We start from the raw sequence: 72,089 nt of genomic DNA, 5'->3' as shown, positions 1-72,089 counted from the left end.
TTCCTACTGCTTTAGGGCCTCCTATATATTTCATTCCAACTAAAGTGTAAAAAAACAAAACAAAATAAAACTAATGAGATCTTGATAGAAAATAAAGAGATTCTTGACAGCATTTAAGTGTCACTTAACATTTATGTGATTTATAATCAAATATTAGACTATCTCTTATACTGTTGATTCCTCATTTTGCAATTTCCTATGTTCCCCTACTAAAGATTACCAAGAACAAGCTTTATGATGCCTAAATAGTGATATAATTGAATTGCCATGTACACTAATGAAATTAATTTAGAAAAATATTTTCTAACCTTTAGATTTTAAAATAGCAAAACACTTTTCAAAAAAAAATAGCATCTTATTTGGAATTAGCTGGTGGATTTAAAACAAATTCTTCAACACCCTTTCCTCCAAAAGGAGGAGTCTAAGTCTTCTTGCTTTGACTGTGGCCTGGCCTTACTGACTGTCTTCTAACAAATAGAGTATGGCAATAATGATCGTGAGTAACTAGGTCAAAAATGACATTGGGGTTTTCTTTCTGCTCTATCTCTTGGATAACCACTGGGAGAAGTTAACTACTATGTCATGAAGATCCTCAACAGTGTTATGGAGAGTTCCACACAGTGAGCAGCTAAGGCCTCCAGCTAACAGCTGTGTGAATGAGTCATCTTGGAAACAGATGACTGTAGCATTGACCAGGAACTTAACTGCAACCTCATGAATGACCCTGAACCATAACCACATAGCTAAGCTACCTCCCACATTACTGACTCTAAAAACTGTGGGAACACATAAATATTTTTTAAGTAATTACATTTAGGGATAAATTTGTTACACAGCAATGATTAACTAATAAAAGGACCAATATATAAAATAGTTTTAAGTGGGACTGCTACTTTTGAAGATTGTTATTTAGGAACCAGGAGAAACTTGTCTCCCTAGGGCTGCTTCTGTTTCTCCAGCTCAGGTCTGTGAAACACCTTAGCATGGATATAATGACTTACAGAGCATTAGATTGTGGCCCATTGGTATAGAAGCCTCTTCTGTGTTCTTGAGATGATGATTCAATTTGATTTAATTTGCTAAGTCAGAAATATCTTCCTATAATGAAAGGAAAGAAGAGGCTTGATCTACAACATCCTAACTTTCCCTAACTCAGTACACCAGGATAGAAATTACCTGCAGACTGGAGGTAGATAGTATTCCCTTCCCAGTGTTTGAACATGGAGAAAAGCTCTCTGATATTCTGCATACTGTGTGTGCATATACTAGATGCATGCATGTGTGTATGTGTGTGTGCATATCCTGGAATTATATTTATTTATCCTTAAAACTCTTAATTATGATCTATGAAGGCTATTTTGGTGTAGCAAGACCAAAATTCAATACTGGGTATACCACGATCCAGTCATATGAACTCTGGAAAATTATTCATCTCTTTGGGGCTCAGTTTTCTTAACTGTAAAGTAAGGATAATAGTCATATCTCAAAGAATTTATATTCTTGGTAATATGTATGTGTATGTCCTAGTACAGTTCCTATAACAAAGTAGGCACTTAATAAATGATTCTTGTTTCCCTCTTGTCCACTGCTTTTCACTTTTTCCTTAATGCAGAAATATCAACTTAAATAACAGTTCATATTCTTCTCCCTCTTCCCCTCATCCCCAACTGTCTCTCTCCCTCTCTCCTTCTCTTTCTCTCTCTTCTATTTTGCTATAAAAATAAAGCAGCTTAAAGCTAATATAAATTAGAATCATGTATTATACATGTAGAAACCACATTAGCTGAGATTTTTGCCATAAGTTTTCTTTCTTTTCCATGGTTCATTATTTCTATTTCTGTTTTAATGTGCTTTATTGTATATGTGAGATTTTTTTTTTGGATAAGCTGACTACAGTCCTTTTTGACAGTAGGCAAGACATATAAATAAATAAAAATAAACCAACTATGGTTATTTAGGTTGGAAAGGCTGTTATATTAATCAAAAAGAAATTATAACTCAAAAACTCTGAGCATTCAAGATCCTTTTTGCTGTGACGTTTTCTTGAACATACTCACTGGCTGAGAATGGAACTCATGAATGCCTTCCAAGGACTCTCAAGTCCGTAACAGTAATACATTTATATATTTAAAACTTTTTCTTAGTCTAAATATTGAGGACTATACGAAACTTCCTATTGATCTTTTGGTTGATGCTGGGGAAAATATTATAGAAATAAAAATACATAGAAACAGAGTTGATGACATTTATATGAGAAACAGGTGAATTCAAGGCAAAAGGCATTAGATAAATAAAACAGGAATATTTAACATAGTTTAAGTACAAGTCACTGAAAAGTTACAAAAATGATATATAATCATAATACAAATAATATAACCCTAGCATCAAGGTGTATAAAGCGTCAGTTGTTAAAGAGAAAAAGATAATTTGATAACATACATTAATTTATTCAATCACTAAAAAATATTCTGAATACTTTGGCTGTTTGTACTAGTCATTGGGGATATAGCAATAAACAAAACAAAAAAAGTCCTTGTATTCAAGGAGTTCACATTCTGCTTTATGGAGAATAACCACATACCAAACATATATCCAGTGGGTCAGATGAGGATATGTAACTTGAAGGAAAATAAGGCATAGTAAAGAGTGATGGGGTAGGGCTATTTTATATCAGGTGGTTAGGGAACACCTCGCAAAGATTTGATATTTGAGTACAGATCTCAAAGAAGCACACAAGCCATGCCGATATCTCAGGCAATAGCATTTCAGGAAGAGGACACAGCAAATGAAAATCCCAAAGTAGGAGCAACAGGAGGCCTGATTGATTAGAGTAGATAGAGCCAGTATGAAATCAGAGCAAACATGAGGCCAGATATCCCACCTTTTATTTCTCTGGGAGAAATAAAATGAAAAAAAAAAATGATGGGCTCTCCTATAATCTCTGTTATAATTTCTTATCAATCAGTGAAGTTATTGCTGTTAGCTAAAAGCATGGATCAGTACACTATGGTTTGTTGAGACAACTATAACACAGCATGGTACTGGCCTGTCAGCATGGAGTAATGAACAGAACTTCTAAACATATAGAACAATTTAACACAAATGTTCAACAAGTACGTGCTTAGTCGGATACAAGGTACAGTAGCTAACCGTTGTTATTCACAACTAATAAGTATATTATTTTGCTTGAGGTAGGAGTATTGACAATATTTAAATATTGACAATATTTGAAAACATTTTTTACAGCTGGAGGGTCTCATGATAATGACAAATGACAGTTATATCACAATTTGCACTCAAAGGTTTTGACACAAAGTATGCCACAAACCTTTTAAATGACATAAATATGTCACACACCAGTAAAAACAGCTACCTATCATGTAAAAAGAAGGAGGCAACTTGTAAAAGGCCTCAAGAATGTAATATGTAGGAAGGCTCTACACTTAAGAAAATAAATTGGTAAACTTCTTAGATGAAAAAATCATCTTCGCAAAGCCTCTTAGATAGCCTCATCCACCAGAGGGCAGACAGCAGAAGTAAGAAGAACTACAGTCCTGCAACCTGTGGAATGAAAACCACATTCACAGAAAGATAGACAAAATGAAAAGGCAGAGGGCTATGTACCAGATGGAGGAACAAGATAAAACCCGAGAAAAATAATTAAATGAAGTGGAGATAGGCAACCTTCCAGAAAAAGAATTCAGAATAAAGATAATGAAGATGATCCAGGACCTCAGAAAAAGAATAGAGGCAAAGATTGAGAAGCTGCAAGAAATGTTTAACAAAGACCTAGAAGAATTAAAGAACAAACACCTAGAAGAAGTAAAGAACAAACAGAGATGAACAATACAATAATTGAAATGAAAAATACACTAGAAGGAATCAGTAGCAGAATAACTGAGGCAAAAGAACGGATAAATGACTGGGAAGACAGAATGGTGGAATTCACTGCCAAGAACAGAATAAAGAAAAAAGAATGAAAAGAAATGAAGACAGCTTAAGAGACCACTGGGACAATATTAAACACACCAACATTCACATTATAGGAGTCCCAGAAGGAGAAGAGAGAGAGAAAGGACCTGAGAAAATATGTGAAGAGTTTATAGTCGAAAACTTCCCTAACATGGGAAAGGAAATAGCCACCCAAGTCCAGGAAGCGCAGAGAGTCCTAGGCAGGCTATACCCAAGGAGAAACACACCGAAACACATAGTAATCAAATTGACAAAAATTAAAGATAAAGAAAAATTATTAAAAGCAACAAGGGAAAAATGACAAATGACATACAAGGGGACTCCCATAAGGTTAACAGCTGATTTCTCAGCAGAAACTCTACAAGCCAGAAGGGAGTGGCACTATATATTTAAAGTGATAAAAGGGAAGAACCTACAACCAAGATTACTCTACCTGGCAAGGATCTCATTCAGATTTGAGGGAGAAATCAAAATCTTTACACACAAGCAAAAGCTAAGAGAATTCAGCACCATCAAACCAGTTCTACAACAAATGCTAAAGGAACTTCTTTAAGTGGGAAACACAGGAGAAGGAAAGGACCTACAAAAACAAACTAAAAATAATTAAGAAAATCGTAATATGAACATACATATCGACAATCACCTTAAAAATGAATGGATTAAATGCTCCAACCAAAAGACACAGGCTCACTGAACGGATACAAATACAAGGCCTGTATATATTCTGTCTACAAGACACCCACTTCAGACCTAGGAACACATACAGACTGAAAGTGAGGGGATGGAAAAAGCTATTCCGTGCAAATGGAAATCAAAAGAAAGCTGGAGTAGCAGTCCTCATATCAGATAAAATAGACTTTCAAATAAGGAATGTTACAAGAGACAAGGAAGGACACTACATAATGATCAAGGGATCAATCCAAGAAGAAGATATAACAATTATAAATATATATGCACCCAACATAGGAGCACCTCAATACATAAGGCAATTGCTAACAGTTCTAAAAGAGGAAATCGACAGTAACAAAACAATAGTGGGGGACTTTAACACCTCACTTACACCAATGGACACATCATCCAGACAGAAAATTACTAAGGAAACACAAGCTTTAAATGACACAATAGACCAGATAGATTTAATTGATATTAATAAGACATTTCATCCAAAAACAACAGATTACACTTTCTTCTCAAGTGCACATGGAACATTCTCCAGGATAGATCACATCTTGGGTCACAAATCAAGCCTCAGTAAATTTAAGAAAATTGAAATCGTATCAAGCATCTTTTCTGACCACAACACTATGGTATTAGAAATCAGTTACAAGGAAAAAAACGTAAAAAACACAAACACATGGAGGCTAAACAATACACTACCAAATAACCAAGAGATCACTGAAGAAATCAAAGAGGAAATCAGAAAATACCTAGAGACAAATGACAATGAAAACATGATGATCTAAAACCTATGGGATGCAGCAAAAGCAGTTCTAAGAGGAAAGTTTATAGCAATACAGTCCTACCTCAAGAAACAAGAAACATCTCAAATAAACAACCTAACCTTACACCTAAAGAAATTAGAGAAAGAAGGACAAAAAACACCCCAAAGTTAGCAGAAGGAAAGAAATCATAAAGATCAGAGCAGAAATAAATGAAAAATAAAGAAAACAATAGCAAGGATCAATAAAACTAAAAGCTGGTTCTTTGAGAAAACTGATAAACCTTTAGCTAGACTCATCAAGAAAAAGAGGGAGAGGACTCAAATCAGTAAAATTAGAACTGAAAAGGGAGAAGTTACAATGGGCACCACAGAATTACAAAGCATCATAAGAGACTACTACAGGCAACTCTATGCCAATAAAATGGACAACCTGGAAGAAATGGACAAATTCTTAGAAAGGTATAACCTTCCAAGACTGAACCAGGAAGAAATAGAAAATATGAATAGACCAATCACAAGTAATGAAATTGAAACTGTGATGAAAAATCTTCCAAAAAACAGAAGTCCAGGACCAGATGGCTTCACAGGTGAATTCTGTCAAACATTTAGAGAAGAGCTAACACCCAACCTTCTCAAACTCTTCCAAAAAGTTGTAGAGGAAGGAACACTCCCAAACTCAATTCTACGAGGCCACCATCAACCTGATACCAAAACCAGACAAAGATATTACAAAAAAAGAAAATTACAGACCAATATCACTGATGAATATAGATGCAAAAATTCTCAACAAAATACTAGCAAACAGAATCCAACAACACATTAAAAGGATTATACACCATGATCAAGTGGTATTTATCCCAGGGATGCAAGTATTCTTCAATATATGCAAATCAATCACTGTGATACACTATATTAATAAATCAAAGAATAAAAGCCATATGATCATCTCAATAGATGCAGAAAAAGCTTTTGACCAAATTCAACACTGATTTATGGTAAAAACTCTTCAGAAAGTGGGCATAGAGGGAACCTACCTCAACATAATAAAGCCCATATATGACAAACCCACAGCAAACATCATCTCAATGGTGAAAAACTGAAAGCATTTCTTCTAAGATCAGGAACAAGACAAGGATGTCCACTCTCACCACTATTATTCAACATAGTTTTGGAAGTCCTAGCCACGGCAATCAGAGAAGAAAAAGAAATAAAAGGAATCCATCTTGGAAAAGAAGTAAAACTGTCACTGTTTGCAGATGGCATGATACTATACATAGAAAATCCTAAAGGTGCCACCAGAAAACTACTAAAGCTAATCAATGAATTTGGTAAAGTTGCAATATACAAAATTAATGCACAGAAATCTCTTGCATTCCTATACACTAACAATGAAAGATCAGAAAGAGAAATTAAGGAAACAATCCCATTCACTATTGCAACAAAAAGAATAAAATACCTAGGAATAAACCTATGTAAGGAGGTAAAAGACCTGTACTCTGAAAACTATAAGACACTGATGAAAGAAATCAAAGATGACACAAACAGATGGAGAGATATGCCATGTTCTTGGTTTGGAAGAATCAATATTGTGAAAATGACTATACCACCCAAAGCAATCTATAGATTCAATGCAATCCCTATCAAATTACCTACAGCAATTTTTACAGAAGTAGAACAAAAAATCTTAAAATTTGTATGGAGACGCAAAAGACCCCGAATAGCCAAAGCAATGTTGAGGGAAAAAAACAGAGCTGGAGGAATCAGACTCCCTGACTTGGGACTATACTACAAAGATACAGTAATCAAGACAATATGGTACTAGCACAAAAACAGAAATATAGATCAATGGAACAGGATAGAAAGCCCAGAGATAAACCCATGAACCTATGGTCAACTAGTCTATGACAGTGGAGACAATGATATACAATGGAGAAAAGACAGGCTCTTTAGTAAGTGGTGCTGGGAAAACTGGACAGCTACATGTAAAAGAATGAAATTAGAACACCCTTTAATGCCATACACAAAAATAAACCCAAAAAGGATTAAAGACCTAAATGTAAGACTGGACTCTAAAACATAGGAAGAATGCTCTTTGACATAAATCACAGCAAGATCTTTTTTGACCCACCTCCTAGAGTAATGGAAATAAAAACAAAAATAAACAAATGGGACTTAATTAAACTTAAAAGCTTTTGCACAGCAAAGGAAACTATAAACAAGACAAAAAGACAACCCTCAGAATGGGAGAAAATATTTGCAAACAAATCAATGGACAAAGGATTAATCTCCAAAATATATAAACAGCTCATGCAGTTCAATATTAAAAAAACAAACAACCCAATCAAAAAATGGGAAGAAGACTGAAATAGGCATTTCTCAAAGAAGACATACAGATGGCCAAGAGGCACATGACAACCTTCTCAACATAACTAATTATTAGAGAAATGCAAATCAAAACTACAGTGAGGTATCACCTCACATCAGTTAGAATGGGCATCATCAGAAAATCTACAAACAATAGTTGCTGGAGAGAGTGTGGATAAAAGGGAACTGTCTTACCCTGTTGGTGGGAATGTAAATTGATAGAGCCACTATGGAGAACAATATGGAGGTTCCTTAAAAAATGAAAAATAGAATTACCATATTACCCAGCAATCCCACTACTTGGCATATACCCAGAGAAAACCATAATTCAAAGACACACGCACCACAATGTTCATTGCAGCACTATCTACAATAGCCAGGTCATGGAAGCAACCAAAATGCTCATCGACCGACAAATGGATAAAGAAGTTGTGGTACACATATACAATGGAATATTACTCAGCCATAAAAAGGAACGAAATTGGGTCATTTGTAGAGACGTGGATGGACCTAGAGGCTGTCATACAGAGTGAAGTAAGTAAGAAAGAGAAAAACAAATATTGTATATTAACACATATATGTGGAATCTGGAAAAATGGTACAGATGAACCAGTTTGCAAAGCAGAAATAGACACACAGATGTAGAGAACAAATGTAAGGATACCAAGGGGGGAAAGTGGGGGTGTGGTGAGATGAACTGGGAGATTGAGATTGACATATATACCCTAATATGCATAAAATAGATAACTAATACGAACCTGCTGTATTAAAAAATGAAATAAAATTCAGAAAAAAAAAAGAAAAATCATCTTCTGCTGCAAAATGTCATTCCAATCTCCTTAGTTTTTATAACTATAAATGTGTTTGCGTTATTCAGAAAAGGTGACTAAGGACTTTTATTGCTTACATTCATCAAATACAAGAATGTCAAATATAATTCTTTGTATAAAAGTAGATATTCAATAAATTTTTGTTTAGAGAATAAGTAAATGGTAATAGGCTTTGGTGTAATGGATCCTTTATATTATCAATTCTTAAACTTTGAGGTGTACATCTGCATAATAATCATAAAATAGCCATTGATGATTGTGATAAAGAGACCCTTAAAGGAACTCTTAAAAAAAACCTGGAGAACTGTTTATCTAGAATAGTATTTGTCCTTTTCATTGTCCCAATAATTTTTTCTCAATATAAAATTTCTCTTTCCTTAATTATATACTATTCTGAATTAAAGGGGGGAATTTCAGAGTTTAGCATGGTGTGCCATGCTATGCGTTGACATAAACAAAGTTTATTGTTTTTTAATTTTAAGTTAGAACAATTTATTGAAAGGGTTATGAAACATCTTTTGAGGATTCAGAAAGATGGGCCATAACAGTAATAGGACAGTGATTTGTAAGAGTACAGTTTCTGAGTTTTACATGGCATACTAAGGTATGAAAGTAAATTGTGAGACTCTAAGCACAATTTCTGTTTTAATTGACTGCTATGGAAAAGTTTTAATTTCATGAAGACACTCATTAAATTTAAAAAACACTACAAAATCTGATTTTAGAAAGTACTTGCTAGTAACCCCTTAAGTAATACAGTTTCTCTGTTAAAAGAGTATAAACAAATATTTGTGTAACTTTCAATAGAAAAGATGATATAAAAGTAATAGGTGTGGCTACTAGGGCACTTGCTACTTCTACCACTTTTTGTCCATTGTATCTTATTGTTAAAAAAGAAAAAGACCAAATCATGTAAGGCTTAATATATCATGGTGAGGCCTTTTGATACTATTCTATGGAATGTATAAAACACTGGGATATTTTTAACAGATGGGTCATATAATCTTATTTCTACTGTAGAAGAAAGACTAGTCTGCAAGGGGCAAGCACCAAAGCAAGAAGAACAGGTGAGAAATGATGATAATTTGGACCAGGATGATATCAATGAAGGTTTGCAGAACTAATAAGATTCTGGGTATATTTTGAAGGATTGTATTTTCTGATGAATTCAGTATGAGGTAAGAGAGTAAATTAAAAATTAAGAATGATTTGAGGACTTTGGTTTGAGCAAATGAAGGAATGTAGGGCCATTTACTGAGATTTGGGAGATGGCAGAAAACATTGGTTTGAGAGAACAACTTAAGAATTCCACTTATATGATTAGGTTGAGATGTTTATTAGACAATCATATGGAGATGTTGAGTAGTTGGTAGAGTATATGAATCTTGAATTATGGGTGAAGTCTCACTTGGATATGTGAGTATTGAGTTGGCAGTGTGCATTATAGTATATTAAAACCTGGAATAGATTGTTTAGGGAATGTAGAAAGAGAATAGGTCTAAAGCCTGACCTTGGACCCTTTAATAGTTACAAGAGGAACTAAAGGAAGGAAGAGCAATAGAGTAGAAGGATAATAAGAGATCAAGTGAAGAAAGTTCTTTAAGAAGGAAGGATCTAGAAAATGCCAAATATTACTGATAAGTAAGATAAGGATTGATCATTGACCACTGGATTTGTCATTATGGGAGTCTCATAAAGTAATATCCAAAATATCCAGGCTTCAATAGGAAATAACTTGTCATACCAAGAAGCAGGAAGATTGCACACTGAAGGGAAAAAAAATTAACATATAGAAACACCAAGATGACAGGGATATTAGAATTGTCTGAAAGATTTTAAAGCAGCCATCATAAACATACTTCAGTGAGAAATTATGAACATATTTGAAACAAATGAACAAATAGAAAGTCTCAGCAAAATAAATAGAAAGTTTTAGCAAAGAAATAGTTCTATCAGAGGAAGTGAACAGAGATTTTAGAACTGAAAAATACAGTAACCAAAATAAATCAGTTGATGGGCTTAAGAACAGAGTAGAGCAGGAAAGAAGGAAGAATCAGTGAACAAGAAGATAGAACAATAGAAATTATCCAATTAACAACAGAAAGAAAAAAGAGTGAAAAAAAATGAACATAGCCTCAGGAACCTGTTGGACTATAACAAAAGATCTAACTTTTTTGTCTTTGATGTCTCAGTAGAAGAGAAAAAATAGAGCTGAGATAAAGAAGTACTTGAAGTACTGGAAAGTCCTTGAATGGCTGAAAACTTCCAAATTAAAGCAAGATGTAAACATACAAATTCAAGATTCTAAGCAAACTCTAAATAGAATAACCTCAGGAAATCTACATGACATATCATGGTAAAACTTTTGTCAACTAAAGACAAAGAAAAATCTTGAAAGCAGAAAGAGAAAGAAATGATGCCTTGCCTATAGAGGAACATATTCAAATGACAATGAATTTTAATAGAAAACCATAGAGGACAAAGAAGTGACCCACCATTTTTGAAGTGCTGAAAGAAAAGAACTGTCAACCATGAATCTTATACCAAATGGAAATATCCTTCAGAAATAAAGGGGAAATCAAGACATTCTCAAATAAGGAAAAACAAAAAGAACTTGTTTCCAGCAGACATACCCTAATGAATGGCTAAAAGGAGTTCTCTAAACAAAGAAATGGTAAAAGATGAAATGTTGAAACATCATTTCAACACAGTAAGCAAAAATATGGAAAAATACTTCTCTTGAATTTTCTAAATTTTTGATGGTTGAAGTGAAAATTATAAAACCATCAGATTTGGTTCTACATGTATGCAGAGAAAATATTTACAAAAATTTTAAATGGAGCTTAAGGGGACTGAAAGGGAGGTAAAGTATATATACTATACTTGAACTTATAAAATGTTGACAGTAGTAGTCTGTGATAAACTGTGTAAATGTATAATGTAATATCTAAAGCAAACACTAAAAAGTTATACAAAGACACACACTCAAAACCAGAATATAGATACGCTAATGCACATATATGGAATCTAAAAAAATGGTACCGATGAACCTAGTGGCAGGGAAGGAATAAATATGGAGACACAGAATGGACTTGAGGACACAGATGGGGAAGGGGAAGCTGGGACGAAGTGAGAGAGTATCATCCAAATGTAAAATGGATGGCTAGTGGGAAGCTGCTGCATAGCCCAGGGAGATCAGCTCGATGCTTTGTGATGACCTAGAGGGGTGGGATAGGGAGGGTGGGAGGGAGGCTTAAGAGGGAGGGGATATGGGGATATATGTATGCATATAGCTGATTCACTTTGTTGTGTAGCAGCAACTAACACAACATTTACTCCAATAAAGATAAAAAAAAACAAAACAGTATAGATAAATCAAAATTGAATTCCAAAGAAATATGTTCAAGTATTCCATAAGCTGACAGAAAAAAGAGAAAAATGAAAAATATTGAGATAAAACAAAAGTAAAATGGCATAGTTAAGCCCTAAAATATTAAAATTAAATTAATATAAATGAGTTAAAAAATCAGTTAAAATACAAAGATTGAAAGAGTAGATTTTAAAAAACACCACTGCTGAAACAACAATAAAAAATAACCCAATTTTTTGTTGTCTAGAAGAAACTCACGTTAAATGTAAGGATATAGTCCAGTTGAAAGTAAAGGGATAGAAAAATATATCATACAAAGATTCATCAAAATAAAGCAGGATATTAGTATAAGATATTAATATCATATAAAGTAGACTTCAGAACAAAGAGAATTTCCGGAGACATAGAAAGTCATTATATAGGGATAAAAGTGTTAGTCCTTCAGAAGACATAACAATCCTAAATATGTATCCACAAAATAACAAAGCTACAAAATATGTAAAATAAAAACTGAAAGGAGAAATAACTGACCTGAAAGGATAAGTAGACAAATCCATAAATATAGTTGAACTTTAACAGTCTTCTCTCAGTAATTGATTAGAGTAATAGAAAATTAGCAAGGATATAGAAAAACTCAAAAGTACTATTAACAAACAGGATTTAATAGATATTTATAAAATATTCCACCCAACAATAGCAGAATACACATTCTTTCCTAGTGCCAATGGAACATATACCAACATGGACCATATCTTGGTCCTATAAAAAATCCTGAACAAATTTTTAAAAATTGAAATCATACAAATTGTACTCTCTAAAATAAAATTAAACTAGAAATCATAATAAAATATATCAGGAAAATCTCCAAACACTTGAAAATTAAGCAGCACACCTCTAGACAATCTATGAGTAAAAGAGGAAGTATCAAATGAAATATAAAAAACATACTTAGCTGAATGAAAAGGAAAATACAACATATCAAAATTGATGGGGCTAAATGGCTAAAGCAGTGCCGATAGGAAAATTTATAGCACTAAATACATACATTTGAATTGAAGAAAAATCTCAAATCAGTAATTTATGCTTCTACATCAAAAATCTAGAAAAAGAAGAGCAAATAAACCCAAAATCAAGCAGAAGGAAGAAAATAATAAACATAAGAGCAGAAAGCAATTAAGTTGAAAACAGAAGCAATAGAGTGCATCTATAAGAGAGATTTAGCTCTGAGAAAAGATCAGTAAAACTGATAAAATTCTAGCCAGACTGACAAAATATAAAAAAAGAAAGAAAGTACAATTTAGCAATAGCAGAAATGAAATAGGGGGTGTAACTACAGACCTGCAGACAACAGAAAAGCCTATAAGGGTATGTTGCAAACAACTCTTCACATGGAAATTTGACGACTCAGATGAAATAGGCAAATTTCTCAAAAAGTACAAACTAATACAAATCACCCAGTATGAAGTAGTAATTTGAGTAGCCCTATAACTATTAAGGGAATTGAATTTGTAAGTAAAAACTTCCCCAAAAAGAAATCCTCAGGGGCACAAGGTTTCACTGGAGGATTCTACCAAACATTGAAAGAAGAATTAAGTTTTGCACAAATGCTTCCAAAAAATAGACGAGGGAACACTTATTAAGTCATTTCGTAAAGCAGTTATTACCCTGATACCAATACCAGAAAAAGACAGTGCAAAAATAGAAATAGACTATAGACTGTTATCCCTCATTAATAAGATGCAGAACCCCAAAACATATTATCAAACAGAACTGAGCAATACATGAAAAGAATTATATACCATTACCAAGTTGGGTTCATTCCAGGGATGCAAGATTGGTTCAGTATTTTAAAAAATCAGTGTAACACACCATAATAACAATCACAGAACAAATCACACAATTTAAGTATTTGACAAAATTTAACACTCATTCATCACAAAAATCTCTCAGAAAAATAGGAATAGAGGGGAACTTCCTCAACTTGATAAAGAGCATCTAAAAAACCCCCCACAAAAACCATATATAATATTTTGCTTAATGGTGAAAGACTACATACTTTTCACCTAAAGATTGGTAACAAAGCAAATATGTCAGCACTCCTACACAACATATTGCTGGAACTTCTAGCCAGTGCAGTAGGCGAGAAATGGATATAAAATGCATAGATTGGAAATGAAGATCTCAAACTTCCCCTATTTGCAGATGACATAGTTTTCTACTAGAAAAACTCCTAGAACTAATAAGTCAATTCATCATGATCACAAGATACAATTTAAAAAATCAATTTAAATACAATTTAATATGTACTTCTATATATTAGCAATGAATTTGAGACACTGAAGTTAAAAATACAGAGCTGCTTATAATCACTCAGAAAATTAAAATACTTAAATGTAAGCCAGTCAGAACATGTACAAGAGTTGTATGCTGCAAACTATAAAATGCTGATAAAAAGAATTCAGAGAAGAATTAAATACATACACAGATGTACCATGTTCATCAAGAGAAGACTCAACGAATAATGATATCAGTTCTGCCTAAATGGATATACAGATTTAACACAATTTCTAGCAAATTCCCAGCAACACTTTTTATATAGACAAAATTATTCTGAAATTTAATAGAAAGACAACAGATGTAGAATAGCTAAAACAATTTTGCAAAAGAATAGAGTGGGACGAATCAGTCTACTTACTTTCAAGACTTATGATCCAAACTATACGTTATTGGCAGAGATAGACAGAGAGACCAATTGAACAGACTAGAAACAGAGAAATGGACCACACAGATACAGCCAACTAACTGTTGACAAGGGAGTAAATTAATTCGGTGGAGAAAAAACTTTTCCACAAATGGTGCTGGAGCACATACGTAGCATAAACAAAAAAGCGAGCTCTAACTTAAGTCTCACACACTATGCAAACGTTGAGTTAACATTGATTGTGAATTTAAATGTAGCACATAATGCTATAAAACTTTTAGAAGAAAAGTTAGGATGAAACCTTCAGGATTTAGAGCTAGTCAAAGTGTTCTATCACTTGACATGATACATAAAATAAAAATTTGGTAAATTGGACTTGATCACAATTAAAAACTTTGGCTCTGTGAAAGACTGTTAAGAAGATAAAAAAAACTTGCTACAGCCTGGGAGAAAATTTGGCAAACTGCATATCTGACAAAGGACTAGAATCTAGAGTATATAAAGATCTCTCAAAGCTCAGCAGTATTTTTGTTTGATTGTTTTTTATATTCCACATACAAGTGAAAGTCATACAGTATTTGTCATTCTACATCTGACTTATTTCACTTAGCATAATACCCTCAAGGTCCATCCATGTTATCATAAATGGTAAGATTTCATCTTTTTTGATGGCTGAATAGTATATATATGGAACTTATGTTATAAATCAATGTTACCTCAATTAAAAAGCCCGACAGTAAAAGGAAACCCCAAAACATTCCTATTCCAAAATAAGCAAAAGATGTGAAGAAGATATATACAGATGGCAAACAAGTTCATGAAAAGAAAATCAATATCATTTTCATTAGGGAAATTAAAACCACAATGAGATCTCACTATACACTTAATCAGTATGTCCAAAATAAAAAATAGTAACAACACCAAATGCTGGCAAGAATGGTAAGAAACTAGATCACTTATACATCACTTTTGGAAATGTTAAATGGTACACCTATTCTGGAAAACAATTTGGCAGTTTCTTGTATAACTAAACAAGCAACTACTATATGACTTATCAGTTGCATTCCTGGGCATTTATCACAGAAAAATGAAAACACATTCACACAAAAGTCTGTATATGAATATTTATAGTAGCTTTATTCATACTATCTAAAAACTGGGAACAATCCAGTTGTCCTTCAATGAATGAATGGTTACACACTTGTGGAATAATAACTCAGCGATAAAAAGGATCAAACTCTTGATAAATGCAACAACCTGGATGAATCTGCAGATAATTATGCTGTGTAAAATAAGCCAGTCCCCAAAGATTACGTATTGTATGATTCTCTTTATATAACATTCTTGAAATGACAAAATTACAGACACAGAGTACAGATTAGCAGCTGCCGGGGACTAAAGAGAGGCTAGGGCTGTCAGTAAAGTGGGTACGGTTGTAAAAGGCAACATGAGGGATACTTGGTGACATGTTCTGTAACTTGATAGTATCGGTGCCAATATCCTAAATGGGATACTGTACTATAGTTTTACAAGATGTTACCATTGGGTGAAACTGAATAAAGGTACACAGGAGCTTCTTATAGTATTTCTTAAAACTATACTATGTGGATTAAAATTGCCTCAAAAGGTTTAATTATAAAACAAACAAAAAATAGTGTATCCTTTCATATTTGCTATAGACTGATGTTTAAATAGTCTTGTGTAGCTCATAATAAAGCCATCCATCTTCCTAAGTGATAAGTAGGAATTGACTAAATAAATATTTAACAATAATGTGTGAAGCTCAGACACTTTTTGTAAATCATGCACAAAACTTCAGTCTGCTCCACAGCTGTAAGCCTGTGTATTACATCTCCAATCATGGAGGTGAGAACTCAGTGTAGTGCTAAGAGAGATTCTAGTTAGCATAATGACAGCTAAAAGTGAAGCCACAAAATTGAAGCCACCAAAGTAGCCCTGAAGACATGTTATACTCAATATGCATGACTACTGCTGACTTAAATAATTACGAATTCTACAGAAATATAGAAAATTTAATGTATATTATTTTGCCTTGAGTAAATGGGATCTGGATTATCAAAGTGTGGTTTCATATTTTTATTTTATAGAAGAGTATTTACCTTTTGTGCTTCCAGTGAAGTTGAAGCCAGCACAGTAACTTATGCAGAAGGCTTTGGTCATGACTCTTGAAGTTGTATGGATAGGGTCTCCCTGTATTTATAATCCTGATAATTCATTATTAAGACTGGCAAAATAATTTCTATATAAAGATTTTCTATGAACACACTTCTTATAGTTATTTTAGGGCTCTCTTGAGTCTTCAGTCACTAATATATTCTGAAATATGGTCAGAGTCTCAAAAGAGTTATCACTTCTCAAACTTGCATGTCCAGTGGCAGAGCTACCTATTCTGTGTCATATGGGACTTCAGTAATGGCTTGTTGGCTCCTGTGGACTCTGCATCAGCAAAAATTACTTCTTAAAACAGCTTCCCAAACTAAGTAGCAGGTTCGCTAATACCATGCTTTCCTGCCCAGTATTTTATGTTTTTCAATGGTGAGATCTTTGCTGCAATTAAATTTCAAATCCTTTTTGCTGCTAAGAGCCTTCCTGGGCACTGACCATTTGGGGTTCCAACTGTCAAGCAACTTCTCTTTTTGTTACACTTTGCTGGCATTATTTGCTCTTGAGTTCACTTGCTAAGCACGAGCCACACCCACCCTAGGCTTCTCTTAGTCTCTTGGGTCTTGCCTGCTCTGTGGCTAATGGCACCTTAGTCTTGACAGAAACTAGGTCCTGACTACCCAAGGCTATGCAGCGTTATTCTTTGTTTAGGTGCTGAATTGGGTGGTGCAAGTCAGGCATTGCATATTTTGAGATCAACTGAAATTTTAAAAGGAGGATTAAAGTATACAAATTATAGTGTGTTATATTTATTTTGGAATGAGTGAGGGCTCAGTAATTATTTGCTGACTGGAATATTTTTTATATTTTAATATTGACCCAAGAGCTCCACTATACATATGTCAAATTGTACAAATCAAGTATTGCAAATGAAGACAGAGGCACAGCATAAAGGATGGATGGGGAAAATCTGGCATCCAACCAACCAAAGCTATAACTTTTAATGAATTGCCTTTTTAACAAGCTTCCCTGCCAATTACTGTCACAGAATCATATTAACATAAAGCAATCTCTGTTTCTGATTTATTTGTTGTTTTAAGGCCACACATCTTTTGTTTTCCTTGCTTTGGCTTAACTCTGTGACTTCTAACCTGATTTTTACATTATTATAATCAATAAAATTTTGAAACAATGGGGGTTATGATCTGAGTGTTTCTACAATAATGATTTTCATTTTCAAAGTAAAAAAAAATGCAGGTCCAAGGATAATGAAATACGAAAAAGAAGTTTTTTATTTCTATGGAGACTTATGCAATCATTTTATTGAAATTGGCAGTTTCAAAAAACAATTTTTGCATTGTTCTGAGTACAAAAGTGCTTTAAGTTAGATTTTTTCCATTTAATTGTATTCTGTTTGATCTAGATATGTCAGCTAAACACAAAAATCCCCATTGGATCTTATTGTTACCATAGCAACCAGATTGCAGTTTCCAATATCTGTGTAATGAAGTGCTGACACGTTTTCAGCACAAGGTGTTAAGTGGAGGTTTGTTTCACTAATTAGGTGGCAAAAATAATTAATTCCTTCATGATTAATGATATCACAAATTATGCAGTAGACAAACCTGAAAACTTTCTTAACTAGTACTTTGTTGCTTAGAGGGAAAGGTAAAAATGATAAAAGTCATTTTTCAATTCTTTTGGTTAACTAGTAAGAAAGGCCTAAGTTTCTGGGACCATCTTACTCCCCGTTAATAGATATGCTCTGTGCTTTGCTTAGTTTTTAAAGTCGTTAGCCTTGTTAACATTTTATATGATTTAGTATCAAAAGAATGACAGTTTGATGTTTGCTTGGATGGTAGAGGACAGAAATGGATTGTAATTGTTTCTTAATCTTATTGCCACCTGAAATTTACTGGTGTTTCAGAAGCCTGTGCTTTCTCTTATCTAAATGAGCTTCTGTTTATTAAGTATGTTTTCGATGAATAGGACATCTTGGGTAATTGAGTATATTGGTTAATAGGATAATTACTATACCTCTAGGATGAATTGAATACCATTCTTGTCCTTTAGAGGTTTATAATCAAGGTGAATTCATAAGATATATAGACATGGTGATAGTTTTTACGAAATCCTTCCAAATATCATATAGACCAAGGCTTCCTAATTCAGAGCAAATGGGAAAAACTACATAACAGGTCCTATACTTGGGCACCCTTAGTTTAGGGACTTACAAGTGACCAGGACTGTTGGTTTAGTGGGTTGTCCTTAGATAATGGGTCCTCCATTTTTCGGAAAAATTGGGAGAGTTGTCCTTTCTATGCTACTTCCTGGTCCTCCAGAATGTAAACTTCTTTTTTCTCTGGTTACTCAGAACCCTCCACTCTTTCCGCCTCTTTCTCCTGGTCTTTCTGCAAACCCTGCTTTTATAAAAGCACAGAGTCCATGATCTAGAAAGAAAATAGGAAGCATAGGGATAAATGCTTTGTCTAGTACTCAGGGGGAGGCACAGTCACTTTTTAGTCAAGAATGTATACTGATGTCAGCATCTTTTTTGAGTCTTTGTTTCTACTTTGGCATAGGCTGGGTAATGCAGAAGGCTGTTGTCAGGATATACGTGAGATATAACCATGGCACACATTTATGAAGCACCCAACATAGCACCTAACACATAATATATAAAGAATAAAAGGTATCTATTGTTAAAAATAATAGTGATCATGATGAAATGATATAGGACAAGCTATATATGCTGAAATTTTATGCAATTGGCTATGCATAGTGAAATAATATAGGACAGATCATGCATAGGCAAATGACATAGGGCAGGTTATACATGGTTTAGGAATTCAGAGAAGGAAGAGATTACTTCAGAATGTATTGATTGCATAAATTGTTATGAAGAAGAAGGGCATTATGGTGAGTATAGGAGAGCTGAGAAGGATACTTTTGAGGTTGTCATGACCTGGGAAATTAAAACGGGAATGAGCAAAGTTTGTATAAAGGATAGTATCAAATAAAGCAACAAGATGGTTGATCTGGGAGGTTGCATATGAGGTTGTTTAGGCCATTTCCTTTCCTCTAGATGGCGAAGGGTGAGAGCCTAGAGCAACTTGGCTACATCATCTTCCATCCCAGTATTAAGCTGTACTGCCGATCTAGATGGATCCTCTTTTATTCCTTCCTAGGAGTCTTACTTGAAGCTGTGGGATTGTACGAAAAAGGATGACCTTACCAAATACAAGAGAACCATTTCTTGGTCAAAGTTTATTGTCCAGAACAGGCCATGATTACACTGATGACCCTAAACCTAGTGGATTTCTTAGGTATTATCGGGTCTGTGAGTTACTTTTCGTGTCCTGAGTCCCTACTGGAAACCACATATTACCCACTCTCAGTTTATAAATGCATAACATTTATAAAACTAAAATCTAACAATTCTTCACTCTAGCTCATAATGATCTAAATTGTGTAGTGTCATATATGTCCTCATGGTTCAAAAAAATTCGTAATACATGGAGTTTGAAAGATATTTTATAAAAATGTCCATGATCTAGAAAAGAAATTAAAAGGGAAACATAGTGATACAATTTGGAGACTTACTGATTTATTAATTCCCTCATTCATTCAAACATTTATTCTGCAAAAAATTTTGAGCCACTACTCTGTGCCAGGCATTTTGCCCACCATTGGGAACTCAATAATGAATAAGGCAAAGGAAGGGCCTTGCCATCGATGAGCTTAGAGTCAACCTTGTCAGACAAATGACTCATTACTGTATTTTAGAATCATTCAGCTTTATCCATGCTTACCAAGGCTGAAACTGCCTTGGATTTATCTCTGAAGGGAAGAGGAATAAATTCATTGAAAACTATGTGTCAGTAATCATTCCTTTTAGACACAGTGTTAAGCAGCATTAAGATCCATTGTCTGAGTTCCCACTAGATGTTTTATTTACCTAAGAGTTAGCACTTCTGTATTTTCAATGAAAGTATCCCCCAAAGAAATCCAAGTGGGTAGAAATTAAATCTCATTTACTTTAAAGAATTGTCATAAATAATTGTGTGAATGTGTGTGTATGTGTGTATGTGTTTCTGCTTATGCATTCCTGGGCCTCACAGCTGCTTTGACCTGGTTACTCTAATAAAAGAGACAAACATTGGCTGGGACAGCGAGGCTACAAAAGCCACACAGAAAATTGCATCATTAGTCTTCAACTGTACAATGTACCTTGTTTAAAACGGTGCTGTGAACCCATAGGAATCTGCGTTAGAGATCAGCAAATTCTTCAGGCTTAAAAAACTCACCCTCTTTTCTCCTATGCTTTGTCTTCTCTTCTTTTATCAAAAGTAGTGTGACAAGTACTTAGACGTGAACATTTAAAAATACCTTTTATCATTTCAATTAATCTGCTTAATTTCAAGAGCAAGTTTCCCAGTTTTCAAAAATTTAATTGCCTATTGTCACAGCTCTAACGTAGCAAAAAAACAAGGAGACAGTGGACTGCCAGTGCTTTACATAGCTGAGGAAGCCCTTAGGAGAGATTCCTAGCCTTCCCCATGTCACCATGCCGTTGTACTTACACAAAGAGCTCGGTATTGGTTAGAATGATTTCAAAAACAACTATTTTAAAACCTCACTAATAGCGGCTTCCATGTTACATGCAGCTATTCTGCTCACGTGGTGACAAGTCTGGGGGGAGGTGGTTCCAGGGTTGCTGGGTCAGTGGCAGTTGTTGGTGCAGCGTCCCTGTGATTGTCTTGGCCCTTCCTTCTTGATTGGAGGTTGGAGGCAGCAGAGCTCTGCCTGAGGAACTTATAGGACAGAGTCTCACGCAGGAAGTAGGATGGGTGGTTGTCAAAGGATTTCTCTTGCGTGCCTCTTTTCAAGGAGGAAAATCTTTCCCTGGAGCACAAAATAGGTTCACCCTGCTTGTCATTGGCCAGAATTGAATTAATGTCTATCCCAAGACCAATTGTAGGTAACAGAAATATAATTTTAATGATTCGCTTCAACCAGTTATAATTTATTTCCTAGGGAGGACTCCTGGCTGCCCAAACAAAATTGGGATCTGTTAGCAAGGAAGAAAGGGGAAATAGCTTTTGTGAGGACAAGTAAGAATGTCTGCTGTTTGGTTCTGATCTAAATAAATGTCTTTCTTTAGTTGTCATATTTTTAATTCTTTACTGTTACGCTACACCATTAGCAAATTATATTTGTACAGTTTCATATCTTTGCAAGGAATTAACATCTGGGTTATGTTGTTTGTTCTTCAAAACCACCCAGAGAGGAAAGAAGTGAGTATCTTTACCAGCGCTTTGTGATGAGGAAACTGAAGTTTAGCTGGATGAGGCAACTTGCCCAGAGCTGCACGGCTTAAAAACAAAACCAACAATAACGAAAAACATGGTCAGAATTTTAATCTAAATCTTCTGCAAGCCTATGCTCCTTTTTAAGCTATTCTCTTGGTTTCTTCTTTGATTGTAACAAAAGTCGCATTGTCTCCACAGTAACTATGCCTGTATGCCTGTGGATAGCCTAGGAAGTGCTTGGCTTTCTCTTCACCTCATGCTACCAGAGTGTTATGAGATTATAAACGAGGAGATTTATTTTCCTATAAGACCATGAGCCCTTCATTAATTATTTGAGAATAATTCATTAAGCAGCAACTCTACCAAAAACTGTGTTAAGTTATGAGGATAACATAGCAGACAAAAACATTCCTTGTCGCTGGAATTTGGAATCTGAGAAAGATGACAGAATGTTAAACACTCTTTCACATTAAAGTGTCACACATGCTCTGAAGGGGTAGTAGAGGGTGTGTTGAAACCATATAGTCAAAGGATCAAATCAAGTCACTGGGAAGGGTAAAGGTTACAAAAATTTTCCAGAGAAATTGCTATTTAATCGGAAGACAGTGCTCAAAATACAGTAGTTGCTCAATAAACATTTTAATGCCTTTTTAAAAAGAGCTTTATTGAGATATAATTCACATTACATGCAATTCACCCATTTAAAGTATACAGTTCAGTGATTTTTAATATATTCTCAGAGTTGTACATCCATCACAACAACCAATTTTAGAACATTTTTATTACCCCCCACAAAACCCCACACCCCTTAGCACACACCCCCGCAATCCTTATATTCCCCCTTCCCCAGCCGTAGGCATTACGAATCTACTTTTTGCCTCTATAGGTTTGCTTATTTTGGACATTTTATGTAAATGGAATCATATAATAGGTGCTCCTTTGTAGCTGAATTCTCTTACTTAGCATAAAGTTTCAAAATTCATCCATATAGTAGCATGTGTCATTCTTTTTTATTGCCAAATAGTACTCCATTGTGTGGATATAACACATTTTATTTATCCATTCATCATTTGATGGATATTTGGTTATTTCTACTTTTTTGGCTGTTATGAATAATGATGCCGTGAACATTCATGCACAAGTCTCTGTGTGGTGTTGAGCTGTAATAGTCCCTTATCATATACAGGACTTGCAAAATTTTTCTCCTAGTCCATAAATTGTCTTTTCACTTTCTTATTGGTGTCCTTTGAAGAAAAACTTTTAATTTTGATGATTTCTATTTATCTATTTGATTTTGTTGTCGCTGGTGTATAATTCAAGGTCATGAAGATTTATGCCTACATTTTCTTCTAAGTTTTATTTTTTTATAACTTCTAGGATTTTACTGCTTTTTAAAATAGTTCTCACATTTAGGTCTTTGATTACATTTTGAGCTAATTTTTGTATGTGATGTGAGTAGAATGCCTTTTGAAAAGTTGAGACTCTTCTTCAGGTCAGTGAGTGTTCTTCAAACTGTGTCTGAGGTCCAGTAACAGCAGCATCACCTGGAAGCTTGTTAGAAATGCAAATACGCAGGTTTCTACTCCCAACCTATTGAGTCAGAATCTCTGGGGGTATAGCCCCAGAATTTGCACTTTCTCAGATTCTTAGGTGATTCTTACACACTCTAAAGTTTGAAAAGTACTACCTTACAGAGTTGCAAACAACATTACTTACTATCCACTCGTACTAACCACCTCTTCAGCTCCACCGTAGGAAGGTATCACTTTAGTGGAAATCGGCAGTCCTCCTTCCATTTTAAAATGGCAGATAGCAATTTTCAGCATTCAGCATGTCAAACTGTTTCAAAGAAGAAGAGCTCAGAGATCACCTTGTCCAAAAATTACATTTTACATAGGAGAGTGCTAACATGCAAAGTCTGTATTTTCATATGGCTCAAATTTATACTCAAGTAAAACCTTTCTGTGGACTAACAAAAGCCTGTGGCCTCTAATTTTGTGGTCTCTGATTTATAACACACACATTCCAGGTTTTAAAATTTTCCTTTCTAATATTTTAAGGCATGAACAGAGAAAAATAGTATTCCTTGGTGAAATGTCTGTTTTGAGAAAAACAGTTATTTTATAAATCGTTTTTAATCTGAAAACTACTAACACATGGTAATGCAAAATATATACAGTTCTAGGCCTATCATAGCTTAGCACTAGCTTCTGTCATGTGGTTAGCTATTTATTTTAGCCTTTTCTGATATATTTCTATTTAGCAAGCATCAGAGCAGTAAATCAAACTCAAGAAAGACAGTTTCAAGAGTGTGTAATTTTGGCTGCATACTTTTAAAGGATAAAAATAATCAAAGTATTGAAGAAAATTCAACTAATGCATGAATTACAGAATACATGGGATTCTTTAAATAAGTGATTAAAAATATCCTTTGCTCTGAAGACATATATCATTTGGTGACTCTTAAAATAAATCTGTGAGGCTAGATGGTTCTGAATACTCTCATTTTTCTCTATGTCCACCATATGCAAACTCCCACACATACTCACATGCATACTAAAAGTAAGCCAAGTGAACCACTCTGCTTTCCTGTGTATCTAGGACATATCCCTGGTCCATTATATAATACTACAAAAATACTGAATCACCAGGTCACTGTTCACAAGTATGTTTGGTCTTAATATTTGGAACTTTCGGACGTAAAGATTAATGTAAGTTCAGGTTAAGCAAAAAGCTGTGAGTAGATTGGTAATCATGTCATGGTCTTTGGGGAAATTTCAAATCTTCTCTACTCTTTTAGAGGGAAATGAAAATCATTATTGCACAAATGGAAAAACTCTGGTGTATGTGAAAGACTTTTCCTCCCACTGCCAAAGATAAATAGCACAGTACAGTTGTTCCTATCAAGCATAGATTTAATCTCAAAATTGTTGCTTGTATGATTTACATTTATGATATAAACATTTGTGACCCTCTATGGGGATGTATTTAAGAATTTGAACTATGTAGTCACATAGACCTGTGTTCAAATACTGGCTCTACAATTTACTACCTGTGCCACTATGGGCAGGTAACAATTCTTTCTAAGCCTTAGCACACCATTTGTAAAACTGAAATAACATGGATACCTAAATTATGTTATTTTGAGGACAAAGTGAAATGATACAAATATAGTGTCTAGCATTTAAGTTATTATTGTTAGCGTCTTTGTTCCATGTTTTGCCAAGAAAAACAATTGAGAAGAAGCTTATTTGAGGAAATGGAGGAGGTAAAGAGTTGTGGAAATTTTTAAATTTAAACTAGTTTTCTTTAATATATATAACTTGATAGAGACACCATTTAAAATCATTAAGATGCCAAAGAGAAATGAGATATGTTACCATATTTTATGTTGCTTTGTTATTGTTTTTATAGGAAATCTATTTTGTGGAGATGTTAGATCCAAGGTCAACCAGTTTGTTACGACATACTATTACAGGGCTTAATTTGTTTACTGAATGGAGAATATCAACAAAAAAATTTCCACCTAGAGAAATATAAGAAAAATGTGAACACATGAAGAGTGACATAATATTTGTCAATGTTTTTGCAGAAAATCATGAATTTATGCATCGAATTAAGCCAATTAAACACATGAACCCATATTGTCACTTCAAGGGTAATCATAGAAGATGTAAAGGTGAGGACCTAAAAGATAACCAAGTTTTAAATGAAACCTTCAGAGAACTTATCCCCTCTGATGAGTGTATCTTGCTTTTATGTTGCTAGGTGATATGGGGTTCATAATTAATTTCCCATTTGCGCCAAATTGAAGATTTCTCTAAGCTACATTTATTTATGTAAATCTGGTCCCAAGTACTCATAGAATTATTCATTCCAAGGTCACCGTTGACTTCATAGCTCTCAATTGATTTCTATTTTCCAGTGCCTAACCTGTAGAGAATGGCATTAGCTTGGCAGTTAAGACATTTTTTTGTCTCTTCTTTCCCTCCTGGATCCTACTGAGAGAAACAGCTAGAAATCCCAGGAGAATTGGAGGAAGAGAAAGTCTTTAATGCGGTTTGGCCGATGACTGCTCTTTTTTAAGAGTGCCATTTCCCATGGGCAAAACACAAAAAGAAAATTGTACCTAAAAAATAGTGTTCCATGCGATGTGTGGAAAAGTTTGGAAATCCACTTGGGTCCTGCAGGAAATTAAAGAGCAGGAAAAATTGGACCAAAGAGATTAAGACAATTTTTAGATTACAAACACTTTCTGGGAAAGGATTCAAACCAATTCAAATGAGCAGCACAGAGGAGAACAAGGGAGGATTCAAGGACGACTGGGTAAAACTAAATTGCAAGGTTAGGTTAATTGGTATGGGCAGGAAGGCTTCATATCAGGTTTAAGCAGTGAGCGTGTCTAAATAATGCTGAGAAAATTGAGTTAGAGAGTGTACACACAACACTTAGGAACCGTGATGATTGCATTTCTGCTTAAACCAGAGATCTAGCTAACAGAAATCATTTCCCTATTTATTCACATGTGCAGGAGAGAAAGGGCATCTAGAATTAAATCTGAAGGCAAGCTCATGAGCCTGAGTTTGGTTGTCTGCAACTCTAACACAATGATGCTAGTTGCAGATCTTTTTTAGAGCTACTTTACTTACTTAGCTTCTCATTTATGTCAAATAAAATGTAAACAGTGAAAGTACATAAGCTCAATTGTAGAAGGGTAGGGATGCAAACATAATGAGTTTTCTAAAATTTTGTATGTAATGGTGATTGCAGTCAAAGTCGATTTTATTAATATTTGTTTAATTTTTATTTTTATCTTTTTTAAAGGGTACATATTTGCTAAATGAAAGCTTTAAACTTCACATTTTTTAACCTTAAAAAATGGGATGATCTTACTCGGAAAAGTGAATAGTGAGATATTTTCATACAGTCATTCTCACGCTATTAAAAAAGGAGATGGAAAGGCAGGGGGTTTTAAGATCATCAGTTAGCATTTGCAAACCTAGCATCAATATTCTTTTCCATCCCTTTTACCCACACATACAATTACTTTTCCTGAATGTCTGGCACCGTATTGAGTAGTCAGTACCATCCTTTAAATCTGACAGTATAACAGTCAGGGCTCTTGAGTTTTTAATTTCTTTATTGCAAGCAACTGAAACCATCTCTAGCTGTCCTGAGAGAAAAAAGTATTTAATAAAAAGCTCTTTGGAATTCACAGAGGAGAATAAAGGCTGGAGAACCAGATTTGTAAAGTGTGCATGTGGGCAGGAGGGATAGAAAGAAAGCTGGTTTGACAGTAGGTAGCATATACCATGCTTAAAGAGGCAGGTGCTTGTCCTCTTTACCTCACCATCAAGTGAATAAGAGTAGATTTGGGAACTTGTGTTTGGTGACCTAGTCCGTGTACTTGCATACAACTGTAAGCAAAGCGGACAGAATAAGGATTAACAATTCTGTAGCTCTCCCCGACCAGCCTTCTACAGAGGGATGTGATGTAAAGTATCCCACCTATTATATTTGCAATGAAGGGTTCCCCTCAAGGAGGAAGGGCATGGAGCATTGGACGGACACACACACACACACAGACATGTACATACATGCCCTGAAACATATACAGTTAGTGCTCAGAAAACACTTACTTGTTTATTTATTGCAATTAAGATTGGTAAGACTAAATAAATCTAATTTAGCAAAACAGTCATCTGGTATGATTTACTAATAAAGATTTGTTAAAGCTAGTCAGTCACAGCTTAGAGAGGGAGTTCTGGAATCTGTTTTCTATGAATTTTAAATTGACACAAAATAAATAGTGTTTCTGGTAAAAGCTTCTTTTGAAAAGGCTGGGGAAGAATCATAATTCACAAAAATGTCATGTTTTAAAGAATTTGTTAGTATTAACATGACCTTTAAAACTGTATCTCATAATAAACCAAGTATATGTGTAGAGAACCAAGTCAGTTATACCCACCGTCCAGACTCAGAACCAGGCTTTGTTTTAAGGTAAGATAGAGAATACAAAGGTGTATTCTGGATAACCTGACTATTTACTTTTCTAGCCAATATCTGAAACAAAATGGAAGTAGTATCAATAAACAATAAATATTGATGTGTGACTTTTATGTTCTTTCTCTTTTTCATTGACAGTCACTTATAATAGATGTCTGTCTCCAATATTACTCATCATCCAGAGTTTTGGAGGACGTTGCCACAATTAGATATTTAAGCTGTCTTTAGCTTCATGTTATCTATAACAAAAGAAAGAGTGGGAAATGGAAGAATACAATAATGCACGGTGTGGCCAAATGAATAATTTAGGCTGGGTACAATGTTTAACTTTGACTTTTTATTGTTTCTATCGCTCTTGTTTGAAATTACTTTCAAGTCTTCCTTAAGAACATACAGAGTTTAATTTTACTCTTCTAAATGAAAAGCTTTATTTTTCATTAAAGGAAAAATATGCATGGTTTTCCATATGGCTATGAATTTATTTCACTGGAATGCAATTAAAGATCATTGCACTAATTTCTTATGCAAATGTTTCAAAACTGACAATTTTTATTTTGCTTATAACTCATTGAACACTTAGTCATGTAAATAGAAAAAATAGTGACTTGATAGCAAAACAAAAACAAAGTATGAATTAAATTGGCAATTTCCAAATGCATAGTTACATTCTTTCAAATGAGATTCCTTGGATGAATGACAAAACTACATCAGGGGCAAGGCTGTATTCTACTCTCTCAGAATCTAAGCCCTGGATTGCAGTAAATCAGGTCCCCTTTGAAGTGCTCTCAGCTCCTTCAGAGTCTCTATTAGGAAATTTGATGTTGTCTGTACTGTTCAGTGTTCTTGGTTGAAAGCAACTAAAGCAGACTTTAGCTGAATAAACAGAAAAAGAATTTATTATAAGAATATTGAGAGTTCATAGAATTGTTGGGGTGCTGGAAAACAAGACTCAAAGGTATGCAGCCAGAATCCATGTCTAAATATAAACCATAGAGCTCGTTTGTTAATAGAACTGGCAGTTTTGATGGGATTTATTATTTTCAGAAACTGTTACTGTCGCTCTAAAGAGAGAGATCCTTACCACCCTTGCTGATCCAGTCACTAAGCCTGATGCACTGTTAAGGCTGCATCTAGGTTACATGTCTGTGTCATAGCATTGACACCTAGGGAAATGAGTATCCAGTATTTTCCAGCTTTTATGGTTGGAGATACTCATTCATAAAGTGAGGAACTCCCCAAACATGGGAAAGAAGTTCAGTATTCTAAAAAATGCAATACAGAATTTATCACCCTCATGGAATCACAGGAAGACACACAGTACACTATAACTGTAGACAAAATGTTTTATAGCATGCTTCAAAGAACCTGAAGAAACTTCTCTTATCAGCCTTTCTCATTACCTAAACACCTTGAAGGTGTATATTAAACCCAGATTTGGAAGAAGGACCCTATTAAGGTCATATCACCATTAATCTTCAATAAAATGTAAGTTCTTTCCCTTAGTTGACAGAATAAAATGTATGACAATTACATTTTGAAGGATGGAGAAGTGGAGTAGTCAAAATTCTAAAGATTGCTCACTCCCCAGATAAACATGCCTTGATTTTACAACTAAATATTAATCCAAGTTGTTGAGCATTTTCATCACTAAAATGTTTTGAATTTTATTGAATAAAATTTATTGAATTTTTATGCATCTATTGAGATAGTTATATGATTTTTATCCTTCATTCTGTTAATGTCTTGTATCACATTTATCGATTTGTGTATGTTGAACCATCCCTGCATCCCAGGGATAAATCCCACTTGATTATGGTGTATGATCCTTTCTATGTCCTGTTGAATTTGGTTTGCTAGTATTTTGTTGAGGATTTTTGCATTTATATTCATCAGGAATATTGGCCTGTAGTTTTCTTTTCTTTGCCTAGCTTTAGTGTCAGGATAATGCTGGCCTTGTAAAATTAGTCTGGAAGTTTCTTTGATTTTTTGGAAGAGTTTGAGAAGGATTGGCATTAATTCTTCTTTAAATGTTTGGTAGACTTCACCAGTGAAACCGTCTAGTCCTGGGTGCTTTTTTATTAGGAAGTTTGTTGTTGTTGTTTAAATTTTATTTCTTTATTTTTTTTAATGTTTATTGAAATATAGTTGATTTACAGTTTTGTATTAGTTTCAGATGTACAGCAAAGTATATATATATATATGTGTGTGTGTGTGTGTATGTGTGTGTGTGTGTGTATATATATATATATATATTCTTTTTTAGATTCTTTTCCATTATGGGTTATTACAAGAAACTTAGTATAGTTCCCTGTGCTCTACAGTAGGTCCTTGTTGGTTATCTATTTTATATATAGTCGTGTGTATATTTTAATCCCAAACTTCTAATCTGTCCCTCCCCCACATATCCCCTTTGGTAACCGTAAGTTTGTTTTCTATGTCTGTGAGTCTATCTATGTTTTGTAAATAAGTTCATTTGTATCATTTTTTTTAGATTCCACATATAAGTGATATCATGTGGTATTGGTCTTTCTCTGTTTGACTGACTTCACTCAGTATGAAAATCTCTAGGCCCATCCATGTTGCTGCAAATGGCATTATTTTATTATTTTTATGGCTGAGTAATACTTCATTGTGTATATGTACCACATCTTCTTTATCTATTTCTCTGTTGATGGGCACTTAGGTTGCTTCCATGTCTTGGCTATTGTAAACAGTGCTGCTATGAACATTGGGGTGCATGTATCTTTTCAATTTAGAGTGTTCTGCGGATATATGTCCAGGAGTGGGATTGCAGGATCGCTCATATGGTAACTATTTTTAGTTTTTTTAAGGAAACTTCATACTGATTTCCACAATGTCTGCACCAATTTACATTCCCACCAACAGTGTAAGAGGGTTCCTTTTTCTCCACACTCTCTCCAGCATTTATTATTTGTAGACTTTTTGATGATGGCCATTTAGATTACTGATTCAATGTCTTTACTGTTTTTTGATCTGTTCAGATTATTTTCTATTTCTTCATGATTCAGTGTTGGTAGTTTATATGTTTCCAGGAATTTATTCGTTTCTTCTGTGTTTTCCAATTTGTTGGTGTATAATTGTTCACGGTCTCTTATGATTCTTTGTATTTCTGTGGCATCAGCTGTAATGCTTTCTCTTTCATTTCTAATTTTATTTGAGTCTTCCCTCTTTTTTCTTATACAGTTTACTTAAAAGTTTGTCAATTTTATTTATCTTTTCAAAAAACCAGTTCTTCCTTCTGTTGATCTTTTCTATTGCTTTTCTAGGTATAGAAGGAATGTATTTCAACATATTAAAGGGCATACATGACAAAGTCACAGCTAACATCACACTCAACAATAAAAAAACTAAAAGACTTTCAAGATTAGAAACAAGACAAGGGTGCCCACTCTTGCCACTTCTATTCAACATAGTACTCAAAGTATTAGCCAGAGCAATTAGGCAAGACAGTTAAATAAAAGGCACTCAAATTGGAAAGGAAAAAAATTAAATTGTCACTTTTTGCAGATGACAGACCTTATATGTAGAAAACCCTAAATTTCACCAAAAAAACTTAAAACTAATGAATAAATTTGGTAAAGTTACAGAATAGAAAATAAACATAAATCAATTGCTAGTCCATATACAAACAAGAACCTATCAGAAAAGGAAATTAAGAAAATCATCCCATTTAAAATAGCATCAAAAGAATAAAAATAGTTAGGGGTAAACTTAACCAAGAGGTTAAAAGACTTATACACTGAAAACTATAAAACATTGATGCAAGAAGTTAAAGAAGGCACAAATAAATGGAAAGACATATCATGTTCATGAATTAGAAGACTTCATATTGTTAAAATGTCCATACTACCTAAAATGTTCTACGTAGTTAATTCTATCCCCATCAAAATCTAATACAACTTTTTTTACAAAAAAATATTTAAAATTTATATGGAACCACAAAGACCCAGAAAAGCCAAAGTGATCTTAAGAAAAAGAAGGTCACAGCTGGAGGCATTACACTGCCTGATTACAAAATATGTTACAAAGCCACAGTATGGTACTTATATAAAGACAGATACATAGATCAATGGAACAGAGTAGAGAGACCAGAAATAAACCCACACATATATGGTTAACTGATCTCTGACAAGGGTACCAGGAATACACAATGAGAAAAATATTATTTCTTCAGTAAATGATTCTAGAAAAACTGTATATCATTATGCAAAAGAATGAACCTGGATTTCTATTTTATACCATATACAAAAATCAACTCAAAATATATTAAAGACTTAAACATAAGATCTGCATTGTAAAACTCCTGGAAGAAAATACAGGGAAAAACTTGTTAACACTGGTCTTGGATATAACAACAAAAACACAGGCAACAAAAGCAAATATAAACAAGTGGGACTGCGTCAAACTAAAAAGTTTCATAGAGAAAACAATCAACAGAGTGAAAAGGCAACCAGTAGAATTTGAGAAAATATCAGATAAAGGGTTAACATCCAAAATATCTAAGTAGCTTCTACAACTCAAAAGCAAAATACAAACAAAAACCCTAACAAGTAACACAATTAAAAAATGGACAAAGGACCTGATTACACATTTATCCAAAGAAGACATATAAATGACTACTAGGTATGTGAAAAGCTGCTCCACATAACTAATTATCAGAGAAATGCAAATCAAAACCACAGTGTGTACCACCTCACACCTGTTAGGATGGCCATTATCAAAAGTACAAAAGATAACAAGGGTTGGAGAGGATGTGGGGAAATTGGAGCCATTGTACACTATTGGTGGGAATGTAAAAAACTACAGCCACTGAAGAAAACAGTATGGAGGTTCCTCAACAAACTAAAAATAGAATTACCATGTGATCCAGCAATTCTACTTCTAGGTATATATTCAAAGGAATTGAAATCAGGATATCAAAGGGATATCTGTACTCCCATGTTCATTGCAACATTATTCACAATAGCTAAGATATGAAAATAACCCAAATGTCCATTTACAGGTAAATGGATAAAGATAATGTGATATATACATACAGTGAAATATTCACTTTAAAAAAGAAGCAAACCCTTGCCATGATGAACCTGGAGAACATTACACTAGGTAAAATAAGCCAGTCAGAGAAGAACAAGTACTACATGAGTCCACTTATATGAGGTGTCTAAAATAGACAAACTCATAGAAACAGAATGGTGGAATGGTAGAATGGTGGTTGCCAGGAGCTGAGAGCATCAGGAAATGGAATTTGTTGCTTGATGGTTGTAAAGTTTCAGTTATCTAAGATGAATAAGTTCTAGAGAGCTGCCGTACGATATAGTGCCCATAATAAACAGTATAGTATTGTGTACTTAAAAAAATTGTTAAGAGGGTAGATCCTGGGTAAAAGTGTTCTTACTACAACAAAAACAAAACACAACACAATAGCAAGAAACAACATGGTGACACAAAGAAACTTTTGGAGGTGATGGATATGTTTATTACCTTGAATGTGGTGACAGTGTCATGGGTGTATGTATATGCCCAAACTCATGAAATTGTATACATTAAATATGTGTAGGTTTTTTGTATATCATTTATATGTCAATAAAACTATTTTAAAAAGTTATCTAGGTACTGCTGTGAACAAACTTTACAGAAGGAATTTGTCTACTAACCCACTGACCTTAATATAAAGAGATTATCCTGGTGAGCCTGATGCAGTCACATGAATCCTTGAAAGCAGAAGAGGAAGGCAGAGAAGAAATGAAGTTAAAGGGTAGGTCAGAGAGATTCAGAGCATGAAAACTAAATGTACTGTTGGCTTTGAAGATGGAGATAGAGAGCTATGAGCCAAGGAATGTGGATCTCAACCGTCAGAAGTTGAGAAGGACCCCCAGACAACAGCTAGCAAGGAAATGGGGACCTCAGTCATACAGTCACAAGGATCTGAATTTGACCAACAACCTGGATAACATTGGAAGCAGATTTATCCCCAGGGGGTCCAAAAAATATCTCAGTCCTGCTCACACGTTAATTCAACCTGGTGAAACGTGGAGCAGAAAACCAGCTGAACCAGGGATAGCCCAGACTTCTGACCTTCAGAACTGTAATATGATAAATTTGTGTTGTTTCAAGCCACTAAGCATATGGTAATTTGTTTTGAAATAGAAAACTAATACAAGGAAATAAGAAAAGGTGGGGATAGAGAGTGATAGCTGGCCTTCTGGTACAAAAAAATGAGCCATATAGATTAAGACAGCATCCTAGCATCAAGTGCTAGGATGTGTAGGGATTGAGAGGAATAGGAAACAGAATTTGGAGAGAAAAAGAGGACCATAAAAAGCAATTTGAAGGCTATTGAAGACACATTTGATCTTTGTTTGATTGGCTATTCTTGTTTTTAAGTGGCTTTCACCCTAAACATGCTTCTCCTGATAGAATAATATTACTATCATTTACAGATCAAAAGATCCTTATTTTCTATCTGCAAGAAGGACCAATAAAAATGGAGGACAGTTTGGAATTTCTGCTGATTAGTCTAGGGGATGAAATATGTTGCACTGACCCATAAACCTTAAAATATACTCAGAACTCTTTTTATTTTTTAGAATTTTTCTCTCAATGAATATGCAGGCATAGGCATAAAAAGTAAGCCAATATCATATATTCAGTATTTACATAGAAAAAATCCCTCATTTCCCAAACACTGAATTATTTTTTTTTAACAATGCCAACATTTGTTTTTGTTTATTCTTCTACGAATACAAACATGAAAAAGTTTTGTTTTAAAAACAGAAACAAAATACTTACAGATGGGTTGAGTTATTTCCAGACATTTTTGTTTTTTACTTGTGATAAGAAAATAAAGACTTCTGGGCCAATAAATGTAGCACTGTCAAAAGTTTATTGTCCAGTTTAATATATGACTAAATTGAGAATTTTGGAATGTTGGGGATAAGTTAGTTTAGGGTACCTGGGGTTGACAACAGCTAAGCTAGTTGGAACCAGGGAGAGAGGGTCAAGATGTTCCAGCTTTGTTTCCACATATTCCTTGGTCTAGAGGTAGGATTTTGGTACAATAATACATTTTTATTCATATCATCTTTTGACTCATCAACTGAGGCTGCATGTCAAGGGCTGCAAAACACTAGAAAAACTAGTCACTTAAAATTGATGAACTAGGAACTGTATATATTAGAAACAAAACGAACAAATGAACAACAGAAATAGTCCTCTAAACAAACTTGGATTCTCTCTTGCAATAATTGAAAATACAAAGTAATTTAAAAAATAAAGGGACTTTATTGGCTCTCATAATTTGAAAATCTAGGAGTAAATGTGGCCTTAGATTTGGTTTGTATTACTGGTTCTAAGATGTCATCAAGGTCTGAGTTGTCAACCACATATGAAGTCTTGTTTGTCATGATAGAAATATGAATGTAGCAGTCCTAGCTGTCAAACCATATCACACTATTCAAAAAGAGAGACATAATGGCTTCTGGTATCATTTTTCAAAAGTGTAAGGAAAGAAATTTCTATCTCCAGAAAATACCCACTTTTTTTTGCTTTGGCCCCAGCTGAGTCACACGCACATTTCTTGCTTTCTCCCTGGTTTAGGCCTAGGTTAGATGAACCAATAGAATCTCGAACTGGGGGATGGAGTCCATCTCCACAAACCACATGGCTCTCACACAATGGATGTTGGAGTCACCATCAGTGCCCATCTCGAAATTGTTGATTTTCATCTAGAAATCGTTGACTTCTTCCTTTATCCCTTAGACAGGATTCACTCCCATAATATTTTGTACATCTCTCTTTAAAGCAATTATTATACTTTATAGAATTGCTTGTTTTATTTTCTATCTCTTCTACTGAACTTTTCTCCAAAGTTTTACTGTGAAAAATTTCCAGTGTACAGAAAAATGAAACAATTACAGATTGAGCATCTATATTAACTCGACCACCTATATTTCATAATGAATATTTTGCTATCTTTTTGTTAATATATCTATCCAACTATTCCTCCCTCAATGTATTCATTATTCCCGTTTAGTATCTATTGCTGGATTTTAATATCCTTGAAGGAAAATGAGCTTCTGTCTTGTTCAATATTATAACCTCTACATACTAGTATGGTATCTGAAACATAGAAGGAGCTCCATAAAGACTGAAGAAGGAGAAAGTGAAGGAAAGGAGGGAATAAAAAAAGGAAGAGAGAGAAATAAGGAAGCAAGGAGGAAGGAAGGGTATCTTTTGTGGAAAGAGAGCTTATTTTTGGCTTAACCAGAGCAACTTGTACCACTATAGGACATGACCTAATTTAAGAGTTCACAAAACAATACCTAATGCCAAAGTCAGCATGAAATTCAAACTGTGTCTTTGGAAATGATTACAAATCTAGATATGTTAATATTTTGTCAGTAATGGGGTATGTGATCAGAATTCTGCATATTTATGTTGGCTGCATGGGGCATGTGACTATTGAATGTGACTTAAAAGTATTCATATCTATTTTCTTTAACCAGGCATTATTCATAACATAGTTCACGAAGTAATTTTGGAGGGATTAAACTTGAAATGTTCATAACTGTATAATTAATTTTACTCACCCTTGGTTACATTTGCTAATTAATGTCAATTTATGAGCATGGACGGTACCTTGTGCAGTCAGCCACACAACAGGAGGTGTGAGAGTGATGGGGGTTTGTGTATGGCATTGAATTCAAGTAGTCTTGTTCGCAGTTTGTTCTGAAAAGCTCAGACGGGCAGCCTGTGATGGTCAGTGGGGTGGCTTTTGGCCTTTAGTTTCCCAGACTGTAGGTAAAGAGTAAGAAATCATTTGGGGATAAAGGGTGTGGTCAGTTCAAGTGCTGGTAAAACACATGTGGAGAAGTGACCATATCAGCAGGACAACAGAAGGAGGCTGCATCTGGCAGGGTGCAGAGGTAAACAGCCGATAGCATTTACAGAGGACAACCGTAATACCCTATAAGAAATATGGTAGGGACCATTGGAAAAACACCAATAATCAACTTCAGGGTTGGGATCTGGGACATCTGCTTCTAGAGGCTCAGAAATGGCATGGTTCCCAACACACAGGAGATAGACATGCTTAACTTTATCCCTTTTCTTATGTCTCAAGTGGTTGGAAAACTAAGGAGGCATAACTTATACAAGTAAAATGCCTTTTTAAAAAAAAAAGTCACAAAAGATGTTTCTGTTGGGATGGTAAAAACTGATCTAGGTTTATGATATAAAGTCAGCATTGTGTTGTGAAATAGGTTTTAGTGATTAAAGTAGTCCAGACAATAAAGCTTTGCTATTTATGTGGGTCATGCCTTCCAACTGGTTACATATAAATACACTGTTATATTATCAATAAAGCTGAGGAGCACACAGAGAATATTTTATTATCCTTATTTTATAGATGAGAACATTGACAACCAGAGAGGAAAAAGTCACAGGGGTTTAGAACCCAGTCTATTGATTCAACTTCACCTTTATGCATTGTCTCTTATTATCTCCTTGCCTTGTAAGGAAGCTATGTCTTTTAAGTTAATGCTGTACTTTCACAATCAAAAAGAATTATAAATTCTTTTTTGGAGTTAACTCTAGAATAAGTAGATGTATTTAACTGTGTTATATTGTGTTCATGTAGAAATTTGAGGACTAAGGCTAGAAATCCATTTCATACAACTTCTATGCTGTGCCTAATTGCCTTCTATCATAGAGAAGAGAAATCCTATAGGAAGACGATTTTTAGTCAAATAAATAATCCTCTCAGTTTTGCGTGTTGTCACATCTTGGTGAATATTTTTTTCCCTTTGTGTCAAAATATACTAGCAAGACTCTTTTGGGTACAAGTCCTAAAAACCCAGCTCACACAGATTATGCAACATACAAAATTTATAGGCTCAGGAAATGAAAATCTACCTGGAAAGATCAAAGCTTCTGGCACAGTTGGATCTAGGTGTTTCAGAATGTCTTCAGAACTCTTTCTCTACCTTTTCTTGGATTTGCTGTCCTAGAAGTTGACCTTAGTCTCTGGCAAGCTGTCTTATAAAGTAGGAGAAGGACCACCAGGAGATCCAGGCTCACATTTTACCAGCTTAGTAACTCTTTGTGAAAGATACTCTCTTTCCCAATTCAAACAAACAAACAAAAGTTCTAGGCTTGAGTTCATTGGCCTGTATCAGGTCCTTTGGCCATATTTAAACCATGATATGTAGCTCTGACTAGCCATATGCTAATCTCTCAGTCCTTGGACTAGTCTCAGACCCCTTCAATCACATTGTCTGAGCATGAGGTGGGATGACCCACCAGGAAAAAATCAAGGTATCAGTTAGCAGAAAGGAAAAATAGATACTGAGCATACTCAAACAATGAAGTCGTTCCTTCAAGTTTAAATAAAGTGATGTGTTTTTTGATATATTTGTAGGAGAAAAATAGAGAAAAAAAGTAATTTTACAAGATATACTTCCTTGAGAGATGTAAGTTGATAATACTTACAGGATATTAATGAGCCATTCATATTTGATATGTCAAAATAGAAAAATATTTGTTGAGTAACAGTACTGATCATAGTATTCCAAAGCCTAGTCTTCCTTTAAAGGTTGTAAATAAAGAATAAGTATTAACAAACTGGTTAATTAGTGTTATGTCCTCACTTTTATTGGCAAATGAAAAATAAGTTTAAAGGGAAGTTTATTTAAATTCCTGTCTTTTATTTCTGCTGGTCATTACATATTTTTATACTTAATTTTCAGAATATATATATTCCTTGCCAAAATATACTCTATAAAGTTCTGGAAGCTTTTATTTGATTTTTTTTAACATTTCATTTTTCACTTTCACTGTGCTGAGAAAAGAATTCAGAAAGGACATGTCTGTAAGAGTTGACACCTTCATATTCTATATTCACAGACTAGAAGTGTTATGCAAACAAAAGAGCTCTGGGTGAAAATTAGTTTCCTACAATCCAGTCAGGGTGCTGGGCCACACTGAGGCATAATTGAACAGGGGCCATCAAAATTGATGGTTTAGCATTTGTGCCTTAGAATCAAATAGAATTGGGTTGAGTCACAGCTTCATTACTTACCAGCTGTGTGACCTTGAACAGTTTGCCTCACCAGTCCTCAGTTTCCTCACCTTTGAAGTTAAAATCAAACGGTCTTCTTCCAAAAATTGTCAGGATTATATGAAATTAAGCAACTGAAACATTCATTATAGTTCCTGGTACAAAATAAGTATTCAGTTTGTCATTCTTTATTTTCTTATTGGAACCACTAAGTAATGACTTCTAAACCATAGTGATTCAGGGCATAACCTTTCCAGCTGGCTGTTTGAAACTGTTTTATTTGCTCTGTCAGTGGACTACCTTCTCATTAATGAAGACATTTGGAAATACACCATTCAGTCCTAATTCGAGTGAATTAGATTTTCATCAGCTTCAGTGTGCACATGACTGTAATTAACAAGTAAAATGAACACATACCATTTAAAATTCATTAAAGTATGGGAGAAAAATTCCATTTGATCACACGTAAAATTCTCTATTCATGTTTGCTCACTTAGTGGAAGACATTTGGGGAGAAGTACTTACTTGCTAATGTGTCAGCACATCACAAATGAAACTGCTTGTAACCTCCTGCTGCCATCATTATGAAATGTAGGCAACATTAATTGAAATACCTGAGTGCTTAGTGTCACAACCTGTGAGCCAGGCGTGAAAATCCTTTGTATATTTTATTACTTGTTTTCTCCGTTATGACTATTAGAACATCAGGTTTTCATTTATTGCTTGTTCTGTTTTGATAATTATTACAGTAAATGGTTTCTCTAAAATGTGCCTAGGAGATACCCATGAAAGAGTTAATATCCCAATCTCTGTGCCAAGTGAACACAAGGAAATTAGTTGTTTGCAATTAAGGTTCAAAACTAGACAACCTCAACTCCATCTTCAAAGGACTGACATTGTGAGATTGAGTGGAATCCTAAAATGTTTTGAAAAAGGAAAGAAGAAAAGGCTGTCCCTTCACTGGGGGTGGGGGAGAGAGGGATTTGCTCATTATTGCAAAGTGTTTGGGACAATATGATGCTAGTTAGTTTCTGTCACTTACTGAAATGGTGGCTTAAAAAGCCCACAGGGCCTTTTTTGGTAAGTACTTTGCTGAACTCAGACTTCTTTGTTCTGTTTGCCTTGTATTATTTTTTAACATATGCCAAAGAGAGAAAATGAAGGAATATTGCACCTGTACAAAAGCCACTTTGTAAACTCAGATATACAAACTGATTCTGAAGGCCTTGTCACTTAATAAAATAAAATGAAATTATTTATCAAAATGACTACTGAGCTATTATGCCATCTCTTTATTTTTTCATTAAAAATCACACACAAATATTTATGAGCCTCTGATGAGCTTGTCCCTGTTCTAGTATCTGGGAACCTGGAAAGAAATAAGAGCAGCTCTGCCACTAAGCTGCATACAGTCTTCTAGAGGATTATGTTGATTTAATGATTTCTCAACAATAGAAGCATTGGTGTATTAGTAGTATGTTAAAAACTGTTCCTTAAATCCAAAGGCTAGATTACAACTTCATTGATCCATAGGATATAAGAGCTAATAAAGCTTTAATTAAGTAGTCCAAAAGATTCTATAACTTTATTTTTTTATAGTGGAACCCATTTTTTTTTTTAAAGGAATTCCTTTATTTTTATTTATTTATTTATTTATTTTTGGCTGTGTTGGGTCTTCGTTTCTGTGCGAGGGCTTTCTCTAGTTGCGGCAAGTGCGGGCCACTCTTCATCGCGGTGCGTGGGCCTCTCACTGTCACGGCCTCTCTTGTTGCGGAGCACAGGCTCCAGACGCGCAGGCTCAGGAGTTGTGGCTCACGGGCCCAGTTGCTCCGCGGCATGTGGGATCTTCCCAGACCAGGGCTCGAACCTGTGTCCCCTGCATTGGCAGGCAGATTCTCAACCACTGTGCCACCAGGGAACCTCGGAACCCATTTTTGACAATATTTTATTAAGAAAATGTTCAAATATAGAGAAAAATTGAAATAAATTCATAGTGAACACCATATTCACAGCATGTAGATTCTGCTATTAAAATTTTAACTATATTTTTTTATCACATACCTATCAGTGTATACAGAAACATACATTTTAAAATTTAATCTTACAGGGAACCCCAGTATTTCCTAAGATCAACTCAAGGATGCTCTCATCACACTAGATCTTAACGTCCAGAGGTCTACTTGCTCTAGTTAACCCTTCCCTGAGGGGACCACTGTGTCAGTTCCTTTGCACACAATTTGACAACCAATGATGGAGTCAAACCTCATTATTATGCAGATAAAAATCCCCTGAGATGTAGAAACTGAAGTCTCTAATGTAATGCTACCTTCTAAGCTGTTGCCAGAGCTGGAACTAGAATCTAATTTTCTGTCTTTGCTGCAGATGTAATCAGTTTTTAAAAAATCACATCATGTTGTTTAAACAGATGTCAGGATGGTCTAATCAAGCTGTATATTTTATATTCTTGAAGAATGACAACGTGTGTGGTGCTGGTTAGAATGAGTGTGGAATAGCTTAGCCCATGTGATGCAGGGAAAATAGCTATTGTTGAGACATTGGTCAGGATTATATTTAGGCCATAGGGCATTGGTAATGCAGAGAGTCATCAGAAAATTAAATCTTACCGTAGACCTAGGTTATTATACAAATCCTCTTAAGTAACATTTCTTTACTTGCCGTTAGACTCATTGCTTTACTCGTGTATTCATTCACAGAGCTCCTTTCTGGTATTTTTATTCCTTTCAGTTACATAGCATTTGGATATTTCCTTTAATAAGACGCCTTAATATTTGCAGTTTCCTCTACTGGAGTATTTTGCCTCTAGCTTTTTCAGTGGTTAGTTTCTGCTTAGCCTATAGGCATCAAGTTAAATAGCACTTCCTCAGAAATGTCTTCCCAGGCCGACTTAAGGTAGTCTGGATTGCTATAAAACACATCGTTGTATATATTTCCCTCACAGCACTTATTATCATATGTAATTATCTGGATTTTTGTCTTGGTTATTTATTTTCTATTAGTTTATTTTCTGCATGAGGGCTGGACCAGGAAAAAAAAAAAAAAAGTCTGGCTTATAGTAAATGTTCACTCAAACATTTATTTAAGTATATTTAAACATTTACTATGTGTCAGGCATGGTTTAGACTCCAGAATACTACAATGAAAAAATAGACAAAGTCCTTGCTTTTTAAACTTAATATTTTCATGAGGGAAGACAAATAATACACAACAATGAGTAGATAAATAAAAGAATAAGGAAAAATATAAAATAAAATTTAAAAATGTAGGAAGTGGATAGAGAGTGATGGAAGGTGCTCTTTTTGATATGGTGGTCAGATAAAGTTTCTTTGGGGAGGTGATATTGCAACAGAGATGAATTAAGTGAGGGGGTACGTCATTGAGACGTCTGGGAGAAGAGCCTTCCAGGCAGAAGGTAGAGCATGTACAAAATATCTGAAGTAGTATTGTTTTGGGCATGTGCAAATAACAGAAAAAAAAAAACGTTTATTAAGCCTGGAGAAAAGTGATTCCAAAAGAAAATCATAGGAGATAGGACATTTGGGGACCAGGTAAAACTTATAAATTGTATTTGTAAAGAGAGGCTTTTACTTCTCTTTAGCATGAGACAGTGATGGCTGATTTGTTACACATTGTACAGTTATCACTATGGCTAACATGTGGAGAGGAGAATGATGCTAGGAGTGGAGGTGTCGAACAGGGGAACTAGTTAGAAGGTTGATGCCGTGGCCCGGGTGAGAGGTAATTGTCCCACAGGTTCGAGCAGTAGAATCTGTAGGGGAGGTTGGGGCAGGATGGATTCTGAAGGGAGTGACGGCAAGATTTGCTTTTGGATTGGGGTATAAGAGAAAGAGAGATCAAAAGTGAATGCCAGGGCTTCCCTGGTGGCGCAGTGGTTGAGAGTCTGCCTGCCAATGCAGGGGACAGGGGTTCGAGCCCTGGACCGGGAGGATCCCACATGCCGCGGAGCGACCAGGCCCGTGAGCCACAATTGCTGAGCCTGCGCGTCTGGAGCCTGTGCTCCGCAACGGGAGAGGCTGCGAGAGCGAGAGGCCCGCGCACCGCGATGAAGAGTGGCCCCCGCTCAACGCAACTGGAGAAAGACCTCGCACGAAACGAAGACCCAACACAGCCATAAATAAATAAATAAATAAATAAATAAAATTTAAAAAAAAAAAAAAAAAAGTGAATGCCAGATTTTTATCCTGAGAATTGGAAGAATGTTATTGTCATTTATTGAGGTTGGGAAGATTGAGGAAAAAGCAGGGGAGAAACATCAAGTGTTTGTTTTGGGACATGTTCAATTTGAGGCTCCTGTTATGTATTCACAAGGATAAATTAAGGAGGCAGATGGATATAGGAGTCTTAAGTTCAGAAGAAAGCCAAGCCCGAAGAAATTAAATTGTGAGTCATCAATATAAAGATGGCATATAAACAGTGAGGTCACCGAGAGATTGAGTGTACCTAGGTAAAATAAGATATCCAAGGACAGACCCTTGTGCACTCAATTATTTAGAGTTGGGGAAGAAAATAAAAATTCAGCAAAGAAGACAGTGAGCTAGGAAGTAGGATGAGGTAGGAGGAAAGGAAAAAACAGGGTATCATATAAATAAAATGACAGTATTTCTAGAAGAAAGGAGTGATCATCTACATTAAATGCTAGTTAATAGAATAATAAAAGAACTAAAAATTGGCCATTGTATTTCTTCATGTAGAGGTCATTACTGACCTTCACAAGAATGGATTGGATGACTGGAGTAGATTGAAAGAATGTGAAAAGATAATAAATAGAGACAGCATTTCAAAGAGTTATGCTGTAAAAAGAAGATAAATGGGTGCTAACTAAAAAGGAATGCAGAGTAAGAGCTTATTGTTAAATGCAGAATTATCATAACAAATTTTTTTGATGGTGGAAATGATCCAGTGAAAAAGATATTAGTGATGAATAAGATAGAGCAGAAAACTGGAAGAAAAATGTTCTATAGTGAGCAAGAAGCATGGTTCAAATAAATGGAGAAAGACCAGTTCGTTATTACAGCAAGGAAAGAGTGGGACAAGTGATTTGAGCATTTTGTAAGAGAGTGATTAACATGGTAAATTTGGAATCTAAATTGATTACGGAGGGAAATGCGAATATAAGGGAGAAGGGTCAGCAGATCAGATGTCTCTATGTGGTTGAGGAACTGGTGATTTCAGCCTATTTGAGGGAAATGAGATTTCAGAGTTACGGTTAATAAAAAAAAGATTTCAGAGGCAAGGGAACTATTGGTAATGAAAATGGTCTAAAGTACAGATTTTTCAACTCTAACGTATTGTAAAATCCCTCAGGAAATTTGTGTGTTTACTTATTTATTTATCCATCCATTTATGTATTCTTTCCTTGCCTGCCTGCCTTCCTTTCTTTATTCTAAGGAGAACTGTTGCCTGGCCCCATTCCCTGAAATTATGACATTAATTGGTCTGGGCTGTGGAACCAGAACACTGAAATTTAAAAAAAGGTTCCCAGGTGCTGTTGATACAGAGAGCTACTGGTTTATGACACTAGTTTGCACCCCTAGCTACTCATGGGAATCACTTATTGTCATTTGAAGTGAGCACATTAAGGTATTGGTTGAATTGTTTCTTTGGATTGTGAAATCACAAATAAAAATGATAGGAATAGAAGATGGAAGAAAGTATTTGAGCAAGGTGCTAAAATCTTGAAGGAATGAGATCAGTCTGCAGATGGCACCACAGGTTGGGAAACATGGTGCGGTGTGACAGTAAGATCTGGGGGTTCACTAGGGAGAAGGAAGGAATGGTGATTTGAATGCAGCAATGTGAGGCAGGGTGATCAGTTACCCCACCTCTAGGTCTAGGATATGGCAGCTGAAGCAGCCACCAATCGAGAGAACTTCAGGGGACCCCAAGGGAAAGCTCGATACCTGTTACTACTAGAAGGTGAAGAAAATGTTACAGAAGTGCTTTAGGTTTCCTGGGATGTGACAACTAAACCACTGCAGTGTTCAATGAATCTTTGTTAAGTGAAAAAGTATTTTTTTTTCCAGATCATTGTTGTGTGTATACAACAAGAACCATATGATGCTGGATTAAAAATAATTATTTGGACATCTCTTTACCTTATTTGTTTAATTAGAATTTATATTGTGAAATATCAACAGATACTTTTATTAGCTCTGGGTCCATGCTAAGGAGTTCTTCTAATGGCAGGTTCACATGAAGATGTAGGAGTCCTGTTGTTTGAATATTATATGGATGAGTTACTGAATATGCAAATGAACAGTGGCCAGACCATATATGACGACAGGTTTCTGACCCACAAATTCTGCAGCAACTGGCCTGGGAAGCCAAACCACAACTTCTGTAGCAGTCAGCCCAGAATGGTTAAGACTTAGTCCATAACTGCAACTTCCCTATATTTTGCCCTTGCTTCCAACTCAGGACCAGCCAGAAAAAGCCAAACAAGCTTCCCAGACCACTCACATAAGGTGCTTGGCTTTCAGTTAGCCTACCTTCAGCTTCTCCATGCCAACAACTTCCAGTCTGAATATACCTGAAGCCCTCCTTTTTTCATTGTAAAGCTCTCATTTCCCTCCCTGCCTTTGAGTCTCTGTTAAATACAAGTGATGGTGATTGACTTCCTTGCTATTGCAAGCTCTGAATAGTCTCTGTTCTCGTTGCATGGTCTTTATTTTCATATGTGAGTGACTAATAAGAATGTATAAGTGGATAATAATAATTGAGCCCATTAAGCATTAAAATTTATAAAAATAAGGTATTTTAATGAAATATTCTAAGAGGGGCAGTTCTCTTAGTTTTATTTTTTAGAATTATTGATAGTTATAATTTTTGTAAAAGATGTAAGGGGTGTTTAAATAGCTAAATATTAATGACATCTTCAATATGAAAAATTGTTGTGGAAATGAGCTTAGATGCTGCAGTCAATGTAGTTAACAAGTTTTAATTTTTTTAACTGATAGAAAATATAAATTCAGCTTACGGACAAGCTAATGTGAATGAATATTTTCAAATGCATTTTATATATATAAATTCTTCAAGAATATAATTTACCTAAGACACAAAATATTATATTGTACTACATAGACTTGAGTGAAATATATAATTTTGAATGTGAACAGTGATGGATATTAGAAAATATGTGTGTGTATAAGTTTTTTAAAGGTTTATTTTCAATAAGACAACTTACCTTTGCAATCTTTAAAAAAAAATAATCTCTTTTAGGCTTTTTACAATCCTGAGTACAGATCTATTTTAAAAATCAATAAACTGTAAAATTCTGAGCTAGATAGCTTTCCTTTTTGCAAGGTATTAATATATTAGTATTTTTCTCTGCATTTTTCCTAAAGAGTCACACAAAAAAATGATACTTGCTATGGAAGTCCATTTTTATGCTAACCAGAGGCTACTTATCCAAATAAAAGTATTGAAAGGATCCTTAGAGAGGGGTTTTATCCATTAGGAAGTACCAATACATAGGTCAAGCTATTAGCTTTCATATAAAAATGTTATTTGAAGTTATAAATATTTACCATGACAAATTTTATTTATAATCTCTGATTAAAAATGTAATGTATTACTTCACAAGTGCATTATGGCTTCAGTGATTCTTCATATGTGAACCATGGACCAGTGGCATCACCTGAGAACTTGGAAGAAATAAAAATTCTCAGGCCCCATCCCAGATTGACTAAATCAGAAAATTTGGGAATGGGATTGAGAAATTTGTGTTTTAGTAAGTCTTCCAGGTGATTTTGATGCATACTAAAGTTTGAGATCCTCTGCTCTATGTAATGTTCCCAGTTAATCCATGGAAACTTTCAACAATAACAACACAAAAGAATGTGTGATTTACACAGTAAACACTCTTAGGCTTGATTGAAGTTTTATGAAAATTACTAAATATACCAGATATTTTGTTGCCATGGAGATAAGGCAGTCAGAAGAGTTTCTGAATTTGGGGTGTGGGGCAATAGCCTATAAGGGTTGCTACTATTTCTTTCCTAAAGTTTTATGCCTAGTTGGGTAATTCAGTCAATTTACAAAAAAACTAAGGAAATTGGGTAATATTATAGTTTAGGAACCTTCAATAGTCCTCAACCCTCTATTTCATCATGAAAAATAGAAAGTCTTGATTCTTTTAGTAGTTACTATAGTTATCTGCTGTACCTCAGTTTCATAGAGCAGGGATGCCAAACTTGAATGCATTCATGAACCAGGTTGATAACTTGATTGCAGCTGGTTGAATGGAATCTTCACTTCTATACAGAAAATTGTTTTCTTCCACTTATACTGGAATAGGCAGGCCTTTCAGTTTATCATTAATTTTGCCACTTTTGACAGACATGGGAACAAATAATACATCTCATTCTTTCTGATTCTAGGAGAACAGCAGTGCAAGCACAACGACGACTATGAACAGACCCTCCATCTCAGTGTTAGGAAGCATAAAGAGAGAAAGGGATTGTGGCAACTTAACTGCTGTATTGTCTTAATGACAGGAAGGGAGCCCAAGAGGTGGGGAGGAGCTTCTGCTCAATACCTACCAAACGTGGCCATATGTGAATGTAAAGTTGACAGTGTTTTAGCTCCTACTCTCCCCACAAAGAGAGACCAGAGATTAAATTTTCCATCTAAAATTTGTTTAAAAGAACATTTTTGTGTGTGGTAAGGGCACGTAATACAAGATCTACCCTGTTAATAAAATTTTAAGTGCACAATACCGTATTGTTAACTACACGCACATGCTGTACAGCAGATCTCTAGAACTTGTTCATCTTGTGTAACTGAAACTTTAAACCCAATGGATAACAACTCCCCATTTCCCTCCTCCCAGGCATAGGCAACCACCATTTCACTCACTGTTTCTATGAGTTTGGCTCTTTTAAATACCTCATATTAGTGGAATCATGCACTATTTGTCCTTTCGTGACTCGCTTTTTTCACTTAACATAATGTCCTCCAGGCTCATCTATGTTGCTGCAAATGGCAGGATTATCTTCTTTCTTAGGGCTGAATAATATTCCATTGTATGTATATACCACATTTTCTTTATCCATTCATTTGTTGATGGGTATTTGTGTTGTTTCCACATTTTGGCTATCATGAATAAGCTGCAATAAGTATAGGAGTGCACATATATCTTTGAGATTCTGATTTCAGTTCTTTTGGAAATATACCCAGAAGGGGGTTGCTGGACTGTATAGTAATTCTATTTTTAATTTAAAGTGGCCCAATAGGACCCACAGTCTTTGGCACTTGGTAAACTCTATGTAGAGACTTTTTTTTAGGTAGAAAGTGAACTCTCACTATCTTCTTGTTTGTCTTGGAGAAAAGAATGTGGATACAGGAGGTTGAGGAGTTTTTTTCCATACCATGTATATTTCTGAATCAGAACTATCTAATATCCCTAATCACACAAAAATAAGGGGGCATCTTATTCAAGCATGTTAATCTTTCCCTGGTTTTTTAACCAGCTGATTTTAGAGGTTGTATCACTCTAGTACAACCAGAAAACTGTTTTAGTCAACATCTAATTAAGCTTTAAAAGCTTCAAGGTGACACTCAAAAAATCTGGTTTATGTACTTAAAATAGCTTAATAATAAAAAGCTTTTACAAAATTCCTTTTTTCCTGTCTTCTATCCTTACTTTCTACCTCCCTTTCTCTTTCATGATAGACATTCATTCTAACATGTTTAATGAGTTTCTTTTGGTTTATTTGTGTTCTTGCTAAATAGGTGTTGTTGCTTTATATGCATTATTTTTGATTCATATAAAAGTAATTGGGTTACATTAAAAAATTTTGGCATTGTAAATTACTATATAATCTCCAACTATGTTTGTCTATAAAGTGACAAACTGCAGTTAAACAAAAAAAAGATTTCCACCTTATTGAGGTGCAGTGAAGCTTAAACAATTAATCTTTATAAGAAGTTTTGACATTTTTCAATAGATTCATGGGCTTTAAAGAAAACTTTAATTTCTTCCATAACTTTCCCTTTCTTCAGAAAAGCATAATTGAATAAGCCCTAAATTTTTAGAAATCAGCTATTTTTCAAGTTTCTCTCTATTGATTTTAGGGTGAACATGTCTAGACTGCTAAATATATTAAATGCATATAAAAAATATGTAAAAAATTCACATAAGGGATTTTTTTCCTTTAAAGTCTCATAAAATAGGTCACTCAAATATTTGGATCTATGTACTAAAATGACAGGCAATAAGTTTAAAGATAAAGTAGAATTTAAATTTAATGTTCACTTGCTCTTAATTATTAATTTTAGTTCACTCATTCATTTCATAAGTGAAAATACTTAGATATAAAAATAGACATATTGTCAGACCATGCTGCCTAATGGATAATTATTACTCTGGAGGTATAATGAAAGATTTCCCCTGTGTCTTTACATGAACATTTTCTCTCAGTGACAGCACATATTCTGTCTTTAACATTCCATTTTTTGACTGTCATTTTTGCTGTCTTTTTTTTCCCCTCTGGTTCTAAAACACTCTGTCAAACATGGTTTCCCAAAAAAAGGACATGATCTTCTAGAAATAGAGAAGAGTGTAGTAAAAAAGGGGAATGAAGCATAATAGGAAATAAGCAAGGCAACACTGAAACATAAAATTGTAGAATAAGCTCACTTTGGAATATGGGTATAAATATACTGGATAAGTTATTCTCAGAGGGAATTTAACAGTATAAGACACAATTCTTTGTGACTTAGTTGGTTTTACCTCAGGAATGTAAGGTTGGTTTAACATCTGTGTGTTGAATCACATCAATAAACAGAACAAAATTATTTTGGTGTTACTAAACATCATTAGAGAAAATTAAATACCCATTCCTGAAAACACGCATAAACATATTAAACTCCCTCTAGAAGGATTTTTAAGGTTAATAAGTAGTTTTCTCTATTAAATCAAATGAAAACATTAAATATAACAAACACTAGAGATATTCCTACAAATATAAGAACTAAATAAAGATCCCTACTATTAATATATTATGGAATACTGTTTTAAAAATGCTAGCCTATATAATGAGACAAGAAAATTGAATAATAAGTAAACATATTGTGAAGGAGCTAAATATCATCTTTTGTGATGATAAAATTAGCGTCAGTGTGATTTTCATCCAGATGAATACATCCTTTCTCAAGTGTATTCCTAAGATGATGACAGGTAAAAGAATGAGACAATGACGAAATGCAGCTGCATGATTTTAACCACTGATTTGGCCAGGTATACTGGAAAAGATAATTTGATACTACCCCAGGTGCTCACTTTAAATGTTTTTATTTTATTTTATTTTAATTAATTTATTGTTTTAGTCTTCTTTCTCTCATAGTCTCACTTTGAGGAACTAATTGTTCCAAATTCTTCCGCACACTCTCTCCCACGTGATTCTGACTAGATTACATTTGGCTTTGTAACTACTTATTGCCATGACTCTATGAGGGTGGTGAGTGGGATATTGCAAGGAAATTGTGAGTGTACATATGCATCTCAACCTTAACTGCAAACTTAACCCCATGGTTATTAACCTCTGTGTCTTCAACTTTCCTTATTCTTGTGTTTCAAATAATGCATTGCATTCTAATATTCTGAAGGATTCTCCCTATTTTATTTTTCCTCAAGATCTTGGTAGCATGCACACAGCCCCCAGATTTCATGGATTTTACATTCTCTTTCTTCTGCCTATGCCCAAGTACTTTCCATTTGCTTCTAAAACACATTCCTATTTAGATAAATATTGCCCAGTCAACAACAAAGAGCCTCAGTGTACTGTATTATCTACCTCCTTCAAGCCCAGAGACTTCACATTACATTTCCTATTCTTCTAGCTTGATATCATTTCCCTTTTAATATCATGGCTTTGTACAGAATGAATAAAACTATGACTTGACAAAAACACTTAATACAACTCCAGACAATGTGAAATGGAAACTTTTTAGTTGGCATTGTAAATGTATCGATGTTATAACATATATTTATTTGTCTAAACATATTGAAATAGGTTTAAATAAACTCTCTGTCCCTTTCTCTGGGGGGTGAATGGGAGGGGAAAATAGAGGAAGGTGGACAAAGAGTACAAACTTCTGGTTGTAAGATGAATAAGTTCTGGGGATGTAATGTACAGCATGGTGATTGTAGTTAACAGTACTGGGTTGTATATTTGAAAGTTACTAAGAGAGTATATTTAAAAAGTTCTGACCGTAACGCACCCCCCCCCCCAAATTTTAACTATGTGAAGTGATGTATGTGTTAACTAACCTTATTGTGGTAACCATTTTACAATATATACATATTTAAAATCACTATATTTGTACACCTTAAACTCACACATTGTTATTTGGCAGCATATCTCAATAAAGCTAGAAAAATGTTGCTGAAATTGGTTAACATGGTAAGCAATGGTAATAAGTAACATCAAATTTAAGAACTTCTTTATGTAGAAATTCAAGACTGATAGTTGTTTTGTTTTTTTTTTTAATGATAAAGTGAAGAGTGAAAGAGACAGAGGTGGGAATAGTTGATGGATCAAGTTCTAAGAGATAATTGTAAGAGAAGAACATTTCTATTTCTAAACAAGAAGAGAAGTAAAAAGTAGATCTTAAAGGAAGATGTATTAAGAAGAAAGGAGCAATAGGAAGAGTAGCTTGTCAATTCAACTAAAATGTTACACAAAAATAGTAGTTGATTTAAGATACACACACACACACACTCATATACACATTTGTACATTCTGAGTTTAGTCATAGATTCAAGCAAGTGATATCATTGTGTTCTCTATAGAGATGTTCAAGGTTCAAGTTGTTCTTTGTTGTACTCTAGGACTCCATGAATATCCAAAGATGTGCTAGGAAGGAGAGAGAAAGAGAGAGAGAGACAGAGACAGAGAGACAGAAAAGAAAGAAACAGAAGGGTTGAGGGTTAGCGAGTTTTCTCTGCATCAAGAGTAGTTCTTTCTTCTTACACACTGAGTTGCTTGTAAAATAGTTACTTTGAAAAAAGTTATCATTTCAAAAAGCGATGGGATAACCATTGTTCATTGTTCTTGGTTAATAGTTTCCAGGAAGATCATCAGGAGCTGGTAGTTGATTCATAGGATAAGAAAAAACCCTAATATAATAATATAGAACTATGATAAAGGTTCAGACATGTTATCACTGACAGTTCTTTCTGATACTTGCAGGTCTGGAATAATATGAAATGGAGTCATACGAAGAAATATTTAGAACCCAGTCAAGGCAGATTATTATCATCCTATTGTCAGCAATTAAAGGAGAGAGACCCAGAGAAGATCTTAAAAGATGATGGCTCTTTGGCTCATTGTCATGGCATTAGCAAAGAGTGTACTTTTCACCCAATAGGGAGAAATAGCTCAGTTCCTCTGGTCCACAATGGCCTCCCTACAATGGACTCCATTAAGCCAGTGGTTAATAAAGACCACAGCTGTGATCAGATGCACAGATACTGCCTTTGGTAGCTGTGAAATGATGCAGTATCTCACTGTCTCTAGCACTATTTTACACTCAGTTTAGGGTCTCTGAATAAATGAATTTGGGCAGTCATTCAGGTCCTAAAGCAGAAGTCTTCATCTAGCAGCTCATTAGCTAGGTCTGGCCTGAAAGTTTAGTGTGACACACAAAATATATTTTAAATATGTGAATTCATTACTGGCATTTAAAAGTCAAGAAATTCACAGTCTACATTTCTTTCTTCCTGTGGAAAAAAAAAAATGTCAAAATACTGCAGTACCAGACCCTATTCCTACATGGCGGGCATCAACTATAGGTTAGAAGTTGCTGTTACCTGTCTGAACCTGCAGACTTTGAAGAGAGTGACCTCTGACTTTATGAGTGGCCCTAGTTGTGTTTCTGTCCTGAGACAGAAGTAAATTGAATCTGAATATGACTGACTATTTTTCTATACTGGGAAATCTCAAGAAGTTCCCTTGGGCAATTCTGTTCTTAGGCAGGAACAATTCTTTGTACAAAAATAAGTTATGACTAGAAGTGCTCACATATGCTTCACTGAGAGAATCAGAAAGTATACTGCATGAAATGTCTCCTGGATTTTTTTTTTTCCTTTTTGCTCAAAAACTGCAGTAGCTTTCCTGCAGAGAAAAATCACTTAAGTAGCATCGTTGTGATTATGCCTTGACTGTTCTTAATAATTATATCTCAAGACAGATGAACAAGGGTTTGAAAGTAAGAAAATAGTTGGAAATCCAGTTGTAATGGGATATTAATGTTCTGTGCTGGTGGCCTGAAACTCTGAGAACATATGTTACCAAGAGATACATTAAAACTAAAACCCTAATAGAAACTGGAAACAAAGGGTAGAGTAGCAATAAAAAGTGCTTCTTATACTAGGCCTTTTACTTAGAAAAATTTACAAAGATCACTTTTATTTAACACAGTGGCATTGGAGTTTCCTGCACTAGTTAGTTCTCCTGAAGAAAGGCGTTAAGGTGGGAATAAAGCTATTAAGCCATTAATCTTAAATAGCCCAGTGGGACAGCTGTCAGAAAATCTAATTACCTGGCCTGAGACCAAATATTAGGGTACGTGCAACTTAGGCTAAATCTACAGCCACAAATTATTTCGACAGATTCAACCAGGTGAATCAGCTTCATCAAAAACACTGTCAAATCACCTTTCAAGTTGTCTGCTAAAGAGCACCAAACTATTTTGAATGGAAATGGGGAAATAGTGTTGATAATGCTAATAGCTGGTGTTTACTGAAAAATGCGCTAAGCACTTTGCATATGTATCTTATTGAGTAGTATCAACCACCCAATGACATAGGTTCACCACCCAATGACATAGGTTCTTATATTATTCCCATTTGAAAGGTGAGAAACCAAAGTTTAGAAAAACTAAATAAATTGTCTGAGGTCATGTGGATAGTCAGAAAGAGATAAATCTGAGATTCCGAACTTATATATAAGTGTGTGTGTGTGTGTGTAATATTTTGCTCTGTCATGTAGACATAGCCTGTGGTACTTACCTATGGTTGAGTTAATAAATACTAGAATTTTAAAATCATTGCTAATAAAATACTTTTTCCAAGTATGGGTTTTAGTCACCAACCACCATCACACACAGAATGTGAAAAATGTGATGAACTTTGCATGCTTGCTCAGCAAACTTTTTAAGTAACTTTGACTTCTCACCCTAGTAGTAGAAAATAGCTCACCTCATAGCACTGATGTCATCTCCTGTTGATAACTTATTTTTATCCAAAACAAATGTTAAGATCTTTTCTTATCAATGTAAGCATCTTACTTTTGCTGACACTGAGTTCTTCAATAGGCATTTTGCAAAGTGAGGCTCATTTGCGTTCAACCAGACATCACTCTGCACAGTGTAATTTGAATTTCTGATCTTGAGTATAATTTTCCATTTACTTTGTTGCAACATAGAACATAGTACTGATATTACTTTAACTTTAATTTTAATATAGGGCATAATTTAAAAAACCAATCTAAATTTCTATCTGAGTCTTGTGAACTGCTTTTTTTATAGGCATTCAGTTCTGTTATTTACTAGCTGCAGAATTAAAATAATTTATTCTCAAATCAGACAGACTTGTGTTTATATCTCAGTCTTGATACTTACAAAATGTATCACATTAGGCAAGCAACTTAAATACGCTGAACTTCAGATTTCATCTCTGTAGAATAAGCACACTAACGGATTCATGGCATAGGGATTTTGTGAGGATTAAATGAAATAATACACAAAAAGTACTTTTCCTAATAGTTGGCACATAGAAAATACTGAACACAGTCAGTTTGTTTCCTCTTTTTTTTCCAGCTGCAATTTTAATTTTCCTCTTGTTTTCTTGATTATTCCATCATTACTTTAGTTATTTTCACATTTTATATTAGAGAGGATTATTTTATGGACATAGACATGAATCCTGGAAATGGTCAGGGGACTTTGGCAGAGGAATCAGGTAACAGATCTCCTTGAGCACGGGAGAGTTCGTGGAGGAAAAAAGGGGCAATGGAGCCTCTGATCATCCCCAAGAATTATACCATTTGCACTGGCACTTTCATGGAATATTACTGATAATTGATGATACGGTATATTTCAGTTTACCTGTGACTAAAAATTAAAAGAACAAAAACAAAAAACAGGAGCTGACCTGGGTATGATGACACTGGTGATTTAGTTCCAGAGCCCATAGTTCTACTAGTGGTGGGGATTAAAATGAATGATCAGTAGTCAGGATGGTATTAGTCAGTCAGATGGGCAGGGAGAAAGCACAGAAACTCCCATATGAAGAAATATGAATGTGTTTCAGTTTTGGAAGATATCTAAGTGGACTTCAGAGAAGGTTCTTGTCTTGGGTATAGAATTAAGTAGGGTTACTTTGAGGTGCATGAATCTAGAAGAAATTTGCTTTGAGAGGCATGAGTCCTGAAAACTAAATAGTCTGGATAGAAGAAAGATTCATCACAATGAAAGCAGGCTAGACTCAATACTGGAGTAGATAGAACATGAGAATAAATTTCAGAAACGTCTTCTATTGTTTCCTGCTCTTCCATCCATTATAACGTACATGACTTATGCAATTAATACGACAAAAATAACAGGGTTGTTTGTAAAAGTTGATATTAAGTATACATCTAGTTTACATAGGAAAACTTGAAAAGTGTTGTTACTACCATTATTGAAAATTATGAGGTAATCAGGAGTGTAGACACTGAAACCGGAATGTCTGAGTTTAAACCTTGTGCCACCACTTACTAGCTATGTGACTTTAAAAAAAAAAAAAAAAAATTATTTATTTATTTTTTGGCTGCATCAGGTCTTAGTTGTGGCACGTGGGATCTTTCGTTGCGGCGCACAGGCTTCTCTCTAGTTGTGGCATGCAGGCTTCTCTCTAGTTGTGGCACATGGGCTCCAGAGTGAGTGGGCTCAGTAGTTGCGGTGCACGGGCTTAGTTGCCCCATGGCATGTGGAATCTTAGTACCCTGACCAGGAATCGAATCGGCATCCCTTGAGTTGCAAGACGGATTCTTAACCACTGGACCACCAGGGAAGTCCCTTTTTTACTTCTTTGTATCTGTTTCATCTATAACATAGGGATAATCAGACTACCTACTTCATAGGCTTTCTGAGAGGATTAAGTGAGTTAATACATATAACATAGCTTAGAACAGAACCCAAGTGCCCTGTATTGACTTAATGTTAGCTATTACATCACTGAGTAAAATGGTGCAAGTCATTCTTTATATTGCCATTTTTATTAATGTTATGATATAATATGTACCATATATTAAAAATTCCCCAAATATGTTATTTATTCCTAAAACTAGAGCTAAGAACATAGCAGAGAGATGCTCAGGATGTGTTTTTTGGGTTAATAAAGACCCATCTGAATGGTTATAATTTGAATCATACCTAGTAAGGAAATTTAATTTTTTTATTTAATGTGCATCTTATATATAGTCCTATTTATGACAGAATAATCCATTTTTTGGAGATTTGTGAGATACATTAAAATGAATCTCTTCTTCTGGTTTGCTGAGAAGGTCCCAAGTACTAGAAATAATTTTTAAATATACAGCTGACAAATTCTGAGCCACATCATCATGATGATCAATCCAATCAATGTATCATTCTGATGACAGTGGCAGAGAGGCACTGTGAAGGCAGGCAGCAGAAACCAAAATAAGGAAACAGTGTCCTATGCTGAGACAATCACATAACTCCAAGTATCACTGAAACTGACTGGATCCCAAATTCACTCCAAAAATGCAGCATGCATTTTTAAAATAGTCATACAAATAACCCATTTGCATACAGTGACCTTTCTGATGGAAATCATATTTAAAATTTGCAATGAAAACATGTCCTTACTTGTCATTTTATAGCTTAATTTTCAGATGAAGAGTAGCGTACATTAAAAAGTTTGGTGCCTCCTGCCTGTTATCCTACTGTTAGCAGGTAATAATAAGAATTATTATTACGATGATATTTATTGGGTGTTCACCATAGACTAGTCACCATACTAAAGCTCACCTGTTATTATTCATTTAAACTTCCCAATAATGCTATCAATTATACACATTTATTATCTTCAGTTATCCTTAGGAGACTGTGGCTTAAATTAGTTATTTATCCAAGGGTACCCAGCTAATATGTGGCAGACCAGGTTTGAACTCAGGACTCCATTCTCAACCTCTGTGTAATCCTGCCCATATATGGTACGATGGATAGTAAGCATATTCGTTGAAATTTAGTGAGAAACATGGTTTTTTCCAACATCTGAATATAAGGTATCATCTAATAGTTCTAAGCATATGGGATGCTCAACTCGGACAATATAAGAGTTTTAAGTGGTTTAGAGCAGTGGTCCCCAGCCTTTTTGACACCAGAGACTGGTTTCAGGGAAGACAATTTTTCCACGGACGGGGGCGGGGGCTGTGTGTGTCGGGGGTCATGGTTAGTTCAGGCGGTGATGGGGAGTGATGGGGAGCGATGGGGAGCAGCAGATGAAGCTTGCTTCCTTCCTTCCTTCCTCCCTCCCTCCCTCCCTCCTTCCTACCTTCCTTCATCACCTTGAGGAAAGGGAAAAAGCACTGTCCCTGCATCAGATCTCCTTATGGATTACCATCATGCCAGGCTCCTTTTAAGTCTCATGTCATGTCCCTTGCTCATTGCCTTCTCCTGACGTTTTGCAAGCATCAAGGCTGGCCCTTGAGATTATTTACTCTGACTCACCTGGTTTGGTTTCCTTCACAGTAGCTCTAAACCCAACAGAATTTTCCTTTCCTGTCTTTTTTTCTTTGCATGCAAAGCCTTACCTTCTTGCTCAAATTGTGTTCTCTTTTCTTTCCTCTTTGCAATGATGAAGCATCACCGGAAAATGGAGGAGACTGAATAATTGCTGCATAAGCTTTCTAGTGCATGGAAAAACATTGAAGTCATTATTGTAAGGCGCATTGTGAATTTTAAGAAGGACTGTATGATATCTCATTCCTCCTCTAATTATCTCCAGCAAATAGTAACATGGGTAATGAGAATTGGAATTTTGGCCACAGGCAAGATATTAATGTGAACTTGCACTTTCATTTAAATAGTGATTAATAAAAAGGTATTTTAAAGGGAAATTAAGCATTTAGTCAATGTAAAAAAGTTAATATCACCAAGCAATTTTAAAATGTGTATTTTAATAGATGCCAAATTAAAGTTTGATTTAAAGCTGCCAGAAACATTTCTCTGTGTAAAGATTATTTAAATAACTTCAACGAAATGCATTATTTTTTCCACAAAAAACAGGCACAATAAACATCATATTTTTTTATTTGTAAAGGCAAATTCTTAACATTATGTTTTAAATTTCCATTGCGATTTTTTTTTTTTCTTGAAAGCTTCTCTGAGGAAAATCTGATGCAGCTGTGATAAAAATTACTGCTTAAATTGCACATGAAAGAGTTGGAAACTTTTCAAAATTTGAATAAGAACTATTTTATGATTCCAATACAGTTCTCTGACCTGTATTTTATTTTGTTTCTCTAAGTGATAGCATTTATTCTTATATAATTTACAAAGCTGTTATCTGATTAGCTCTATTGAAAGTAATGTCTTTATAGATAGTGATGCCTGATTTTTAGGATTTAAGATACATGATGTCAGTTGGAGGAAATAAAAGAGATATGCCTTTGGGATTTAGTATCCATCATCTTTTCGGAAAATTTTCATTGCTCTGCATTAGCCAATGATACGAAACAAAATGTGAAGTGGAAGTCATAAGGTCTGCTGTAGTATTACAGGTTGATTTGTGCTAATTACAGCATAAATGCCACATTGGTTTTCAGCAATTCATTTGCTAGACAGTTCTTCAAGCAACCCGAGAAAGATGCTAGAGACCGTTTCGGCAGTGCTGAGACTCTTTAATTAAACTCTGGCTGATGTCCCATAACCTCTCTTCAGAGCCTGGGGGAATAATAATGTTTATTTACAAGGCACCTCTTACCCTAAGGCTTTCAGCTCTCCTAGAAAGGAAAACCAAGCATTCCGTTTGAATTTATAACACTTTTGTGCAAATGTGAATTTCCTTGATTAACGTATTCCAGATTCCATTTTGTCTTTGATACCCATCAAAATAATTCTTTCTTTAAAAATGTAGTGAGGAAAAAAATAGGACCCTTTCCGTTCCTGACTAGCTCTCACCCAAGCTCTCTTCATATGACTATATAATTACAAATCTGATTTGGTAAACTAAAAATGCTCTTGAGAGAATTTAATTAATTTTCCCCAGTTTTTAATCCCATTTCTTGCATATTTAACTATTTACATGTAACTATAATTTTTCTCTCTCGTCCAACTCCCCAAACTTATTTTGTGAATATTTAGTGGCTTATTAGAAGGCATATAATAAAGAATGAATACACTTAAAACCAGGCTAAAAATTGAGGCAAAATAAGATATGGAAATAACATAGAGCCAGGTATTAAAATACTGTGTAAAATAAATGCCCTTTAACCTCACACACGACTTCACCAAAGAATATACATATATGGCCAATAAGCAAATGAAAAGATATTCAACACCATTAGCCATTAGGGAAGTAAAAATTAAAACCACGATGCAATACCATTTCATACTCATTAAAATGTCTAACATAGCCAATATCCGATATCTGTGAGAATATAGAGCAACTGGCACTTTCACATGCTGGTGGGAATACAAAATGTCACCAAAAAGCAGTTTGGCAGTTTTTTACATAGTTGAACATACACTTTACTTATGACCCAGTGATTCGTTTCTTGGTGTTTACCCTAGACAAATGAGGTTATAATCACACAAAACCCTGTACATGAACGTTTATAGCAGCTCTATTTGTGATTGCCAGAAAATGGAAAAATCCAAATGTCCTTGAATGAGTGAATAGATAAACTGTGGTATATCCACACAGTGGAATACTATTCAGAAATAAAGAGGATGGACTACTGATGCATAAAAAATCATGCGTGTATCTCAAAGGCATTATGCTGAGTGAAAGAAGCCAGTCCTCAAAGGTTCTGTAATGGATGGTTTCATTTAGACAACTTCCTGGAAGAAAGCAAAACTGTAGTGATGGAGAATAGATTAGTGGCTGCTAGAGGCCAGGGTGGAGGTAGAGTATGATTGCAAAGTGAGGTAGCATGAGAAAGTTTTCTGGATCGTGAAATTGTTCTGTATATTGATTATGGTGATGTTTACACAGATATTTACTTTAAAATACATAGAAATACATACCAAAAAGTCAATTTTATCACATGATAATTTAATAAATGAAATGATACCAAGAACACTCACACATTTAGAAGAATTAAGCCACAGTTTTGCCTCTGAGTTCTCCCTTGAACAGAGAATATAATAATACCTATAGATAAAATCAAGCTAGCTACTCAGGGTCATATTTATTCCTAATAGAAAATATAACACATATGTCTAATATAATAAAATGTCTCTTTTACTAACCTGCAGTATAAATCAGCAGTAAATCAAATTATACCTCCTGCATGTCTGACCATACCTTTTTTTATCTTCTTCATGCCTCTGTTTCCTCTCTTTGCTTTTAAAGTATAGGTATTCTCCAAGTTGTATCTTCATCTTAATTTCTTCTAACTCAGCATCCTCTCCCATAGAAATCTCTTTCAGTCCAGTTGCTTGACCTAAAAACTCCTTAATGAAGATGACTTCTAAATCTGTACCTGCAGTCCTAATGTCTTTTTATCTCTATTTACAGTTCTTTGTGTAATATCTTCTTTTAAATATCCCACTAGTCCAAAAAAATCATATCCAAAACAATTTAATTAGTAGCTTTTCTGAACTCTAAGATTCTTCTGAAATCATTGATTGTTAAAGCTAGAAATACTATCTTTTTAACCACCTCCTTATACTCTCCCTTATAAAACTGGTCACTAAATTTATTTGATTCTTTAAGTTATACATTTTTTTCCATCACAAAAACCTAAATTAAAGACTTGATCATGGGTACTTTGCAATGTTACATAGCCTTCTCTGTGGTCTCTCTGACTCCCATCTGTTATTTCTGTAATTCATTTTTGTACTCTTGTTAGCATTCGTTGCTTTATAAAAATTTTTAAAATTTTCCTTCTCCACCGTCTTGAATAGAAGTCTTATTTTCAAAGAAAAGGAAATCCAAATGTCATATGATATTCTTAACTGTCAATAATTTAAATCTCCCTAATTTTTATAATATCTTCCAGCACTGCAAGTATATCACAACTACTATCTACTTACCCACTGTCCACCTGGAATGTAGCCACATTCTGTTTTGTTGTTCCTTGAAACCATCATAGTTCTGATCATCTAGTTCACTTTCTGTGGCCAATGCCCAGTATGTGTTTGTCTCCTCTGCCTGTTAGAATTCTGTGATTCCTTCATGTCTCTACTCTTACACCATATCTTTCTTTCTTTTTTTTTAAATTAATTAATTATTTATTTATTTTATTATTTTTGGCTGTGTTGGGTCTTCATTTCTGTGCGAGGGCTTTCTCCAGTTGCGGCAAGCGGGGGCCACTCTTCATCGCGGTGCGCGTGCCTCTCACTATCGCGGCCTCTCTTGTTGCGGAGCACAGGCTCCAGACGCGCAGGCTCAGTAATTGTGGCTCACGGGCCTAGTTGCTCCGCATCATGTGGGATCCTCTCAGACCAGGGCTTGAACCCATGTCCCCTGCATTAGCAGGCAGACTCTCAACCACTGCGCCACCAGGGAAGCCCCACCATATCTTTCTTTAAAACTTCCCCAATTCAGGAATTTGGAATTCATCTTAGACTCCTTTGAGCTGTCATAGAATGATTATTTTGCTTTGTTTTGTCATGCATGCATATAATTGCTGTTGAGATTATAACATTCTTAAGAGAAGCAAGCATATATTAATCACATTTTCTTGCCTTAAATCCTTTTTGGATAAGGTGCAGAACATGTACATATATAAAGAAATGGTCTTCACTTTCTTGTTAGATCTGGAACAGTGCCCCTCACACATAAGATATACGATAGATATTTCTTCTATGAATAAATGGATGAATGAATAGCAGGCAGATTAAGCAGGCTACGGAGTGTTGGAAATGTTATCCTGTGTATTACAATTATAGGAAGATTATTATTAGCAATAATGTATTATTACAAATACTATTCTGCATGATCAGGTAATGCCAACATTTATTTATTGTACACCTGCACATACCACCCAAGGCCAAATTATTTTCATACTATCATTCAACTCCTCAAAATTCAGTGTCTGCCTAGGTACATTAATGAATGAATTTAAAGTTTTTTTTTTTCATTTATGGCATTTTTATTAGCTGTGCTCTTTATCCAATAAAGCAACACACATATCTGAATATATGAATATTGTACTTCTCAATATTCCCTATGATTCTTTCTCCTCCTTGCATCCTTTCTCCCTTCCTTCCTTCCATCCTTTCTCCCTTCCTTCCTTCCACTCTTCTTCTTTGTTCTTTATTATTTATTTCTTCTCTGCTTTCCCTGTCACTGTCCCTCCTCCCTCCTGTACTACCTTTATCCCATCTTTCTCCTTTCCTTTATATCATTCCTCTTTCTCTTTAACATTTCTTATTGCTTACTGTCTACTGCATCTTGATCTGAAAATGCCACAGACTCTATGAAATAGTTACTGCACTTAAGGAGCTCACAGTCTAGGGTGAGCCTGGTCAGTGTTTTGTTCTATTTTTCATTTTTTTTTGTATTATGTGCTTCACTATCCTCAGTAAGAATCATGCTTATTCTCATTGTGGTACAACCCACCGTTACCTTTACTCAGCCTTCATTTGACATCTGCAGTAATGTCATTCTGCCCCCTCTTCATTCTTGCTTTCTCCAGAATGAACAAACCTTCCTTAACCATCTTTGTAGCAGATGTGAGCTCCACTACCTTTGCTGCTCTGCATTTCATTTCTCTAGTTGTGACTTATTTTTATAACATTATGCTGCCATTCATGTTCTGTAGTTGGTTGTTTCATGTGTGCTTGTCATATGTTTCTCAAGGCTATTGGGTAGTTTTTATAATAGTCCTCATTGTTCCTGGCATAAATCTTCATGGGCGATGTGCTTGAGCAATTGAACTCTTAAGGTATTTGAAAGAACCAATCAAGAAGATAAAATGCCTTTTACATTGAGTAAAAACAAAAGGTTACTTAGGAATAGTTGTGATTTTTTGGTAAGTATTCAATAAAATTGTGTACAGTAAAGTCTAGAAGTATAGCATCAGATGTCACTAGTGTTTATCTATAAGTATAGGATTTGGGGGTCTTTTGTTCTCTTCCTTGAACATTTCTATGTTGCACAGTTATATTTAAATGTGTGTGTATTATTTTATTGAAATAAATAAGTTAATTTTAATAAATCTTAATAGTATATCATATTGTGTCCTGAAGTATACATGCCAACATAAAAACTTTTGCTAATGGATTTTCGATTTCCAAAGAAAAACTACAAATGTTTTACCTTCCAGAGAATGCTCTAGGTGATCAATAAATATATTGGAGACAGATATATATGACTGCTTTGTAAAAGACATTTCACTCTATTTCACCCTGTTCAAGGACCTTATTATTCACTTTTTAACAATAGAGGGCAGTAGAATAATGGCTCATAAATTTATTTTAGACAAGACTAACCAAATCCCTCATTCTAACCTCTAGAAAAATGATCAAAATAGTTCTAACATATTTATAAAAGAAGAAAAGTTAGTGTCATGATTTTTACTTTCTATTTGCCCAAAATAATGTTTTTCTTTTCTTTCTTTCTTTTTTTTTTTTTTTTTTTCTGAGAGAGAGGAAAAGACAGCGTGGAGGTGTTCAGAATCTGGAAGTCTTTCTTTGACCTTGTGTTAACTTTTCTAGGCTTTGAAGTTTCCATCAGAGCTCTAATAAGCAATATTTATGTTGTCCATTGACCTTGTCACATAGAATATGTCTGTTCACAAACAAGTTTAGAGAAAAAGAAGAACAATCTGCTTAATCTAGCTACTAAGTACTGAATGGTTGTTGACAAAGATAACACCTTAAGTGACTGAATTAAACCATTTGTGTTCAAATGTGCTTATTTATATGGGTTATGTAAGAATCAGCTACTGCAAACTAAGTATCCTCAGGTGCGAGAGTGACAGAGTGCAAACCCAGGGAAATTCTGATTAAAGAGGCATCTACTGGTGCCATGTGGAGCCATGTAGAGCCTACGTTACAAAAAAATTCAGTATTATGATCCTGTCTTTATTTAGAATTTTGATGTTTTGTTCATCATGGATTTTCTTATGTTAATTTTAGTTTAAAACATTCACTAAAATATTACTTATTTTGATTAGTGTTCTATTTTTTGGCATCTCCTTGAAATCTGTCCCTAAGGAGGGGATCTCATTCTCCTCATCCTAATCCCAGCCCTGATAGCTACTCAAACCAAAATATTGTTGAGTCACATCACATCAGCATAAGAACAATTGGTATGAGGTAGGATGATAGAAATGGAAATAGAAGTTTCAGAGAAAGTATCATGAGTGTCCTGGTGTGGAGAATTCTTAGTCTGATACATAATGAAATGTGTATCAATAAATTATGCTTCCAGACTATTTGTAATGCCTCTCTCACTACTTCAAGAACAAGTATGTGCTACTACCTTGATCACGTATTTTCTTTATATTATAGAGTGCACTGGTTTAATTGCTTATTCCAGAGAGAAAAACAAACTAGAGAGGATCATGTTAGATCTAAACACAATCCACAATTCATATCTTCTTTTAGTCCTCTTCTCCCCTCTTCAGAACATGGTTCACCATCTCAGACCATGTCTGTCCTAAGAAAAATGATATTAGTTCTCAAAGTATTGGATCTTCTGGAAAAACTCCAACTACCCTAGCCTCAAACAACCTGATGCTGTGCCATCTGCCTTTCCCATGTGTTTTATAAACAGCAATATAAGAAAGAAAGAAGGGAAGGGGGAAGGGAGAAATTAGTTATCAACTTAAAATAGTCTTGGCCAGGAGTGGCAGTGGAGTGAATTCTAGCCAGTCTTGGACTTAACAGAAGTCCCTTAGAGTTCAAATTGCACACATTAGGAAGATGATTTTTCAGTGAACTGAGAGAAAAAATTTCTCTGCTCAAAGAAGTTGTGCAACTGCTGTGTCCTCTAGGGGAATCATATTAAAGACTCAGAAAAGTCCTGCAGATTCTCCCTGAAGGACTAACCCAGCATTTTCCAAACATGTTTGACACTGAAAGAAACTTCTCTTTTTAAATATAACACTAACACAAAAGTTTCACAGAATTAATATTCTGAGAAGTGCAATTCAGGGAATGTTGACCTATATTCAGAATATAGAGTTATCAATATACCTTGGCACAGGTTTAGGGAATGGTTCTTAATAATGTTAGAAATAGTAATAATAATAATAATAATAAACAGTAACTAACATTTGTAGAGTATTAATGTTTTTCTCTGGGTTGGGGCCTGTAAAGGACAGACAACTTAACTGGTTTACTTTTCCTTCCCTTCATCGTTTGTCAAAATGTTAACATTTTTAAAAATTTGCACATCACAAGTTAGAAAATATTTGACTTATATACCAAAATATATATGTGCAAAATATTTGTGATGGATGCCTGGGGAGTATGTGGGCATTTTAAAGCTAATAGAAATGCCTTCTTCATGACCTAAATTTGTATTGTACTGGACCACTTTCTCTTAGTTCTGAACACTTATATCTTCATATCATAGTTGTTACGAATCTCTTATCTTCCCCACTAGATTTATATAGTTCCATGAAAGCAAGATATTTGTTTCAAATGCATTGGATTATTACTACTATATTCCCTGCAGCTCTTCTTCATACCTGATACAATGTAGGCCTGCAGAAAGTACTTACTAAGCAAACAAATTTCTAGAACCTGGTTTCCTAAAATTTTAGACATTATGATATCTTTAAGATGATGATCTGCTTATTCATTAGATATCCTCGTTGCGTTTATTCAAATAGAAACCTGTGATGCAAAAGGATGATTCAATCGATCTAAAAGTCAGTTTTACATTTATTAAAAGGGGTTTGTGCAGGAAGAGATTATCTTTTATTGTTTCCCATACCTCAGAAAGAGATTGGTTTTAACTTTGATAAATAAAACCTAAAGGTATCTATTTTTTTGCAATTTGAGAATCTTAGAGCATATCCCATATTATTGATACAAGTGACCAAGCAGTGTAGATAGTCAGGCTCTGCCCCAAATGGCAGAACCATCCTTTTACTTGCCTCAGACACAATTTGTTTTTCTGAAAAATCAAGGAATATGAGGTCATAATGTGATTGATTGAATATTTCAATATGTCTGTCAGACATCAGTTTGTATGGTTAAAGTATGATGGTTGAGTCTTTGGAAACTTCTAGTTGGTGGGACCTTGAAGTTTTATCTGTAGACACTATCTCTGGACCTATGAGAGGGGTCACAAAGATCCTTGCCAATACAGTGACATAATGATTTTGAGATTCTGAAGCTACAACTTTGGAGGCTATTGAGATTTTCCTTTTTTTTTTTTTTTGTACACATTTTAATTTCTCAACTTTATTTTTTACAAAGGAACCACTACAAGATGACCTTTTCATTAGATTTTATGTAATATTCACATATCTTTGTCCATTAAAAATTAATGAATTCGCTATTCAGAATCTCCCATTCCAAACTGTAGAAAACCTAGACATATGATGTAATTATAAATTATGACTCAGAACTTACTGTCTTAGCTATTGTTCTAAAGCACATGAAATTTTGTGGGAACTATCTTTAAGCCCTTTTGTCTTGGTCTCAGAGCCCTGTGATATACACACTTTCAATTCGAAGCACCACAATCAGAGTTCCTCTCCTCTGTCCTGCTCCAAACACCCTCCCTATCTTGCTCCCTCCTAACAGTTTTCTTTGACTGTATTTTTTTTTCATCCTCCAAAATAAGTTGTATTCTCATTTACGTTTGGAAGCATTTTATTACTGAATTCCCCAATCTATTTCACTTCTCAATTAATCAAGACTACTAGCTGTTTTTTTGTTTGTTTGTGTGTTTCCATAAAGGCCATTTGGGTAAGTGGATTTACCACCTCAGCACTTCATTCCTCCTTTACCTTCTGGGTACCCTTATGTGGGCAGTGCCCAGTGGAACACGACTTCTGTGGTTTCAGCAATGCTGCAATTATCATGTGTTGATACCTGTGCAAGAGCTTCAGCTTAGCTCATTATTGTGAACATTAATAAGTTGGTGTGTGTGCATGCATGTGTCGAGGTTTTCCTTTTTTAACGCATTATTATCACCAAGTGTCTTATCACTTTTGATGATATTTTCTCTTGATGTGAGAAAGCATAAGCCTTGGGGGTTTCATGTAAATGTTTTATTTTTTTTTTCTGCTAAGTGAACTCATCTCTCTCAAGTTAGCTTGGTTGCATGAATACACACACACACACACACACACACACACACACACACACACACACACACACTATAAATGTGTGAAATAAACCGGCTCACAATTCCACTCATGGATGTTAACCTACTTTGAATGTTCATTTTTTGAAAACAATTCTTAGTCCTATTTTCAAGAGGCAGTTCAGCTGTTTTAATTTATAGTTCATTAAATGTTGCTAGAAAGGAGCAGGAGAGTCATTATAAATATAAACTGCCTCATAACTATATTGACCCAACATCTAACAGCATTGACCTCCTTGCAGTGTAAATTTAATTAGAATAGCATTAGACAGAACAAAGTTAACTTCAGACAATAAACAAAGCAAATGGCTATAATAAATACAATTACCTATTACTATTGTTTTACATCATCAAAAGACTTTCATCAGTATCTTCTGGAAGATAAGTGCCTATAAAATTCAGGTGTAAAATATTTCCCCATGAACTTTTAATGTTTCCTTATTTTCAGGATAAGAATTGTGCTTTTAAATTTTTATTTAAAGGCTGAACTTCTTTAGTGTTATTTACAAAAGAGATACTTTAATGATTAAATAAATCTACATAACAGATGAATAAAAATAGGCCACTTGAGAAGATTTGAATTAAATTCCTTAAATTTGAAAAAGGCAGAAAAATCTGTTTTTAAACTTCCTAACAAGAGAGAATAAAAAATAAGTGTAGTTAGCATAGAAAGTATGTGTGGGTATAATCGTTGGGTATGAAATGAATACATTTAACAATGCAGCTCATTTGTGCTCCCTAAGGGCAACACTAAAGCAATTTGACATAGCTGCAACATTACATCAGCAAATGAATATAGCCAGAATTTAAGAGAAAAGGGGTATAAGGAAAGCTTTTGATGTCGATAAGTTTTGGTGTCTTTATCTTGATGATAGAACATAGCCTTCTAGGGTTATTTTAAATGCCATAGTTCTTTTAGTTCATAAGCAATTCTGGAAAAATTCCAAAGTAAGTAAATTAAAACATGTATAATGTCACTTCTTCTGGGTTTGAGCATTTCAGGCTAGTGCTTTTGCTACTACATAGAGTTTTGTTTATTTATTTTAGTTGAATATAGATAATTACATATCAGAATGCAAAAAGGTAGGCAATTTGGCCATTTGGTTGTAACTATTATAGAAGTGAACTAAATTTCACCTTTCAGAACAGAATGCAAAACTCTTAGAGGAAAAGTAGCCTATTAAGTGTCTTAAAACTGTTCTTTTCACAGTTATTTTGGACCAGCTGCAAACAGGAGAGATGAGTCATCATCTGGAGCTCTTGAGGTCATGGGAGGATTCCAGATACCCTTCTCCAGTACACACTCAAAACATCCCAAGGTAGGGAACATACTCAATTTGGAAACATACTAGTATTATCAAACTATTTCTTTAACTATGTAAACTAAAACAGAAGTTACAGTATTAATCATTACACAGCAGTCTAGAACTAAAGGTTTCAACGTGGTGGAGAGTGGAATAAGAAACCAGGGTCTCTAGGAGAGGTTGGATCAGTGATAGAAACATCCCAATGTTAAGAGAAGTAATACTGTCTTCCATAGGCAGTTATGTCTGTTTTAACTGCTGAAAATCCAATGCCTATCATGGTGACTGACACAGAGTGAGCACTCAAAAAATGTTTGCTTTTTGACACCATAACCTGCCATAATAAAATGGGATCATGGGCTAATGATCTCATGGATTCTCCTCCATGATATTTTGGTCATGTTCCACATTTGCCAGGAGGAAGCTAAAACAATGGTTGGCAAGGTATAAAAGGAAAAGGCTGGATCTAGAACCTGGACCTGGAGAAACTGAAGGAGGAAATAATAGTTAAAACGCCTTCAATTTCCAAGTAAAACTCTTTGTCCGGGAGACTGGACCTGTGTTATTTTCTTCTTTTCAATTGAGAAACACCCTGCATAAGCTTCACTTGCTCATTGACAATTAAAAAAACAATGATTATTACAAGAACATAGTGAGAATTATGTCTGATTCTAACGCATAATATGTTGAATGAGTTCCTAAATCAGGTGGTAAGACATACAGAAATCTTTCTGTAATTGGATAGCTTTTTAGGCTTTCCTTCCAACTCCAGCTCCTGGGAAAGAGAACTGAAGAGTGCATAGAGCAGATATGAATAACATTTTGAAAATCTTAAACATCTGGAGTTACTACCTTGCAAGCTTCTCAACTGCTTTTATTTACTTTTTTAATGATTGTTTAAAATATCTTATTAAATTTAAAACCCAGCATGTAACTGTTTCTCCATATATTATTCAGATGCTTATTTTTGAAAATATCCTCATAATGTGTAACGCACAATAATTATATTCCTTACATTTATTGTATAATTATTTATTTTATTAAAAAAGTGTATAAATTAACTTGTTTGTATCCAAATTTAAAAATAAAATTAATGTAAATGTAATGTGCATGTCACTAAAATGAGATGTTCTTAGCTGTTAATAGAAAATAAAACCACATGGAAAACGATCTTTTTCACTTAGTAATATATAACATATAGCTCGCTTAGTGGGATGAGTATTTTTCTTCCATGATGTTCCAAGTCATGTTAGCTGTTTGACCTCACTGGTTTGTTTTGAGGTTTACTGAAAGAAAGAAAGAAGGAGAGAACAGCAAACTCTGAATTTAGATACAGACCCCTCTCAGACATCTCTCCTTTAAAATAGAAAATGGCATGGGATTCTCATGCTTTATTCTACCTAGTTCTAAGCTCACTTAGTATACCTTTAAATTGACCTCTCTCTTTTTTATTATTATTATTATATTGAAGGAATCAACCTTTCACGGGCAATGTGAACTGGAAATTCAAATGAATTCAGTTGAATTCATCCTTAAGCCTTCTCTAACAGTGTTCTTTTAAAGGATCATTACCTGTTTTGAATGCTTAATGACATCTGAAAGAACATTCTTTAAAAATGTGCCCAGATTCAAATAGCTTGGAAGATTAGATTACATCTCAGCTCAGCAACTTACTTGTGCAACTTTAGGCAAGTCAGTTTACTCTGCTCTGCCTTGGTTTCATCATGCAGATGGGAAATGATTCTTGAGCCGCAAGTATGATGGTTAGATGAGACTACATTTTGGAAAGTACTTTCTAAGCTTTGAAGATGTACACATGTGTGGCAGATACTCTTATTCATCTACTCAACAGACATCCCACCTTCTTCTTTGCTAAAAGAATTTTAATTATGTTCTGCAAGGCAATGTACCCAGCCCCAGGAAATAACTTATTATTGATCTAATCTAGTCATGGATAGATACTAATTTCTCAGCATTGCTTGCACTGAGGGGTTTCCATGTTACTCTCTTCTGGCTGAATAAACAGAACAGGAAGTCTGCTGGCATGTTAATGGAAAAGATCTTTGCTCTCTAATGTGAGGTGAGAGAAGATAAGGTCCTTACCTTCCTAGTTAACCACTGTTTTCTGTCTTTGAATGAAGACATACAGTCCAAAGTCAGTACCCTTACTAAGAAAGGGAGAGAAGTTAGTTGAAAGCGGTTGGGTCTCAGGTGAAGTCATTGAGGAACTGAAGAAAACCCAGCAATTTCCAACATCTACAATTAGTTTTAAGTGAGAAAGACAAAACTATATTGGGTTAATACATATTAGTTGAGATTTCTATTATCTACTGCCAAATGCATAAGACAGGTATTATTATGAATAGCCTTGTAGCCACTTTGGGAATGAGAAAATAGAAGCAAGATAAGTAGCTAGGGAATTTTAACAAAGAGTGCATGAATCTCTGGGTTCTATGAACTCTGTGGAATTGTTTGCTAACCTGTGTGTGCATATGTATACACTTTAGGAAATTGTTGAATTAATATTCAAATAGGTATGTGATCCAAAATATCTTCTCCCACCTGCTATATTGGTTGTGCCGGCACATGGAAGACACTCAATAAGTATTTGATGACTAAATGAATGAATAAATGAATAATGTCACCGTTTTGCCTTTTATGTTCTGGATAGTTGCTAAAACATTGAGATTTCAGGAGTGCCAACTCATGCTCCCCCTCCTCAAAAAGCCTGCATTCTCAAAGAAAAACAAGGAATAGAAAAGATTTCTTTTTTTTGTAGTGGTACTTGATGAGGTAGATTTGTGCAAAGATGCTGTAGAAGCAGGGCCCTGTGCCCCCACAAAAAAAGCACAGTATACTTCATATACCCCAGACTTTTTCAGTGGTAAGAGGAAATCCACTCCAGTATACTTCATATAACCCAGACTTTTTCAGTGGTAAGAGGAAATCCACTCCAGAGAAATGACAAGAGTGTGAATTTTGTTGAACTATGAAGAAGAATCCAGTACACAATGTAGCAGGTTGAATAATGGTCCC

The sequence above is a fragment of the Balaenoptera ricei genome, chromosome 3 (genome assembly GCF_028023285.1).
Source record: "Balaenoptera ricei isolate mBalRic1 chromosome 3, mBalRic1.hap2, whole genome shotgun sequence".
Classification (NCBI taxonomy): domain Eukaryota; kingdom Metazoa; phylum Chordata; class Mammalia; order Artiodactyla; family Balaenopteridae; genus Balaenoptera; species Balaenoptera ricei.
This window is presented reverse-complemented; position numbering follows the sequence as displayed.